The sequence below is a fragment of the Lissotriton helveticus genome, chromosome 12 (genome assembly GCF_964261635.1).
Source record: "Lissotriton helveticus chromosome 12, aLisHel1.1, whole genome shotgun sequence".
In the NCBI taxonomy this organism is placed as follows: Eukaryota; Metazoa; Chordata; class Amphibia; order Caudata; family Salamandridae; genus Lissotriton; species Lissotriton helveticus.
This window is the reverse complement of record NC_136073.1, coordinates 762,407,227-762,479,315: the sequence shown is the minus strand read 5'-3', so window position 1 is coordinate 762,479,315 and position 72,089 is coordinate 762,407,227. Positions and strand designations below refer to the sequence as shown.

Genomic DNA, 72,089 nt, shown 5'->3' with positions numbered 1-72,089 from the left:
TTTCAGTTTGGATTTTGTCAGACCACCAAATAATGTAAGCCATGGCTTATTGATCAGCGCTGTAATCACCATCCAGTTCATCCAAATATGGCATACAACATCATTAGTTATTTTCCTTCCACTTCTTGGATTTACAAACCAAGGGTTTCGATTTGTACATTAGCCATCAGCCTACACTGATCTGCAAAGAGCAGAATGTATCAATGAAAGTAATAGAGATGAAAGGAAACATCAACTAATAACTTTCAGTTTTAATCGCTCCAGCACTCCTGGGTTAGAGCACTTCACACATAACTACATTTTCAATTACTGTTCAGCATTAAAAACATATTAGAGCTCTTTGAATAAAACCAAAAAGAGTCCAGTTTGCAAGGAACTTGAGAGAAAAGGTGCTATTAGCAAGAGCATACGTGTAAGTCGTCTACGGGCCTAGATGGGGTCGTTTAATAGATGAAAATGTAGAAAAGATGGGTTTTAATTGCTTTAAGCATACCAGGATGGACTTTTATCTGAGGTTCAGGAAGTTGTACCAGCCTAGGGGTGCTTTTGGACACCATCTGCCCAGCATTGTGTTATTTCCATTTGCAGGAAGGTACAGCTCAGCTTCTGACGTCAGCCATGGAAACCACGTCTGATAGACAGAGAGGATGTTTCTGATGAATGTCCTTGTTAGAGGGTGTCAGTATCAAAGGGAGAGTGAGGATGTATGAGAACTAGTTCATATCCCCTGAGAAATGTATTATATCAATAGGAACTAGTCATTCAAGACGTAGTGGAAAACTGTGTGGTGTTTGCCAGAAGAAAAAAAATGTGTCTTTCTTAATGAAGCCCTCACCCACCAACCTAGTTGGTGGCATGCTTCATCATCGGGCCCACCTGGTGACACCGAGTGTGTCCCTGTGCTACAACGCCTGTGTTACAGAGGAGCTGGTATATTGCTGTGTGTGCGGTGTGGGTGGCGTGAACGTGAGATTTAAAAACTGTCCATTGGTCCCAGAAGGTTAATTTTAATAATTGGTCCTCTGGCAGTGTTAAAATACAAGGCAGCAGATGTAGGTGGAGTTATATTTTAGGGAACTCCTACATCCTGTGGGCGGTCTACATGTTTCAGCGAGGCCTCTTCTATACAACTGGCTTTCCTCAGGACCTAGTGTGTGATCTATACTGCTCTAGTGTATAGATATGTGTAGCACTCGCTAAGGTGCTTTAAATGGGAGAAGGCAGTTACTCCTCAATCCCTCTTTTACATACAACGTAAAACAAAAGACAAACAGATACACAGAACGGTAATTCAATTTATGGGCACACGTTATGGGTACATTAGTCAAATCACTCTGTCCATCACCACCCCTTGTTGTAAATTATTTTGTCCACCCTAAGCGTGGAAGGGTATACTCAGATGTGAGTCCCTTGCTCATTGCACCATCAGGATTCAAGCAAGCCGGGCCGAAGACGCCTGAAATGGCAGAAACCGGTCCCCGGAAGCTTGTTTCCTTCCCAGTGTAAGAATTGGCTTTTGTAGTCTGGTCTGCCCTGTTCCCATGATGCACTGGGCCAGGGACAGACTAATTTGCATACAGCCAGGTTCTGAAACTGGGATGGTGCAATGAGCTCAAAAACGGTGTTGGATCTAGCCCTGATCTCTTGACTGGGTGAGAGTGGTCTGCTTAATTCAGAGACTCTGTCCCTCACCACCCCTTGTTGTAAATCATTAGTCAAATCACAGCACTCACATGCTGCCGCAGTGTTTGTGGTTGTTGCGATAGAAAGCGGCTCAGTGGGAGACGTTGTGATAAGCTAGGTGAAAATTACCGATTGTATGTGCTTTTGTGAGTGAAAAACCGCGCACAGTTTAAGTGAGAATAGTAGTAAAATTATTCTCATGATAGCAACTTGCTATGAGCGCCCCATAGGATTTCGGCAATAGATTGATTCTAAGTGGCATGATGTCTATAGCCTTGATAAGACAGTACTTACCTTTCTAGACTATCAAGAGCCGTCTACCCATGTCTCAGAGAGCGTACAGCCATTAACAAGCATGTAAGTCTTCCAGGCCTGTGTGTCAACATTTGTTGACCCAAACCAGACCTGTCTGTGTGAAACAATTTATTTATTTATTTATTTTTAAAGTTTTATATAGCGCGAACAAGATCTTTGCAGATATCAGAGCGCTTTACAGAAACAGTAGGTAGGATAAACAAGACTCTTAAATCAATATGAGATTCCGTAGACAGTGAGATGCAAAAAATAGGGTATCAATCATACAAGAGTATACAGAGTAATAACAATCAAGAAACAATAATATGGAAGCAGTACAATGTCTAAACGGATAAGATTATAGCACCCAGAGGGTGAGTAAACACAATGTTGAGAGCGTATTGAGGCACTCAAGTCCTAGTGTACAACCCAATAAACAAGTTGGAAATCACTAGTATAGCATCCGTGCAATGAATTAGATCCAGAAGCAGACAAAAAATGGACTGACATAGATAAATATTCATCCAGCCGATAATGTGGGGGCCAAATACTGTCATTGTTCCAGTATCAATAGTGTTCAGGTGTATTTAGCCATAAGGATGGCCTTCACCTCTTTCTTGAAGAGTATAGTGGACGGGATAAGCCTGGTTTCTGGTGGGAGTGCATTCCAGATCCTAGGTGCCATTCCAGAGAAGGAGCGTTTGTATGTTTTTTCCTTCCGGAATCTCCGTGGTTTCAGGAGGAGAGTGTTTGTGCTTCTGTTGGATCTTGAGCCTCCTGATATGGTCAGCTTATGAGAGAGGTAGTTGGGTGCCTTGTGGTGTACGGCCGAGTGTGTCATACAGGCAATTTTCAACTGAATTCTGGCTTCAATAGGCAGCCAGTTCAGGGTTTTTAAGTCAGGGGATATATGCGAGTGTTTTCTTGAGCCAGTGATGAGTCTCGCGGCCGCGTTCAGGGAGGCTCTTAGGGGAGCCGTTGTTGTCAGGGGGAGCCCGCTGAGAGCCACAATTCCGTAGTCTATGCGAGGAATGACTAAGGCTTGTACCACAGTTTGGAAGTCCTTGGGTGGTAGGAAGGGTTTGAGTTTTCTAAGCGTGTTGATTTGGAAGTTGGCTCCTTTAGTTGCTATGGTAATATGCTGCTGCATGTCGAGATTGCAGTCCAGTGTGATGCCAAGGGATTTCGCAGAGTCCACGATGGTGGGTTGGACATTGAGTGCGGTTAGATGATTGAGCCAGGTTTGGGTGATGGCCTTTTTCGCAGGAGGAGAGATCAGAAGGAACTCAGTTTTCAGAGCATTTAGTTTGAGGTGATTGTCGGCCAGCCAAGCTTGGGTGTTTCTTAGCGTGGCATTCAACAGTTTGATGTCTTCAGGGGATTGAAGCTTGAGGTAGAGCTGAGTGTCATCGGCGTACATATGGAAATGTACCTTAGAAGATTGAAGCAAGGTGGTGAGTGGTTCCATGACGAGGTTGAACAATGTGGGGGATAGGGAGGAACCTTGCGGGACGCCCAGTGTTACTGGCACAGGCGAGGACAGTGCGTTGTTGATCTTGAACCTCTGAGAACGGTTGTGCAGAAAGGACGTGAACCATTTGAGAACCGTCCCGGATATGCCCATTCTGGTATTTAGGAGCTCCAGTAGATTCTCGTGTTTGACCGTATCAAATGCTGAAGAGAGGTCAAGAAGGATGAGGAGGCAAGACTCATTGTGATCAAGGATTTGGAGGGCATCATCTATTATGTGTGTCATGGCCGTTTCCGTGCTATGCTTTGCTCTGAATCCGGATTGGTGAGAGTTGAGGAGGTCAAACTGCTCAATGTGTTTTGTCAGTTGGAGTTGTACGCATTTTTCTAACAGTTTTGCTAGAGTGGTGATATTGGTGATAGGACGATAGTTGTTTAGGTCGGCCGGGTCAGCTGTGGGTTTCTTGAGTATAGGCGTGACTTGCCCAATCTTGAGGGAATCTGGGATGAGCCCTTGTTGCAGGGAACAGTTGATGATTTTAGTCCAGAGTGGGAGGAACAGGGGGGTGAGGACTTTAACAGCATTGGCAGGTAGGGGGTCTGTGTGATGATTGGCGGGTTTCAAGGTGACCAGCAGCTTGTGAATTGATTCTTCGGAATAGGTGTCGAAGGACGTCCATGAAGCGTTGTTTTTAGCATGAGTGTTAGTTATGCATATGGAGCCGGCGAATCGACTTACATCCTTGATGAGATCGCTTCTTATAGTGTTGTTCTTTTGCTTGAAGAAAGCAGAGAAGTCTTCGCAACTTGGGATAGCCTTTGTTAAGTTGTTGGGTTGTGGAGGTTGCGTTTTGGTTTGGGTTTTGACTAACTCGAACAGTTTTTTTGGTCGGTTTTTAGCTTGATCCAGCTGTTGGCTAAAGAATATTGATTTCGAGCGTTTGATTTTTCTGAAGTAAGCGTTTCTCTTATTCTTAAGCGTTCTAAGGTTCAGTGCTGAGGGGTCAGATCTCCACGCGCGTTCAGCTAAGCGCATCACACGTCTGTCTTCATTGAGTCTGCCATCGTACCATGGGTTCGAGTTCTTGGTGGAGACTCTCTTCAATTGCAAGGGTGCGGCTTCGTTGATTATTGTAGACATGGAGTCTAGGTAGAGGTTGGTCAAAGAATGCACATCAGAGACGTCCGTCGGGGGAAGAAGGAGACTGCCTGTGTGGGCAGGCAAGGACATTGGGTTAAGGTTCTTCAGGTCCCTCTTCCAAATCTTGGTTTTGGCAGGTTGCGCCGGGTTAAGTTTGACCTTTTCGTTGATGAAGAAGGTGATGATGTGGTGGTCTGACCAGTCGCATGGTTCGATTGCGACTAGTTGGGTAGAGTCTTCTTTGGCGATGATAAGGTCAATGATAGAGCCTTTTTCATGTGTCGGACCGTTGCAGATTTGGGTGAGGTCAAGCGCGTCGAGGAAAGTCTTAAGGCTCTTCACCACTGTGTCTTTCTGGTCATTCCAGTGGAGGTTGAAGTCTCCCAGGTAAATTTGATTGAGCTGTCGACCGGCGTTGGTGGATATCGTGTCCATTAGTTGTTGGGAGAAGATGAAGTTGTCACCGGGTGGGTGGTAAATAACATGAAGGGAACACACAGGTTTGCCCTCACTAGTAATATCAAGGCAGATGAGTTCGCAGGAGGAGAGGGAGGGGGAGGGGCCTTCAGTGACAGCTAGGTTGCTCCTGTAGATGCAAGCGATTCCCCCGCCCGTCTTGCCGTTCCTGTCGAGTCTAATAATGAGATAGTTGGGGGGGACTAGTATGTCCATTATAGGTGTGGATGTTTCAGTTAACCACGTTTCAGTCAGAATGGCTAGATCAATGCCCCTTGATAAGATGAGCTCCGCGATGCCAGAGGAGTGTCTCCGGGCCGATCTGCAGTTGAGCAGGAAACACTTTAGTCTAGGGGTGAGGAGGGTGGGAGAATGTTCTAAACAATCGCACTAAGATACAGTGTGAGGCTTGAGGCAGCGAAGTCCATTGTTCGTGTCCTTTTAAAACTGCAGATTTTGATTCGATCTGTATATGCAATCCTGTATTTATAAAGCGCACAGTTACCCAAGGGTGTCAAGGCGCTGGGGGCCGTCAGGAAGATGAAGCAAGCTTTCGTCCAGAGTCACATGGTGCTGGGCTAACCTGCCGCCAGCACCGGGGATCGAACCGTGAACCCTCTGGTCCAGAGTCAGGCACCCTGGCCGCTTCGCCACACCTCTTCCACAGCTTACTGATGAATCTACTATTTGTTTTGAGCAGTTCATTAACAGTCATATACTTTATTCGATAACTTAATATCATAAAAAGGCACAGATACAATATTCAACACATATATACAAATGCACAATCAAAACATTAAAAAATTCCATATAATCTATTATATTTAAATTCCATTTCATAGGTCTTCAATCAATCAAGTTCATTATCATATCTGCCCAGAATAGTTATCCAATTTGTTGCACTTTTAGCAAGTGATGCAGTGCCAAAGAGCTTAGGTCTTCACTAACATATTTCACTTCCTGCCTTTCTTTTCTGGAGGAACAGAGAACAGCAAGACTGGGTGAGGTGAACTGTTTATGGATACATCAACCACCACACAGACAAAGCTGCCATGACTCTGTATCCACAGGGTAGTTGAATCATATGCTCTCCTTTGTATATTTGACTTACCGCTAACCATACAGAAGCCAAGGAGGTCTTAAATAAAACAAATCCACCTCCCAAAACAGATCCACGATGGCAACTGGTATAGATGCTATCTTCTGATCCAGTAATCTGGAATAAAGTAAATTTATGCTGTCTTGTGACTTCCATAGAAGCAGATCAATTTGTTTTGCACCATAGGCAGCCCTTCTTTTATGGTGTAAAATCTGGCACAATAAAGGTGCTAAATACTAATTCCCTGAACCCTTTCTGGATTTTCATTACTCAAATAAAAGTGATCTCAATTTATGGACAAATAGAATTGATTTTCTGGATCAGGAGATTCATGAGGTGGCAAATGGTACTTCTGGTTTGAAATGAAGAAGGCTTGCAATAGGTGTGGGTTCTCTGTACATGCCTTGAAGCAATCATCATCAATCCTCGAACAAGACCGATTAAGTACTATTGGATCGGTATGCCTCTTGTTTTCGTAATGGAGCTCTGGAGCAGGAACTTCACTATAAGTCATAAATACTTATTCCCCGGCTTGTTCATTTCCATTTCTCTTTTTCTTGCGAGTTTTCTCAGTGACAGAAATTTTGCCTCTGACAAAGGTGCCATTTATGCAGGGGTGGCTCCTATGTAATGGGGGGAGGAGTGTCACCCAACTGCCAGCAGATGATAAATAACATGATAATAACACATTGTTATTATCGCTTTATATATCTCTGTCGGAGTTACTTATGTCTGACAGGAGGGGCGGGACCTGGAGGAGTACTCTGCACGTATTAGTGCGTATGTGTGTTTGGCAAGGCGTCTCAGCCCAGCCAAACACACATGCGCACTTATGTTTCTCAAACCCGGCTGTATTGTACAGCCGAGTTGGAGAAACCCCAGAGGCTCTCAGGCACCTTCTGAGCGGCAAACGTGGCTGCTCAGACCAATCCTGGTGCTGCGCTTGTGCTAGAGAGCAGCATCTGGATTGCCTGGGGAGCCTGTGCCTCTAGGTCCCTCCACTTCAGGGGCTCAAGGAGCAGGAGCAACAAGGAGGTCGGCAGCGGGAGCAGAGCAGAGTGGCAAGTAAGAGGTTTTTATTTTCTAACCTCTCCTCTACCCCCCGCCCCGCCACCCTACCAGTTTTAATTGGCGGCAGCCGCCACTGCTGTTATGTACTGTTCCCATGGGAAGCAGGGTTAAGACCAAATCGCATATGGCTGGGTCAAAACTGGAATAGCATGGTGAGCAAAAAAAGATGTATTCAACCCAGATATGTGACTTGGGGTGAATATGTGATTTGTGCAGCCTTCCATCCATCATCTGTTCTGTTTACGTTATGAAGAAGTGTCAGCAGTAAGAAAAATCCTTTACTACGACAGCGATAAAATTCTTGATGTCAAGAAAGATCTCTTTCAGTGACAGCGGTTGTGCCTGAATGTGGTGCATGTCAATGATAGGACTTTACTCAATGCTGAAAGATTCAACGACAAGCAGGAAGACCTCAACAAGAAGAGTCCATTTTCACCTAAAAGGTTCCACAATCGAAATGACATTAAATCAGTTAGCAGGACCTCAAAGAACCGACATTTTGCAATTCAAGTATTTGAAAATCTCAGGCAAACGTTTTTCTGCCGTCCCTACTTACTCCTGATTGATCCTTGAGCTAATATGACCCCACTCTCTTCTTTTCAGTCTTCCCAAAGTGATTGACCCCAGGTGTCCTGAGCCTATGATCAATTAAAGCAAACAGTAACTCCTTATGACAGTGCCTGAAGAAATAAGGAAGCTCTACAGCCCACATAACTCAGTTACATCACTGCATACCTATGGCCCATATCCCGCAAAACGTAACCCTCTCCCTCCTATAATAATTCCTATTTATAAAGCGCGAACATATCACCCAATAAGGGTTTCAAGGTCCTGGGGGCCGTTGGAAAGATTAAGTGAGCTATTGCCCAGAGTCACATGATGCTGAGCTGAGCCGGGGATCGAACCTACAATCTCATGCAGATCACCATACACAACCATCCACTCAATAACTCTACACACCAATGTCAGTCATCTTATTTCATGGTCATCAATGCAAACTCCGCATTTTGCCATAAATTGTACATAGCATCCCTCCGAACCAAAAGCAGCCTGGATGGAAACATAGCCAATGTTCATCCAAGGTGGTCCTTCAGATCGGCACCAGAGCCGTTCTCACAAGCAGAGGCCGAATCACGATTATCAATAAACACACCTAGCTATTGACCTCAATGGCCAAAACATAATTTTAACAAAGCACAATCACTTTACACTCCTTCTACATTACCCATTTCCTTTACTTTAAATTCACAGACTTCCCAAACACCCAAAACACTACAACAACGAATTTGCCAAATGTGGGTTTTCTTCCCCAGTTTCCAATAAACATCTACAGTGGGGATGTCAACCTACCAAGTAATGCTCGCACAGAAATCATGAAAGAGACACAGAAAAATCACACTGCACAAAACTACTTAAACGTACTTCAAGGGCAACACTTTAAATACCATCCTTTATTTGCCCGTGTTCGCTTGCTCACCCTGACAGACTATAATGTCACCTTATTGAACATAACACATCACAACTCAACGCAAGTGGATCAGAGCCTACAAAAAAACCTCACAGGTATTTTAAGAAAGTCTTCAAGGCCTCTCTACAACAGACCCTCAAGTGTTGATGTACAAAATGCCAGAAAAGATGACATGAAATCATGGGTAGACATAGTCAGCTCAACTCTTCACAGTACCAAAGAAAACTTCTCTCCACTAGGACCAAAAGTCTCAAACACCACATATCTGAACTCTGTAATACGCAAGAAGTAAACACGAGCAAGAGGAGGTCTGGATATTTGAAAAGAGTGGCCTATATCACAGACTTCCAAAAGCCTCACCAAATTGATACAATGTTGCAGAGCATGAAGTTGCAACACAAAACACAAGCCAACATCAAGAACAAGGTTCACTTCCGGAAAGTGGAACCCAGAATCAATCAGCCTCCTAACCATACTTTTCTCTATGGAAATGTTAACTTATATCAACTGCTATTTAATTGACAAACTCATCGTCATCAGACAAAGTACAGATTAGACCCGGGTATAATTTAATTTATGCCTGCGTAATCTTGCCTGATTCCCAGCATTTCATGTTACACTGTTATGCAAAATTCCTGCGATTATGCCAAGTAGCATATTTGAGACGTTGTTCAGGTAAAAACACAGGAGCAAGGGAAGATTGTAAACAGAACAAAAGCGAGTGGCTGTTGTTGGCATCAGAGAGACTTTGAATTAGATTTTAGCAAAAAATGCGTCCTTGCGCCAAAAACAGATGCAATACCGCATTTTGCACGGCAAAATAGTGCAACATGCCAAAAATGCCATTTTGAGTAATGACCTTGTTATTTTGCCTAATTTCACATACTCCTTTGGCCATATCGAATAATTTCCTTTTGGAAATTACGTGAACTTCACCCAGGCATATTTTAGACATTCCACAAATTCCATCCCTGGTAGAAACCCACAGCTGACACTCTTTCCAGCCACTAACCATAGACACCACTGACATCATCAATGTTGACAGCTCATAATTGCTACAAAATGCAGACGTTGCTAGTGTGAACACCACTTTCACAGCGAGCATGTGTTTTGATGAATGCTTGCAAGGGTGGGTCTGGGACCACAAAGTACCTAGTAAAGCGCATCTGGTACACATCAGGTCTAACATTGTAAAACATCTGTCACACAACACTCCTTCACATCCTACCAAACTCACATTTTACATCACTGCAAGATTTACCAATGTGCCTGGCTACTGAACACACATAGCACCACTTGCCACGTGGAGCTGAAAACAACTTTATTGCATGAGAAAAATGCTGGATTCGATGGGAAACGTCGTTTACAACGCAGTGTTTACACCGCACGACCTTTTCCACGCAGCTATTACAACGCAAGTCGTTACTACGACTTGCGCTGGATGGCGCTGTGGGATAAGGAATGTTGTAATTTTATATTCCAACACCTTCCCTACTGATACGGGGACTGGTGTTGGAATATAAAATTATAAATTACTAAATCCACGCCCTCCAACGCAAGTCGTTGTAACGACTTGCGTTGTAAAATCTGCGATGTCAAGTACCCCGATCTAAAAGATCGCGTTGTACTGACATACATCCGGATTCGATATATGTATAGATGATTTACGAATTGAATCAGTTCAGCAATACTTAACAAGAATGACGCCAAGATGTTTGAGAAAAACTATTAAACACCAGAGACAACCAGGTACAACACTATTATCAATGCACAAGAAAAAGGACAATTTCGTTTTTCATAAGAGCTGGAAAAGCAGGCAGGATCATGCTTGATTAGCTATTTTAGTTTGAAGTGATACAAAGTAATGACAACCCCATGATTTTTGTGTGAAAATCAGAGCAGGAATGTCATCAATGCAATATATAGTCCGGGTTGTATTTAGAAAGTTATTATGGGATATTGCACACCCTACACATTTTATCAACAAACAAATGTAACCTAAACAAAATAATCAACAAATAAACGTTCTGAAGCTGCAGTTGTACAGGTAAAAAAAAACACTATTTTTTTGGGGGGGTGGGAGGGGGGATGAAGGCTCTCCAGGAGTGCCCAGGAGTTTGGCCATACATGCAGACCTTCTCCTACCCCTTGTGGATGAAGTCTGGCTGGAGGGTGATGCTGTAGTGGTTAATGGTGTCGTAGATGGTGTTGTGCTGTTTCTTTGTGCTAAGTGGCTCATCTGAGACATAGGGGTCGATGTATAGCTTGGTGGTACCTGTACCGCCAAGATAATGGTCCGCCTGCCAAATTTATATGCGGGCGGACCTTAAGTTTAATCACGGCGGAAATGACTCCCTTCCGACGACCCTACAGATGAAGGACCATTGGAGGCAGACCTCTAATTCTGCCCACCTATTTCAGATGGGCGGAATTAGAGGTGAGATTTCACTGCCTGTCACAGCCAGGAAAAGCGTGGCATTAAGGGGCAGTGAAAACTGCAATATGCTCCCCTCGCCAGCGAAGGGGACTCCCATGGCGAGGGGAGCATTTTCTTTTGCCTTTTTAAAAAGGAGATCCCGGGTCAGAATATTCTTTTTGGGGAAAAAAACAAAAACAGTGTAATGCAGGGCTCGGTCATGGTGACATGTAAATAGCATAGACAGGAACCGCCATCATGCAGTCTCTGCATATGCTTAGAAATGATTGCAAAGGTTGGTGGCTATCAGATGTTAACATATCCTCTCCCCCCACACACACATACACCTTCTCAAATGGGACTGAAATGATATATATCATTCAGGCATGGATGACAGTATTACAGGTTAATGGGCCCGGCGGGGACCTTAAAGGTGGTGTACCTACAGGCTCGCTTTGCATCCGGTGGCCTATGGAGTACTATTAAGTGTTACTACAATACAATGAATGAGGCACCAAGTAGGTGAGGAAATCTTTAGCATGCATGGTGCGTGACTGGAATGCACCTTGCAAAATTTGTATAACTGTGTAAGGCGTGGTCTCAGGAGGGGAGATTTCCAGTCCTGACGAAAGCCACAGGGAAGGGTGGCAAAAATATGTAGACCAGAACAAAGGAAGAAGTCAAGGGCACAGTACCCATAAGAACTTCACACATTTTCTTTCCCAGTTTTTAACCATAACAACTGGGGCATTTATTAAAACAGTGAAATAGTGAGACTAGACAAAGTCTGGAATCATCCCCTGTGGGCACACATTAGATCGTCTTCTAGGTAAAGAAGACTTCCTTAGCAATTTTTCTCAGGTGTTCATTTTATTTAAAGTTGTCTTTCAAATCATATTAGTAGCTTTTTATCTTTTTCCAAACAATTTGATAACATCAGGCAATGTCCATTTCAAAATCACCAATGCATTTCGGGCATTAGATTCATGCCCTTCATCAGGGAGACGACACTATAAAAAATATATGATGAATGACCGTTAGTGAGCGGTAAAATAACGAATGAACAAACAATTGAGGCAACATGATTAAGCTAATTAACATTCGGTAAAACATGATGTGCTGGTCGGTTAATCATTTGATAATATCGTGAACAAATTGTCACAACCATAATGACACTCATATGCAAAACAATCTACATGATGGACAAAATCCGTGTCACTTACATGCCTTTCCGAGTATAGGGTTCACAATCTGTAACAAAAGGAGAGTGCAGAAATTGGTTTACTGTTTGTTCGGTGTGTGGGGTCTGAAAGCGTGGTGGTGTGCGAGAAAAAGCGGGACTAAAACTAACCTGAAATGGTTGAATCCAAGGTGTAGGTAATCCAATGTTCGTTTCAGTGAATGCGGCACGAAGGAGTCGGTCGCGCTACTAAATTCAAAGGGAGAGATCTCCGATCATGTGAGCAATCACATGACTAACAAGGTAGAAAAAAGACTCAGCGAGAATGTTAGGTTCCACTCGCAAAAGAGAGGATGAAATTCAGGATTGGATGCCTTCGCCCGGGCGGTTAGCAGGTGGTCGCAGGGTCTAAATTACCGGCTAAAATTGTGATGTGCAATATACAAGAAAGAAATAAAAAAATATAAAGTACAAAAAGAAGAAAAAAATGGAAGGTCAGAATAACGTGGCAGAGTGGGGACTCGATCCACAGTCTGTTAATTGGGAGGAATGTAAGACTAAGGGATTAGTGTGTTACGCCACCGTGATGGTGGGAGACATCAACAAGTTGGTGACCCTAAGGCTAGTGATGGTGTGGGATGTGTGTGGTGATAAGTGTCAAATGTATAATATACAAACGCTGTAGGCACAACAAATGATCATAAGAGCAATTGGTTACAGGTAACATGCAAGTTCAATTCATTCATTCAAGCCCGTAGGCTTCTGGGTTGAAAGTTTCTGAATCCACTGGTTTTCTCTGCGGAGAAGGTAGTTGGAGTTGTCACGACCTTCAATTTTAGGAACGATTTCCAAAACAATGAATTTGATCTGTGAAACATTATGTTTCTCTTCCGTGAAGTGAGATGATAAAGCAGATTTGGTGTTTATTAAAACAACAGTTGCTATCAGCCAGGTATCTTTGAACAGAACCCCCTCCCAACTCCTATTCTCTTACAATTAGTTTGCTATTATTCAGTGTTCCCATGTAGCTCATTGATTGCAGCATTCGCTGTTCCTCAGCAGAATGGGAAGGAACCCAATGATGAAGCAAGCCACCATGGAAAAACCCTGGTAGGTAATGGTTCTATATATTTAAAAAAAAGCATGTTTTGCTCTTTTTGAGAAAGAGTCATGGACAGTCCAACATGATAGAGTAGGGCTCCAATTTGTGTATATATTTAAAAGTATGACCTGTAGAAATGTAATGTTAAACATGTCTTTACAGTGACTTGCACCTAAAAGCTATTTTAACTGTAGTTAAGTCTCGCTGCTCAATAGAGAAACTCTTGGATGCAATATTAAATGTAATAATGCTATCTTCAGCTAGGAAACAACTAGAAATATTATTCTTGCACTCTTTTTAACATGTATTAAAAGTCCTATTCACTAGTGAAGTTGGGTGATAATAAATATTATGGAAAAGGTAATTTCAGAAAGTTACCTTTTCCCTACCTAAATCCCCCGAAGGCTAATTTGCATTAGCATCTAGCTGCAGCCTCATGAGAGCTCAAGCTGAGGTGTGAAAACTGTTCCCAGAGCAGAGAGAAAGGCCTGAGTAAGGGGAGATGTTCTGTTCCTCTGGTGGGATGACTATTTGAGTTTGCCAAAGGAAATGTATTTACTTCAAATGGACCTACCCTGTCAAAGGCAGATGTAAGATGACACCTGCACAGGCCACGTCCTTTGTTTCCAGTGGGAAGGGTAATTAAACTGCCCCAATAACTGGTTTGAGATGGCCAGAGAGGAGAGGGTGCTAATTTCCCTGGCACACACCACTAGGGTAGGCATGCAGGCTCTACACAAGGGGAAAAAGGTTTCAACATATTAGATTTAGGCAGAGAGAGACACTGTTGGATTATGTGCAGTAGGGCACACAGGAAATGCTGCAAAAATGGATAGGGTAACCCCTATAAATGTATACCCCATTGGTTTGGAAGGAGTCAGGGATCAGCCCCACCCACAAGCTGGTGGCAGGCATAGATGTAGCAACCCCAGTACTCTCCTCAGATCATGACTGGACATGAGGAAAATCAGAAGTGGACTGAATCTGTGTCTATAACCTGAGAAAGGGCCTGGAGGACTCAACCTGCTATCTTCTGTACCCAGGACAAACATGTGGACTCCAAGGGTCAGAGGGCTGACCTCCTGTTCAAGCTATAGAGATACAAGCTATAAGTGACCTTTCCTGCAATTTCCTGCAATTGCCCACATGACCAGTTCCAACAGGACCTGACCTGATCCCTGAGATTGGCCTCTGCTGGAGTGAGTTTTGACCCCTATGTGCTTCCCCTGAGCCTGAGGTCCTGGAATCCTTGGATTGGTCTGGCTGGACTTCTCTAACCAACCCTGAAATCCTGGACTTTAGCATCTTTTTTGCTTCCAAAGACCTCTGGAGGATGAGACAAACTTGCTAAGTTGATCCAACCAAGGTGCGTTGCAGCTGGGTTGAAAATTCTGGTTTCTCCCATTCTGAGCTTTTCTTCAACAGTTAATCCAATTCTGTGGGCCCTCGTGGAGAAAGTATTGGGTCTTGGAGAGCCCTCTTTGGCTTCAGTCTGCAGTCTTGCCCCACAGCAGGAAGCTAAGCTCCCAAACAGTGACTACATGCAAATGAAGGAATCTTGTCAAGGCAAGGGTGTCAAAAGTATCTGACTGGCGAGGGACTTGTCTGGGTGTGAAATTCTACTTTCTACTGCTTTCTAACCAAAATCCAATGGCTTTACCAAGACTTGATCCAACAGCTATCTGATTTGTGGAGACCTCCTCTGCACCAGCCTGTTGCTTTGTCCTGCTGAAGATTTTAGACTGCTGATTTTTAGACAGAGTTCCAAGGTAAAACTTCCAACTAGGTCGAACTTGGTTTCTGTATCTTACCCATGCTCCATCATAGCAGCCTCAAATCAGATCTAGGTCCCAGTCTACCATAACTAGATGGTGGTGGTTGCAAGTAATGCTTTTTTGCACTATTTTTATTTAAAATTCTAAAAATTCATATCTCCGTTGACCTTATTGGGTTTTTGTCATTTTGGTGTCATTTCATTTATTAAAATGTACTCTGTTTTTCTAAATTGCTTTGGGATTTGTATTGTGTTATGTTTTGATGTTATTACTGTTTTAGTACTGCATAAATACTTTACACATTGCCCCTAACGTAAGCCTGTCTGCTCTGTGTCATAGCTACCAGGGGTTGAGCTTTTGTTAACACACTGACTAGTGGTTTACCCTGGCACAGTTTGGATTTGTTGCTTAATGTGGCTAGTCGCCAACCTTAATTAACAACACAATTTCTTACACTGGTGTTCAGCTGTGGGATCCAGGACTTGTGTTTTACAGAACACTCAGTGATTTAAGTTGCAATTAAAAATCCTTCTTTAAATCAACAACAAATATTTTATTTTGGAATTTTTCATTGTATTTTGGCTTTAATGCTGTCATTTTTGATTTCCCTAAATTAATTCCTGTCCTCAATCTTTGCCCCTGTGATTTTGCAAGCATAGAGGTACACCTGAGCAGCATGGAAACCCTTAGCATGGCAGAGCTGACAAAGATGTGCAAGGAAAGAGGGCTAACACTGAGCAGGGGGCCCAAGAAGGAGAACTACCCCATTGACCTCAGAACTTGAAAGGCATTATGCCTGCTGCAAGCCACCCCACAGATGCATGGGTTCATCTATAAAGGTACTGGATCGTTCAGTGAAGGGCACCAAAGTAAAGGATTATTGTAGGCTGTAAAGTCTAATTATAAGAAACCATATTTTAAGTAATTGTTTTTCAGAGTTATGCCAGCACCTGATAGATACCAGGCTCATGTGCCCAGAGAGCTTGGAAATGAAGCTTACCTCTTGATCAACACAAGAGTGTCAAAGAAGGTATCTGGCACAGTAGCATAGCAAGGGGGGAGGGGTGGGGGAGTGGTCTGCCCCGGTCAGCACACAAGATTTGGGGGCGGCAGCCTCCTCCCACTCCCCCCCCCCCGCTCTTACATGTGGCTGCCATGGAATGGCTTGGCAGTTCGGGCTGGACTGTTCCCATGAGGCACAGAGTCAGACTGATTTGCATATGGCCATGTCTGAATTGGGGTGGTGGAGTGAGCTAAAGAATGGTGATGGATAAAACCCAGATCAGTTGACTGGGGGTGAGTGTTTGATTTGCTCAAACGCTCTGTCCATCATTCCCTTTGGTATCACTTTGTTCGCCCTAAGTTGGCAGGGTATGCCCAGACATGGGTCCCTTGCTCACTCTACCATTGGATTCAAGAAAGCCTGGCTGATGAGGATTATGAATCCGAAACCGGTCCCAGGATGCTTGTTTCCGGTCCAGGGAAGACATGGCTTGGCAGTTCGGGCTGGACTGTCTCAATGAGGCACAGGGTCAGACTGATTTGCATATGGCCATGTCTGACCTGGGGTGGTGGAGTGAGCTAAAGGATGGTGATGGATTAAACCCAGATCAGTTGACTGGGGGTGAGTGTTTGATTTTCTCAAATGCTCCGTCCATCATCCCCTTTGGTATCGCTTTGTTCACCCTAAGTTGGCAGGGTATGCCCAGACGTGGGTCCCTTGCTCACTCTACCACTGGATTCAAGATAGCCTGGCTGATGAGGATTATGAATCCGAAACCGGTCCCAGGATGCTTGTTTCCGGTCCAGGGAAGACATAGCTTGGCAGTTCGGGCTGGACTGTTCCCATGAGGCACAGGGTCAGACTGATTTGCATATGGCCAAGTCTAAACTGGGGTGGTGGAGTGAGCTAAAGAATGGTGATGGATTAAACCCAGATCAGTTGACTGGGGGTGAGTGTTTGATTTGCTCAAACGCTCCGTCCATCATCCCCTTTGGTATCGCCATGGGATGGCAAAGGCAGGGACCGCCACGAGCGGCAAAGTGTCTAGCTATATCAATGATTTGGAGGGGGAAACCACAAGGAAGGTGGACCAGAATTCCACCAGCAGAAAACAAGGGGAAGGCAAAAATAACTAAAGGGAGTTCTCTAGAGGTCCCCAAAATTGTTCCATGGGGAACGTAGTTCCATTCCTCTACAGGCCACTGGAAGAGAGATTTTAGCAGGAAGAAGTCTCAGGGGCCTTCCCAGTCAGTCTCAACCAATACCTTCAGTCAGGACACAAGAAGGCAGATGCCATTTCCCCAAGATGTACCCTTACCTCCCATTGATGGGTCTACACCAGGGATTGCTAGTGTAGTGCTGGCTGGTGGAGGATTTTGCCCTAGTATATTTGGGAACCGTGCAGAGGTTACCCTAGTGACCCTGAGTGACAAGGAGATGGTACCCAAAGCACCCATGCACACTAAAAAATACAGGTAGTGGCATACCATCAATTGGCAGACAGTGGAAACTCTAAGAGACACAGGGAGCCAATATAACAGCTGGCAGGTGTCATCTGGTCTCTGCAAAGCAAGTTATTCCTAATGTAATCCACTAAGTAGTGATAGCTGACAACCAGGTGAGCCATTACCCTCTGGCAATGTTTTCTCTGGAATTGAGTTGGGTCTCTGGCTTTCCAAAGATAGCTGTGAGTCTAGCTATGCCAACAGGCGGTCTGCTTAGCTGCACCCTGCAACCTTGCCCCGCTGAAAGAATTTGAGATCCAAAGAAGTGACTGAGCTAAAGAGCCAAAAGTATCAGAAAGGCGAGGGAACTTTTCTGGGCACAACATTCTTATTTCACCCGCTCTGAGTTTCCCCGCCAAAAGCCAGAAACTCCTTTGAGACTACGTCCTTTGGCTATCTGGCCTATTGCAGCCCTTCTTGGCAACACCCTGCTGCCTTGCCCTGTTGAAGATGTTGACCTTCCATTTTTGAGACTATGTACCATGGTAAAACTTCTAACCCTTTCAAATCTGGTACTCGTATCCGCTCCATCGCAGTTATCCTCAAAGCATACCTGAGCCCCAGTTGACCATGTCCAGTTGACTTCGGTTGGTGCTAAATGCTTTTTGGCAATATTTTTATTTTAAAAACTGAGAAATTCATATCTCGTGTTCCCGTTATTGCATTTTTGTTGATTTGGTGAAGTGTTAGTCATTCAAAGGTACTCTATTTTTCTTAATTGGATTGGGATTTTTCTTGTGTTATATTTTTAATGTATTACTGTTTTCGTACTGCATTAATACTTAACTCATTGTATCCAAGTTACCGCAGTATGCTCTGTGCCATAGCTAACACAGGGTTAAGCTCAGGTCAATATAGTGACTTTAGGGGTTCAAAACACACAGCGTGGTTCAGCACTCAACTTGACAGTTAATTGTACATGTAAGGGATCGTCCTTTATGAATTGAACAATAAACCATCGGTGAAAGCTTTCTTTGATAATAATCCATACGAATGGCCACAGCTGTGATAGCCCGTCAGTAATGCCACAAAAGCGCAATAAGCCGTCTGCACGCTATCTGTGTTCACGAGCTATGGCTTATTATCAAAGAAAGCTTTCACTGATGGCTTATCGTTCAATACACAAAGGACAATCTCTATGTACACATCGTATGAAGTATTGGGAATTTTTAAACAATCTGTTTGTTACTTAGAAAGCCCTGATGAAGTTCAAGGTATTTATTTGAACGAAACGCATTGGCTGGGTGTTTTCATATGGAATTAAAAGATCAGAAAGGAAAATAAAAAGGAACACCTATCACTTCGACTGTTTGCATTATTCTGGATAAGATTACTGGTGCACCATTCCAAAACAAGTACAATTTTCTATTCTGCGTAGCTTTTGTACCGAACAACGGCAGGTGCAGGAATTGTTTTGCACGGACGAGTTGATTACGAGGAAACAGAGAGTGAAGTGCAGCATCTATAGTCCGCCGTTGTGGTTGCTTTCTTTTTTGGTTTTAAATAAATATTTTAACTTTATCAGCAGTTTGGAAATCACAAATGATGCTGTTTTTTGGAATTCTGAAGTGTGAAGGGAACAAAGGTTTCAATATGATCAAAATAAATAGAGACGCCTAACTTGGTGATATACATATGATAATTATTATCTGGCCCACCACACTTTATCAATTGTGTGTGTGCTATATCAGTAAAACTTTAAGTCTGTGTTAATTAAGTAGCCATTTCAATGGAAAATGTTCTGTCTGTAAATGTAACATTGATGGCAGCGCCCCCAATTGTTCCCGGACCACTACCATTGGGAATCATAAATGCCAAAATGAAGATTCTCTTGATAAGGATACAGTTTAACTTAAGTCGGGAGAGGGAAAAGAGAAGAAGGGCAGACGAGCAGAGAGGGAAACAAAGGAAGGGGTGGTGTTAAGCAGTGAGGAAGTAGAGCAGCCCTGCTAAGTACCACGCATAAAGTGTTAGACTAAAGCATTTTAGTGTGGTGATCCGCATCATCACACTGAAATGCAAAGTCTCACATAATAGGCATAGCTTCTGCCTCTGCTGACAAGCCGTAGTGCTGCTATGTCGACTGTGAAACCAGAGCTGGAATGGTGCTGCGACGAGCGTGCGCTCCCAGCAGGCATCGGGCCTGCCTGAAGCGGAGCTTGGCTACAATGTATCAATAGTATTCCTGGGCACAGCATTACCTTCTGACTGAGTGTTCTGTTTCAGGAGAGGCAGTGCCCAATTGCTATCACCACTGCACCTGACATTACGTCCTACTGCTGTCTTCAGCGGCGGCGCACAGCAGGTGGCTAAAGTTTTGGGACTCAGGCTGGCCAGTGGCACTGCTCCGAATTGCCCAGCTGCTGCTCGCCTGGCTATTTAAGTAAGTTTAATGTCAACAGTTTCCATCACAGTGCGCCCCTGGAGTGTGTTAATGCGGTTGCAATTTGGTTTATATTATAGAGTGGCTTTCTGCAACGTACTTGAAATTATTCAGCGCCCTGGCTCACTTACCTGCCATGCTATCTGTGTGCATATCTCTGAGCCTCTTCCCCCAATGAATGCCCATGTGGTCCCATGTGCTCTCTGCCACGTCGGCTCTTAATCTTTATTTATTTATTTATTTATTTAATGCAATTTTATATAGAGCGAACTTTACCCGAAGGTGTCAGAGCGCTTTACATTAGAACCAGTTGCAAAACATAAGGACTAAGGATTACATGTGTTACATAAAAGATACAAACAGAAAAAATTGCAAATGTACAAGATGTAAAGTCACACAAGGAAGAGATACACACCGAAAGAAAAATTGCAAATGTACAAATAGTAAAGTCACTCAAGGAAGAGATACGAATGGATATACTCTAAGAGTCACATAGGAATGGTAGAGAGTACAAAGGTCTACTGCATATACTAGTGATTAGAGTTATTTCTATAAACATAGGGAAGAGATACGAATGGATATACTCTAAGAGTCACATAGGAGTGGTAGAGAGTACAAAGGTCTACTGCATATACTAGTGATTAGAGTTATCTCTATATACAGATAAGCAGAGTTCCACTGGCGACTTTGGAGTGTGTTGACTCATTCAGGCCACTCATCTGGGCGGCTGGCTACACCGGGGCTGGGCACGTAGCGGCGGCCCAAATGGGCCGCGGACCGCTTGCTGTGGCTAATATTTTTTTGTAGGGGCCTCACACATACTGTTAGGGAGGCCAAGTTGGTGAAGTGATTATTGCCCTCCCATTTCTGGTGCTTTGCAGCAGTTAACTTAACAGTTTCTCATTGCCAGGGGCGGCTGGTGACATTTGAAAGTGGTGAGGCGTAAACTAATTTGCATATTGCACCGCAGCGAGCGAGCGCAGCGAGCGCTGCGAGCGAGCCCGAACCACCTTGCATCCATCCATACATCATTCATGCATCCACCCATCCATCCATCTATCCACCCACCCACCCATCCTGCATCCATACATCATTCATTCATGCATCCACCCATCCACCCATCCATCCTGCATCCATCATTCATTCATGCATCCACCCACCCATCCATCCTGCATCCATCATTCATTCATGCATCCACCCATCCATCCATCAATTCTGCATCCATCCTGCATCCATCATTCATTCATGCATCCACCCATCCATCCATCCTGCATCCATCATTCATTCATGCATCCACCCATCCACCCATCCATCCTGCATCCATCATTCATTCATGCATCCACCCATCCATCCACCCATCCATCCTTCATCCATCATTCATTCATGCATCCACCCATCCATCCATCCACCCATCCATCCTGCATCCATCATTCATTCATGCATCCACCCATCCATCCTGCATCCATCATTCATTCATGCATCCACCCATCCATCCATCCTGCATCCATCATTTACTCATGCATCCACCCATCCATCCATCCACCCATCCATCCTGCATCCATCATTCATTCATGCATCCACCCATCCATCCACCCATCCAGCATCCATCATTCATTCATGCACCCATCCATCCATCCTGCATCCATCATTCATTTATGCATCCACCCATCCATCATCCATCCTGCATCCATTCATGCATCCACCCATCCATCCATCCTGCATCCATCATTCATTCATGCACCCATCAATCCATCCACCCATCCTGCATCCATCCTGCATCAATCATTCATTCATGCATCCACCCATCCTGCATCCATCCTGCATCCATCATTCATTCATGCATCCACCCATCCACCCATCCATCCACCCATCATTCATCCTGCATCCATTCATGCATCCACCCATCATCCATCATCCATCCATCATTCATGTATTTTTGTGACCATATAACTTGCACACAGCTTGTCAGTGTTCAATACCAGTCTCGAACCTTGTACTCCAGCACCAATGATACATGATTAATATTAATTGTTTTTAAAACATGTATTTATTCGACACCAATTTCACACCTTAGTCAAAATATCATTTCTATTTGTTTTTTAAAATATCTATTTATTTAACACCAAAGTAAGTCATGTATACATTTTTATGGCTCGATAAGAGGCTCGAACCTGGTTTCCCAGCACCAAAGTCGGCCGCGCTAACCGTCAGACCACATCCTCTCCCCTTTGGTGTGGCCCTGAAGTTTTGATGGTACATATTCACACCAAAGTCATGTATACATTTTTACAACTTCACACCAAAATCGGAACATACATATTGAGCCCAAAGTCATGTATACATTTCTACAACTGAACTACACACCAAAATGGGAATCCCCGCTTTCTCCCATGCGAGCTCATTTTGTAAAGAGGGCAGCGTCTGATGCTGCATGGACTTAGGAGGCTGTACTCTGCAGTGTGAGGTGGTGCCTGAGATGCTGAGGACTTAGCGAATTTATGTTTATGTTATGTTATGTTTATGCACCTCCCGTGACACGCCTCACCGCGCTCTGCATTGGCAGACACGGCGAAGGGGCCACGGGCACGCTTTGTGACTGCTAAGAGGTCGCTTTATTGTCTAGGCAGAACAGTGCTAACTTTTGTGCTCCAAACTTGAGTCCTTACTTTTCCCGACCACTGTTCCATGAAATAGGCCCACACAAGAGGCAGGAGCACCATAGTGCACATTCATTATTTATGTGGCGGTGATGGGGTTCAGCGGGGCCGTATCCTAGCACTCTGAATTCTGATCATACCTGAGTTGAGTGTGAACGCCGGGTCTCCCTGGCCGAGCGGTTCCTTCGGTACTCGTCGTATTCCTGGGTCCGGTCAGGTCAGAGGTCAAGTCTTCAATCAAACCTCATACAGAGGCCGCAGTACGAGGGAGGGAGGGAGAGCTCTGCCCCCCCAGACAGGGGTTTATGTACCCGGGCTATGTATTGACCAGCCAATCCTGGCACTGTATGCAGCGCCAGGATTGGCTGGGGGGGCACCATGACTCCTCGCCCAGTCGCCCTGTGTAACCCCGGGGGCTGCGGCCCGCCCCCTGGTCCTCTCTCTAAGGGGGAATTCACAGGAAAACGATCTGCGCATGTGCGGGCATGTTTGTGCCCAAAAATACACTTGCGCAGCTGCAGCAGGCCCCCCCCCCCCTCCTGCGCACTCCAGGAGTCTCCCGGTTTCCCGGCCGGCAGATAGCGCGATTTTTTTAAATATTTGTATTTGGCTTTTAGTGACGACGCGGTAGGTCCATGGGGCTTAGTGGGGCTACGCCCCAATGGACGCACCGCGCCTGCTCATTGCTCATATGGGTGTAATTTCTGATATTCATGTTTCCCTCGTCTTCATTGCTTGATTTTGCTTGTGAGAAAGTGTCACTCATATTTGTGGAAATGCCACTCATAATTACACCGAAAATATGAATATGTCACACATAGCAATCTGGAACCTTGGCTGCAATGAGAAGAGAGAGGATGGGGAGTGGGGTATAGAAGATTAGAGAGAGTCGGGATACAACGTTTGTATGTGGGGGAGGAGAAGGAAAAAGGAAGAGTGGGAGGGTAGATGGGGAAAAGGAAAATAAGGGCGGTGATGTTGAAACCTAGCCCCGTAGGCCGATAAATACATGCTTTTAGTGAGCTTTTCGCTAGTGAGTCAGAGAGATGCAGGCCTCAGATTTCACGGGGCTGGCACTGGCAGGGAGTGCCCTCCCGCCCACCTCCAGCGGGGTGTTCCCTTCCTCCCACTATAGGCGCTGGCCGCAGCGTCCCTCCTCACTCTGGCCTGGGGCGGTGCCGAGCAGCTTCCTTTCTCTCTCCTCTGCTGAAGGTGAGTGCATTACAGGGTTTGTTTCTTACCCTCTCCTGATCTGATTTAGCCTGTTATGAGGGGGCTGTGTGCGCCTCCTTGCACCCCAGAGGTGCAGCAACGAGGTGAATGCGTGGCACTGTGAGGAAAGGCGAAAAGAAAAAAAAGACCTGGAAAAGGCGCAGGGCAGCAGCGAAAGTTGGAATCCGTGTAAAATCTAGTCAAAGTCGGGTGCAGTGATAGCGCTAGGCCAGTGGGGGGTTGTAGAGCGATCCGACATCTTAAACCGGCCGGGGACAGACACAACTTGCAGGGTCCGGTGTCCGCTCCAGTGCGCATCCCTCCATCCGTCCATGTGGTACAAGGAAGGGAGGGTGACTAGTGCTTGAACTAGGAACGTAAAAAATGTAAAGGGTTCACAGTCCTATTGGAAGGTTCATCTGGAAGGGACGGGAGGGCAGCAAAGCTTAGACGACGGTAAAGCATAGGCAGATGGAGCTCTGAATACTACCAAGGAACTAATCATAGACAGATTGAGCTCTGCACGTTATGCACAAGCTGCATGGGGAGCAGGAGCTCTGAATACTTCCAAGGAACTAAGCATATGCAGATGGAGCTTTTAATACTACCAAGGAATTAAGCATAGGCAGATGGAGCTTTTAATACTACCAAGGAATTAAGCATAGGCAGATGGAGCTTTGAATAACACCAAGGATCCAAGCGCAGGCAGCTGGAGCTCTGTACATCATGCAGAAGCTGCATAGGGAGGGGGAGCTCCGAAGAACACCAAGGAACTAAGCATAGGAGCTCTGAATAATACCAATGAACTAAGCATAGGCAGTGGAGCTCTGAATAATACAATGAACTAAGCATAGGCAGATGGAGCTCTGAATAATACAAAGGAACTAAGCATAGGCAGATTTAGCTCTGAATAATACCAAGTAACTAAGCATAGGCAGTGGAGCTCTGAATAATACCAATGAACTAAGCATAGGCAGATGGAGCTCTTAATAGCACGAAGGATCCAAGCGAAGGCAGTTGGAGCTCTGCACGTTATGCAGAAGCTGCATAGGGAGGTGGGGGGGGGGGCTCCGAAGAACACCAAGGAACTAAGCATAGGCAGATGGAGCTCTGAATAGCACGAAGGATCCAAGCGAAGGCAGCTGGAGCTCTGCACGTTATGCAGAAGCTGCATAGGGAGACGGGCTCCGAAGAACACCAAGGAACTAAGCATAGGCAGATGGAGCTCTGAATAGCACGAAGGATCCAAGCGAAGGCAGCTGGAGCTCTGCACGTTATGCAGAAGCTGCATAGGGAGGGGGAGCTCCGAAGAACACCAAGGAACTAAGCATAGGCAGCTGCAGCGCCGCACATTACGGTTTAGATGCCCCTGATCTCGGTACCGTTCTGTGCCCTGCACAGTGGGAGGGGGTAACAGTTGTCTCAGTCCCTCCTCGGCGCTTTGCTCTGTCCTGGGATTCTGCAGGGCCTCCGAGCGGGAAGATGGAGGCCGCTGGCTGCCAGTGTCTGCTCTGGCTGCGTTTGTTTACTGTTAATCAGGGAGGGCAAACAGATGGGAACAGTTATTCATTGTTTGTTTGGAGAGCGCAGGCCGCACAAAGGTTCCTTCGGCAGACCTTGTGTCGCGATGAAGGCGGAGGCCGCACCCAGGGAGCGGGGGGGGGGGGGGGGGGGGGGGGGGCGAGCTCTGCTCAGGGAGGAACTCTGGGATATGCAACGCCCGCCCCGGTTAGAGGAACTCTGGGATATGTGCCACCCGGTCCCATGGCTGAAGCATCCGTGCTGCTCTCACGCCTGTGCCGGGGAGGAATCCTGAGGCGGCAGTGCCCGCTTGAAGAGCCAGGGGAGGAGATGAGAGTCCTGCAGTGAACTCTTGCATCTGCCGGGGCTTCATTTGTCAATAAGTGAATGTAGAGATCGCTGTCTGAAGAAGACAACCATACCATGGGCCGAAGCAAAGAGTCAGTGCATAGTGTAAAACCTAACTGCTTCTAGGCGCTAGCATGAGTAGAGCAAGCAAAGGGCAGATGACTCACAGAGAGCTGAAGGCCTGTCTTTGAAAGGAGGGGATGGGGATATTTGTGGCTGGTGCCCTGCAATACACACCAGCCATTCCAGGCATTTAAAGAAGAGGCGCTGGGTAAAGAATGTGATTCTGGAGTTGACTGGTGAGCACTGGTCTGCGTTTTTTCAGTTTTACTGGCAGCCTTAATCAGGCCAACTACAGTTTTTTTGGGGCCCTGTGCAAGCTTTTAATTAGGGAGGCCTCGGTAGCGATGCTTAGTTATTTGGGGTGGGAGTTGACTGGTGCACCAGTCACTAATGGGTGATTTCTGGCTTTGGTGAAGGGGACGGTATTGTTGAGACACCTTATTTGATGGAACGCCAATAAGAATTGTGGATCTGTGAATAAAGATTGAAATTGAATTGAATTGAATTGAATTGAAATTGAATTGAAATTGAATTGGATCTTCAAGGTTAAGATTCGTTCCCAGATCACTCCTAAGTTTTCTTTTTTATTAGTATTTTTTTCGTCTGATATTTTTTTGGGGGACGGCTGGATAGAGGATGCTTTCTTTAACCAGTTAGTAGTACCCAGGACACAAGTCGAGGACACATGGGGGTAGACAGCATCTACCCACTCTTTTCACAGGGTGGACACCGTCTCTCCTTCCAAGAAGTTGGCCCAACGGAAATGAGCAGCAACTTGGCCTTGTTATTTTAAATTCCAGCTGAGACTAAAACAAAAGCCAAAGTTAAGGGGCCATCCGGCCTCCTTTTGACTGAGTGTTCTGGCCTAGAGTTATTGGAGCCTCTCACCTAAATGCAATGGAGGGGGAAACAGGCACTTATCACTTCGCAGGTGCTTAAAAGAGGCATGCTTTTGATTTGTTCATTCCCCTGCAGAAGGCATATGCATGCACTGTCAGAATGTCAGACTGGCCCAGTATTTACACAAATAACATTTTAAATACCACTATTTCGTTTTACTTCTTTCATAGGGCATTGTGCTACTTATCCAAATGCAGGGCGTCAGTGCACTTTACATCACAAGTACACATTATACAATGATAATAAATCATATGTGTGTAAATCAGTGTACAGGATGTATTATATAAGACAGTGAGGATTACAAGGTGTAGGAGTCACATACCCTTCATAGCTCACTGTGCTTTATTAAAAGGATTACAATTTATGAACTGCAACCAACACAAGCATTGGCAATGCCAATAGGGTTCTTCTATGCAAAAGCTATTGGCCATGACAATGTGTTTTAGCCATTTTGTACAGCAGCCTGGCGGCTATTCAGCATGGCTAAAAATTAGTGGCATGGAGTGGAGTACACTGGAACAGGGTAGATTGGGGTAAAGTTGAATGGCGTAGAGTGGAGTGGGGTAGATTGACATAGAGTGGAGTGGGATGGATTGGGGTAGGGTGGAGTTCGGTAGAATAGCATTGTAGATTGGAGTTGGGTACATTGAGGTTTAGTACACTGGGGTAGATTAGAGTAGGGTAGAACGGGGTAGATTAGAGTAGAGTGGAGTGGGATAATTATTGGGGTAAATTGGAGTGGAGTGGGGTACATTGGGGATGAGTGGAAAAGGGTGGATTTGGGTTGACTGAAGGGGAGGCGAGTAGATTGGAGTGGGGTAGATTGGCATGGGGTTAGGTAGATTGGAGTGAGGTAGAGGGGTAGATTGGAGTGCAGTAGATTGGAGTGGGGGAATGTGGGTATATTGAACCAGGGTATATTGGGGTGGGGTGGAGTGGCGTAGATTGGAGTGAAGTGGGGTAGATTGGAGAAGAGTGAGTTAGACTGGAATTGGGTAGATTGGAGTGGGGTAGATTGAGGTAGAGTGGGATATATTGGGGTAGAGTGGAGTGGGGTAGATTGGGCAAGACCGGAGTGCAGTTTATTTGGTTAGAGTGGAATGGGTTAGAGTGGAGTGGGGTAGACAGGTGTGAAGAGGAGTAGATTGGAGTGGGCTAGAGTGGAGTAGGGTAGATTGCAGGGGGATAGATTGGGTCGATTATGGTAGAGTAGATTGGAGTGGGGTAGATTGGAGTGGCGTGGGGTAGATTGAGGTAGGCTAGATAATGGTGGAGTGGGGTCAATTGGAATGGAGTGGGCTAAATTGGACAGGGGTAGATTGGAGTAGAGTGGATTGGGTTCAATTGGAGTTGAGTGGGTTCGATTGGGATAGATTAGAGTGGGGTAGACAGGTAGATTTGAGTGGAGTGCAGAAGATAAGGGTGGAGTAGGATAGACTGGAGTGGGTAGGGTTGATTGGGTTAGATTGAGTGGAGTGGGTTAGATTAAAGTGGAGTAGCTTAGGGTAGAGTGGAGTAGGGTAGATTGGATCGTAGTGAGTGGATTGGGGTAGATTGGAGTGGAGTGGGATAGATTGAGTTAAAGTGAGGTGGATTGGTGTAGATTGGAGTGGGGTGGGTATATTGGACTGGGGTATATTGGGTGGAGTGGGGCAGATCAGGTGGAGTGGGGCAGATTGAGTGGAGTGGGGTAGATTGGAGTGGAGTAGATTGGAGCAAAATGGGGTGGGGTAGACAGGGGTATCGTGGAGTAGGGTAGATTGGAGTGTGGTAAGTGGTGTGGAGTGAGGAGGCATAGAGTGGAGTGGCGTGTTGTGTCGTGGAGTGAGTGGTGTAGATTGGAGTGGCATGGTGTGCCGTGTTGAAGAGTGTGTTATTGGAGAGGCATAGAGAGGAGTGACATGTTGTAGAGTGAAGTGCAGTAGAATGGAGTGGCATGGCATAGAGTGAAAGGGCATGCAGTGGAGTGATGTAGTGTGGAATATGCATGATGTGGTAGCACACTGCCATTATAGACAACACATTTTCAATTGAAATGACCATTGCATCTGCACCGAAATAAGGTTTTACTGCACACAAACAATAATGTGTGCAAATGTAATCACCTAGTGTATTGATGTATTTTGATAATATTCAAATATTTGTCTTCAAATTTCAGAATTACAAAAAATTTGCTTCATTTGTACTAATTCTGATATATTCTGAAACATCAGCACAGTTCATTTTTTTGTATGCTAGAAAAAAAAATCCATACCTTCTCCTCTTACATTGATACTCAGCAGGATTGTTCCATAAATTCTCTCACTTTGAAGTCAGAGGAAGAAAAGTAAACACAAGGCTCCCTCTGAAGAAAGAGTTTGGCATTTGACCTCTTTCTTTGAATGCAGAGCACATGGAACAAGATAAGAACAAGATTTAAAGCCCTATTTACAGAAAGCGAGGTCAAGGAAGAATATAGTAATCAAGGTTGACAGTCTAAAGCAAATAAAGTCAGCAAATAGAAAGCCAGAGAATGTAAGTTACAAAACACAGATCAAATGGAAAGCAATGGGCGAAATGCATTCCTAGGCCAGCTTTCTGAATGTCCTGAAGATGAGCTTTCTGAATGTCCTGAAGATGTCTTTAGCAAACAGCCTAAAAAGGATCTCTGTGTTAAAAGCAGTAACCAACTCAATCATCTACATAAAATAAAAATCTGTCTTCTGCGTGTCACATGATGTGCTTTGCAGGAGACACATTAACCCTTTATTCTTCCTTGAATGAAACTGGGTCTAGAGAAAACACAGATCTCTCCAGGAAGTGCATTAACCTCCAGGGTTATCTTACCATTATTTTTATTCCTTGAGATTTACTGGGCACATAAAGATCTATGCAGCAGGTGCCTTAAACCCATAAAATATTTTAAAACGCAGACTTTGCAACCAATTAAGCAAAAACGATGTACAGCAACGTTTCTCATTGTTGCAAATTTCTATGTGGCAGAGTTTAAAAGAATAAATGTATATGTTGAGGCCCAGATTTTGCATAATTTTTTGGCACAACTCTGACACAAATTCTAATTTGTTAAATGCGTTTAAATGTACTCATTATAAACCTGCTAAACATATGTGTATGGTATTAAGATCTAATGTTGCTTCGTTTGATGTCACTCCCTATATTGTCATGGGTTGTGATGCAACGTGCGATGTTACGCTTGTTTGATGTCTCGCGCCATTATGTCACTTACATACTGCCTAACTTTGTCAGTTCCCCGCTTCTTTTTTTAAGACTTGTGCATATGCACCGGATAGTACCCTTAAAAGGGAGTTTGTTCCATATTTTTCTGGTGTAGCCTGCCCGTGCATTAGCCCTTAATGAATATTGCTCCAAATCTCTGTCTAGACCGTTTTTTTTTTCAAAAAGTTCTTTTAATAGGAATATTTCAATACGAAAAAAGCAGTGTTGGCCATTCAAACTAGTATAGTTTCTGCTTTATTTAAGGGCAGAGAGGCCTTTCATTTTCTCAAAGTTTCTTTATTGTTATTTAACACTGGCACAGATAAAATACTGATAAAGCTTTGCATGTTACCATATTACTAGAGCTGCTGCATCACATTACAGCGCCATGTAAAATAAAAGACCAGGACTGGAACATGTATCTGGTAAAAAAGGAGTCATCTTGTAACCTACTGTTGTATAAAAGAAACTATGGGCCCAATTCATAAAGGCATTTTCGGCTGTCAATATACATTTAAGGCTGACAGTACATCCAACTTACACCTTCCATGATTCCTGCTAGGCGTACATGGATTTACTACAGCAGATTTATCTGCAATGCATGTGGAAATAAATACTACCCAAAGCATGGGAAGCGGATGTTTTCAAGGAATGGTTAGGCTTGTAAGTTTTATAATACCCCAGACCTGGACATTGGTAGGCATCAGACCCAGTGGCGGGTGGCAGGCGGTGGGCTTGCACAAGGGCGTTGAGTGTGCAAAAAACCCATACATTGCCGTCAGTCTTGCGTCTCTTCTCCTGTTCTACTCGTCTTGTAACAGGAAGCACAGCCAGGCCCCCTGACCAATCACAACACTGCAAAGCAGCCTTGTTATTTGTCACGGCGCTCAGCCAGGGGATGGAGGGGTGGGCATGTTCTCCATGCAGGCTGTAATGCAGTCTGCATGGAGAACAGGGAAAGTGCGCATCACTGGTTTGGGGGCCCGAGAGGGCCGACCAAACAGTCACTGCGCACTTAGGAGTGGGCAAATCACTACTCCCCTGCAGAGAGCCCTGCACACCCGCCACCCCGCAAAGCAGCACGAAGCACAAAATGACAATAACACAGTTATCATTTTATGTTTCGTGCTATGCACTGCTCCCTCCCAGAGGTTGCACTGAGCCCTCTCAGGTTCCAGTCAGTCAGGCGGCGGCCACGCCCTCCTGCTCTCGCGGCCGGGTGTGTCCTCCATGGAGCTCCTGCTGGCAGTGGACTCCGGCCTCTGGGCGAAGTCCAACGGGCGCGGTTACGCAAGTGCCAGCGCGAGGGAGAGCTACGGGCGCGGTTACGCAAGCGCCAGCGCGAGCTGCGGGCGCGCCCTGCACGGGATGAGCGCGCGCAAGTCTCAGCAGGACACGAGCGCTATCTGTTCTGTACTCTCACGCCCACAGCAGGATGTACAGAGATAAAAACAAAGATAGGACCCGGCCAGCTCCCGGAAATGGCGTCACCGGTGTGTATCTGTAAGGTAGTACGTCAGTGCAAGAGTGCATGTTGTGGTATATTCAGTATGAATGAAATGATGAAGCCAAAGTAAGTGAGGAGTTCAGTTTATTCGCCTCATCCACAAACAGCATCAGGTCCCAACTGACCTGGAATATCCAGTACATTCCTATTCATTAGAACATTGGTAATATTCTAATTCTAAACAAGTGAAGCAAGCTCCACACTAAAGAGATGTAAGACAACATAACACATCTCCCTTCTTTACAATAAGCAATAACATGAATAATGAACCTAAAAGAGACATAAAAAAGTTAGTCAAATAAAAGAAGAGTTGAACATCATTTACACATAATCCTTCATGTACATTGGAGCACTGCGTAACCTTTGACTCCTCACACGAGTGTTGAAAGAAGAGTCAATGTTTGGGCGAGAGGGATTCTTTATACTAAAGAAATTAGATTCGATATCAGAGTCAGACGGAGTAATGTTTTTTGATTTCACTACCACCACACGACTCTTATTCCAAATCCTCCCATCTTGTGTTTTGATGGCATTCCCAAACACTTTAATGACAGGCCTAACATTGGTATATTTTGACCAAGGCCTTCTCCCTACAGGTGCCTTTATTCTTACAAGATCACCTACCTTTATCTCCTGAAATTTAACACACTTGACTTTGTCAAAATATGCTTTCCTGCAAGCCTGTTTTTCCAATTCTCTCTCTCTCCAAGCACCAACATGATTGTCTACAAATCCTTTCTTCAAGTTCATCCAACCCGGACACCACATTGTGTTTGGAACTCTACCTCTGAATAACTCAAAGGGAGATTTTCCAGTGGTAGAGTGAGGAGAGCAGCGATATGCATCTACTCTTTCCCTTAGTGTATCTTTCCAATTCAAGCCACTAGCTCTTGCAAGTTGTATACATTCTTTCAGTGTACGATTGACCCTCTCAACCGCACCATTCGTTTCAGGGTGATATAAAGATGCTCTTTTGTGTAATATTCCACATTTCTTAAGGTAATCCTCAAAGAAACTGGAACAAAATTGTGGACCGTTATCTGATAATAAGCTATTTGGGAAACTCTCTCTCACAAATATTTCAGATAAAAACTTGATGATAGAGGTTGACGTAATCTCATTAACAGCACAAACCTCAATCCAACGTGAATACAAATCAATTAAAACTATTAGATAGGGAGTGTCAGCAACTCCAGGAAGAGGCCCTAAGATATCAATGGCTATTTCATCCCAAGGGTGATTAGGTAACTCTCTACACACCATCGGCATCTGCCTGACTTTTAGGATCTTGTCACTTGCACAGCATTCAACACATTCTCTAACCATGCGTTCTATTTCTAAGTCCATTCCTGGCCACCAAAACTGAGTACGAACCATCTCTTTGGTTTTTACTATTCCCAAATGTCCAGAATGTGCATGTGACAATAACTTTTTCCTTAAAGAGGAAGGAGGTATAAGTTTCAACCCACGAGTTAGCATGTCATCAGAAATTGATAGCTCCTGAGAAACTAAGGACCATGGTTTATGCAGACCTTTGTTGTCTTTTAGTAACGACATTACCTTAACTAACTCTTCATCTTTTAACAATTCCTCTTTCCACTCTTCTTTACCTACTACACCCTCTGTAATCTCACACACATTGAGATAATCATCTTCATCAACATCATCATCTTCACACCCTATATCATCACTTTTTACTAATCTGGAAAAACAATCAGCTGCCTTGTTAGATACACCAGGTAAATATTGTACTTCAAAGTCAAATTCCTGTAGAGATATGATCCACCTTCTAATCCGAGAAGAGATAGAATCTAACCCCTTCTTACAAAAAACCTCCTTCAACGGTTTATGATCGGATTTGACAACAAATTTAGTCCCCCAAACTAAATTTTTGAATTTTTTTAGAGCCCAATATATCGCTAATGACTCTTTTTCAATTACAGAATAGTTTAATTCAGGACCACGAAGACACCTGGACGCACATGCAATTAAAGAGTCATGGTCATGTTTATTTTGTACTAATACTGCTCCTAAGCCTTTATCACTTGCATCAGTGAATATAAACGTTGGTAAGCCAGGAACAAATGCCTGTAGACAGGGAGCTTTCTTCAATTCCTCTTTTATGCCCTCAAATTCCTTTTTACAGTCCTCCGACCAGACAAAAGTGACACTTTTCCCAGTGAGTCTCCTCATGTTCTTTGTCTTGTCCGCAAAATGTATGATAAATTTCCCATAAAATTCTACCATCCCAAGAAAGGATAACAACTCCTCTCTATTAACAGGTTCTGCCACTTTACCAATGGAAGCAACTAAATCAGATTTTGGAAATACCTCTTGACTCTTGATACTGTGCCCCAGGTAGTTTACTTCTTTTAAGCCAAATTTACATTTCTCCCTTTTGAGAGTCAAACCAGAATCAGTCAATCTTCTCAACACTTGACACACACGTTCATTGTGTTCTTGTAAGTCTGACCCATATATTAGAAGATCGTCCTGGTAACATTTTACCCCTTGAAGACCTTTTAGTATATGTGTCATGATTCGTTGAAACACCGAAGCAGCTGATATCAATCCAAAGGGCATTCTTCGGAATTTAAACGTACCCATTGGTGTGACAAAAGCAGTCAGGTCTTGACAAGAAATATTTAGCTCGACCTGGTGGTAGGCGGATGCTAGATCTAATGTGGTAAAATACTTCGCCCCCTCTAATGTTCCTACTATTTCATCTATGTTGGGTAACGGAAATCTGTCTACTACAACCTCTTTGTTTAACGCTCTTAGATCAATGCACAAACGAATCTCTCCAGTTGGCTTCTTTGCTACTACAATTGGAGCTAACCATTCTGTGGCCTCTACGGGTTCTATTATCTCATTTATAATTAATTTCTCTATTTCTTCTTGTACTTTTACTTGTTCCGCAAGTGGTATCCTCCTAACTTTTGCCACTGTGGGAATTGCATTTTTCTTAAGTTTAATACAGTGTTTGTATCCAACCAAACACCCTAACTTATCTTTAAATACAGAGGGAAACTTTTCTGCGAACATTTCAGACAGGTTTTCTACCTCATGAATTCTCACCTGAGGTGAGGTATTCGGATCAAGCGTAACCCCTAGATCACGTTGATCTCTCCAACTTATTAGAGCATCCCCAAAATTGGTAACATAAATCTTGCCAGGAATAATTCTGCATCCCAATTCCATGCTGGCCATGAAATAACCTAAAATCTTAATGGGTTTATTGCCATAACCTAAGGGTAAAATATCACTCTTAAACAATTTTACATTTTTCCCAAAAGTTTTGTGTAACAGACCTTCATCTATCATGGTGATTTGAGAACATGAATCAAATTTAAATTCAATCATGGCGTCATCTACCTTGACTAGATGTGTGGGATGTTCTAATATCCCACTACTAATCTGAAACGTAACTGTCTTTACTTGTGGTTGTGTCCACTTTTTGTACATACCGTCTCTTCTATTACCTTTTGTCTTGCAACATTTCGAAAAGTGACCTCTCCTCCCACACTCATTGCAAATAGATTTTAGTGCAGGACAATTTGAAGAATTTGCTAAATGACCGGGGTTGCCACATCTGAAACAAGAAAATCTGTTTGACATATTAAAGCTCGGATTAAATCTATTTATCCCCGTATCATTTCTTTCATTGTCTTCTTTTCTTTCTTTTTGAACTTGACAAACAACTTCCTCTACTTTGGGCTCAGTTTTCTTCTCAGGTTCCACTGTCTTCTCTTTCTCACTTTTCAGTTCATCTACACATTTAGTCATGTGTTCCACTTGTTTCGCTATTACTAGTACTTCCTCTAAGGGTGGTTCATCTTTTAGCCATAACTCCTTTCGAATGCTATCATGAGCACATTTTAAAACAAACTGATCTCTTATTCTTTCCTCTAACGTTTGTCCAAATTTACACGACGAAGCTAATTTTCTTAGAGCAGATACATAGTCTTCGACAGACTCATCCCTCTTCTGTCCTCTTAGTCCAAAATGATATCTCTCCATTATTGTGCTCAATCTTGGGAGATAATGTCGATCTAATTGTTCTATGGCTATATCATACTCATTCAGGTTCCTTTGTTCTGCCGCTGTGAGCTCTGGTAGATGTTCCAATACATCTTGCCCTTCTCCTCCCAAACAGTGTAATAGCAAAGAATGTTTTCTCTCTGCACTTAAGTTCGTGCCACAAACTCTCGCATAATTTGCGAAAATTTTCTTCCATTTTTGCCATTTCACACTTGGTTCACCAGGGCTTATCAAAAAGAATGCTGGCTGGGTAACATTCTGCATGTTTTTTTTTTTTTTTTTTTTTTTTTTTTTTTTTTTTTTTTTTTTTTTTTTTACTTTTATATATATATTATACACACTGTGTTCTGTAAACCTTTTCTTTTTTTTTTTTTTTTTAACCAAAAAAAACTTTATCTTCAGTAAGAATTATTTGTATTATGTGCTCAATTCTCCTTTGGTCTTCCTAACTATGTCACCTTCTAATCTTTCCAAAAGAATTTTCAGTCTATCTTCATTCCTTGTAATTGTGGCCTCAAATAATGGACTCTCTGAGTCACCTTCGAATGTGTTTATTTCTGCTGCGCAGTGAGGCTTGGAACGCAGTAGACAATGCCTTCTTGTTCCGCTCGCTATTGGGCGCGAGCGCCTTCCAATCACACGCGCTGTTGAGCGTGAGGGCCTTCCAATCACACGCGCTGATGAGTGTGAGCGCCCTCCAATTACATGCGCTGTTGAGTGCGAGTGCCTTCCAATCACGCGCGCTGATGAGAGTGAGCGCCTTCCAATCGCACGCGCTGTTTAGCTCGAGCTTCTATGACGCGCGTTGTTTAGCAGCGTGAGCGCATTAACCGGCCCTCTGTCTCTGTGATGTCTATTTATTTTCATTTAAGTCCCTTTCCTTGTTTTAAATAGCCTCCCGCTTTACTCCTCACCGCTCTACAGAGTTTCCTTTCTTCATGTAGAATCGAGTACATCAGCCGCTGGGAAGTCTTCGCTTCCTTCCTTTGAAGTGCAGCCGCTGGGGAGGCAGAAAGAGTTGAGGATAGCTGTGTGTTGAGGCTTCTTGAGGTAGGATCGTCGCCAAATAAATGTGGTATATTCAGTATGAATGAAATGATGAAGCCAAAGTAAGTGAGGAGTTCAGTTTATTCGCCTCATCCACAAACAGCATCAGGTCCCAACTGACCTGGAATATCCAGTACATTCCTATTCATTAGAACATTGGTAATATTCTAATTCTAAATAAGTGAAGCAAGCTCCACACTAAAGAGATGTAAGACAACATAACACATGTGTGTAACATAAGGTGACGTGGAAGCAGCAGGAGTTGACTCAGCCTCTCGCCACTTCGACGTGGATGAAAGGAGTATGTTTGAGCTTAACTGCTTAGGGTAAACTTTTTCAGCCTTGCAGTTTTTCGTTTTCGTTATCAGTATGTGCCTCGTTGGAAGAGATATAGAGGAATGGTCATTGCATTTACTCCCTGTGCACAACCTCTTCCATCAGTTTTTTCCTACAACCGCATGCAGCACACCTCAAGCCAAGACACCAGTCACCTCGGTGTCCTCTGAGCCGAAGAGTGGTCACAAGCTTCTTATGCAGGTGGCTTAAGCCACAGCGCCTGTGTAGGCTACTGCCAACGAGACCATCAAAAATCGACACAGGTGGTCCCACATTACAAGAGATGGCACGAGAAATGGCCGTATTTGTGGGGGAAAGGGAGCGTCAAAATGGCAAAATAATATTTTGACGTAGGCAATAAGAATCCTTATTCCAGAGCAACTTTGAAAACTGATTAGTGAGTTTCTTAATCAATCACAATCCCTCAAAAGGCTCACACCACGCACGTCCTTTCAAGATTGTGTTTAAAATATGACTTGTCTACTTGTAAGGTTCAACAAGGGATGCATGTAGCAACTTTTTTTTTATAGCCCTACCTATAGTAAACATTATGGATAGGACATAAAGAGTTCACAATGATAGCGCACTCACGCACTTGTCACATCTCACCCCTGTGCAGACACGATCTAGTTCAGACAATCCACCTTGGGAAAAATTGGTTAGTAGGTACGATTATCACTATTAATAAAAGTTATGCAGTGTCCACTGAACTTTGATTAAGGGGGAAGGGTTCATGCAGGGGATGGCAGGTTAATTCTAACTGGGCTACACATAGGAGGACTTTCACATTGCAAAACTATGTCGAAGCAGAGGAAAGTTTGGAGAAAAGAGAACAATGCTAAACTAAATGTAGTATGCTCGCTTCCAATCTGTTCAATTAGAGACATGGGCACCAATTTTGGGTCAAGAGGTTCCCTGATCATAATGGGTGCTGCATGACTATGAATCACCCTGCCTACACCTGGGGGACAGAGCCGACAACACAAATACAAAAATGTAAGCCAACATGTCACCCTTTCTAAAGTTCTAAATACCAGAAGTTAGTTCCTTTCTGAGAGCCCTCAATATGGGAAATGAGGCACAGGCAGACGGAGTAATTTCACCAGTGTCATGCTGGACACTGAATCTGGACCTGGGCTAGGCTGCTCGTAAGTTAGGCATGAATGGGGCTGGTTATGCTTTGTCCCGCAGCGCCAGCAGAGAACAGCGCCTGGAGGCAGTCGTGCTCCCGGAGGAGCATCATACCACTCGCACCACCCGCCAGAGCACCGCACGGGGACTCCATAGCCCAGGAGCCCGTGCGTGTCCAGCTCGGAGCGGAGCCACGCCCACCCGCCCTCCGTTCTTTACAACAACGTCAGGCTGAAGCAGCGCGGGACGAACGCCGGACGAAGCCCGGACTAAGGGCGGACAGTCAGTGACAGTCCGGGACAGGCAGAGACTGGGCTGGGCCAACCCCCTTGGTTCTTCAATTAAGGTACTCTGTGAGTCGTTTATCATTCCAGTTTTGGTCATTGTTCCGGAGCGATGGGAAAACGGAAGCTGGTTGATGATTCAGGCGACATAGTAGGGGGTGTATCTAAGGGTGGGAAAAAAGCCAAAAAATGCAAAACTAAACAATTGGCTAAACGGATGCCCAATGCTGGAGCAAACTGTGTAATGGACCGAATAGACGATTTGATACAAGACTGTGGAGACATTCTGTCCCAAGCACCTAAAATTGTTGAGATACCAGACGAGGGGTCTATGCAAACAGGGTCAGGGTTGCACAAAAGGCTAGACAATGTGGTGGTGAAAATTCCTGACATGTTCTTGTGTAAATCTGTGTTGGGGCCAGAGGTTAACACTGTACCAAACGTTGAGAAAGAATCACGTGTAGATCAATTGACCCAACCCATGGATCCAGATGGTAGCATGGTGGACCTAGAACCGTTATTTAGTAGTAACAGGTTCTCAGTTTTGTCTCAGATAGGATGTGAGGATTCAGGGGGAGACTTGATGATGCCCACTGTTAGTGAAAAACCTATGTCTGCGCCTGGTCCTATTAACGTTCCGAAGCCCCCCGATCATTCAACTGATCCCTTGTGGGTAATTATTAAACATTTGTGCGGGTTGGTGGAGACATTGCAAGTAAAAGTGGATCACCTGACGGCCCTAGCTAATCCTAAAAATATTATTCCTGGACTTAACATCCTTAACCCAGTAAAAGCGAGATTGATAGATCAGACGACCAACATCACGGCTAGAGAGAAGAGCTATGTTCCACCTACCCCGCTAACTGCTATTCCACCGACACCTTCCCTGCCTATCAGGAAAGCAAGGAGAAATACGCAACCGGTAGGCAATTTACAGGCAATGGGAAAAACTATGACAATCTTGCCCAAAAGCGTGCCCATAAAATCTAATACCATACCTAAAACCTTACAAGTAGATGGAAGCAGTAGGGGTGAGAATAGAAAGGAGGGTGCTTGCAAGATTCAGGATTGAGTTCCCTCAAACCCTTCAGTCTTCACCATAGTGACTACCCTAACTACACTAGGGCTGTTTATATGGTGAATGTTCCTAAAATACCCAAGGGGCGAGACCATGAATCTCCGGACACCCTAACGAATAAGACAATCCATTGGATTAGGTATACCAGGGGGTGTAGGTCTGTTATCAGGGAGGATATCTTAAAAACCACAAGATTTACAACCCCTGGTGACACCTATGATTGTATCGAGGTAGTCTTAAAAAACCCAAAGATAGCAGAGGGCTTGATAGCCCTGGAATATAGGACCTGCTCCCCAGATAATTCCCGGATCCAATTGAGATCTCAACCCTATCAAAGAATGACTCAAACTAGTGTAATTCCAAAGAGGATTTTAGGTGATGCTTCTTCAGGTTTGAATTCTAACGATTGACTGTGGATTGAAGAAGTATCACTTAGGGAGATAAGTAGCAACAAGGCTCCAAATCATGCACTTGTTGTAACGGACCCTACTTTCTTTATCTCCGAATCACCGCCCTTAGGGATGATAAGTGAACAGAACAGAGTAGCAGGTACCATTCCAGGATATTAACAATTTTGTACATTTCCCTGCTACTACAGGGGCTCTTCTTTCCTGGAACATTGCAGGACTTGGAGCGAAAATGGATTCCCCTGAGTGGGCCTCCTTTATCAATAGACATGATATATGTCTATTCCAGGAAACCTGGGCTCTAGATCAGTTACATTTCCCAGGGTACCTGAACTATGGAATCCTGGCGGAAAAGAAAGGGAAAGGTAGACCATCAGGCGGCCTGGCCTGGCGGTTTGGATTAGGCAAGATCTCGATGTAACAGTTAAGGTAATTCCCAGCAGGCACAGGGATTTGCAGGCACTTTTGCTTGAGTTTCCAAAGCGAGACCCTATTTATTTATATAATGTATATGTTAGAAGCACCGGGGGCAAAAACTCGGAAATTTTAACATTCTTGGAGGATCTCCTTGAAAGTAATTCGCTCCATACCAATAATATTATTATAGGAGGAGATTTTAATGTAACCTTTGAACCTCTCCTGAATGATAACTGGGACCTCTCAGATGAAGAAGACAGGATATGGGGGGTTCCTAAACTGGACTTAATTCCCATAAAAAGATGGACGCAAATTGCTATCCAATGGAACTCTTTTTGTCTAAACAAAGGAGTTAGATCTGCCAATGGTAGTACAGCGGGTGACAAAAGTGGGGCAAGTACCTATAAGAATGGCCCCCGGCAGAGCAGAATAGATTACATTCTTGTTAGCTTGAGCCTGTGGAGCTATCTGCAGGATATGCAAGTTATGGATAGACTAGAGAGTGATCATAATCCTCTATCGGCCAAAATATCCTATTGGGATTCACCAGTAGCATTAATTAGGGCGACTGATGCTGTTATTCCAGTGGACGTCGTTATCACTAATGATGTGCGTCACGTCCGCTGGGCTAAGGTTGCGGTCGACCAGGAGAACGTTGATTTTATAGCTGGTAAGCTCACGCAGGCAATAAATGTTATGAAGGAAGCACTGGTAGTGGAGTGCCCAGCCACTAATAATGAATGTGTAACCAGGATTCACGAGGCTTTCTTTAAGGACCTACGAACAGTCTTTATAAAGCCCTCCCAAAAGAGTGGTCCTTGTATACAAGTTTCTCCACGCTGGTATTCAGCAGACTGCAGGCAGGCTCGCTTGGAGTTAGGTAGAGCCCTTAAAAATGGTTCAAGTTTAGATGTTTGTGTAGCTAGGGCAGCGTATAAATCAGCCATTTTTAAATCCAAGCGCCTGTGGGACGAGCAGAGGTGGGCGGACCTGCTGGAAGCAGGACATCATAAAGATCCTCGAAAGTTCTGGAACACCTACAGGAGAGGTGTGGATAGCAACTCTGATAAACCTCTGAATTGGGTCCCACAGGATAAATGGGTACCCCACTTTAAACCACAGTTTGCGAAGGCAACGGGGCAAGACTCTTGTTGAGGTGTCCTGTACGCCCTTTTTGGAAGACCCCTTTACCTTGGAGGATGTTCAGCTGGCACTGGATAACGTTGTTCCTGGTAGAGCGCCAGGAATTGACAGTATCCCTGCTGATCTATTCCTACAAGATAGAGATTCGTGGGGAGCATATATATTATTATTGGCAAATGCAGTGGCAAGGGGACTACAGGTCCCTAAATCATGGAAAGGGGCTGAAATAATCCCTGTTTACAAGAAGGGGGACAGATCCCTGCCTGGAAACTATCGACCAATTAGTTTGATCGACACTACCCAGAAGATCATAGGTAGGCTTATTTTAAATAAGGTCCAGGTTTGGGAAAGGGAGAACAGCATTTTGTCCCACTTGCAGGCTGGCTTCAGAAGTTGCGTTAGCACGGTCGACCAAATTATGCATTTTACTATGCTTTATTGGAAGACCGTTCTAATTGGCAAAGGCAGCCTTTATGCCGCCTTTATAGATTTAAGGGCGGCATTTGATTTGGTCCCTCGCCACACATTATGGAATGTACTCACCGAGATGGGAATGCCAGGGTACCTTTTGTCTTTGATAGTTAGGCTCCACCAGGAGAGCTTTGCCCAGATTAGGTGGGGTAGTCCTGGCAATGTTACACCACAGTTCCCTGTAGAAACAGGAGTCCGTCAGGGATGTGTCCTGGCGCCAACATTATTTTCTTTATATATAAACGACGTTGCAAAAATTTTAATTGATTCTAATGTTGACGCTCCTATTCTTGCTGGAGGAAAAATCCCAATATTAATGTTTGCGGACGATTGTCTTATAGTTTCGAAGACCCCGAGCGGGTTACAGAAGGCTCTGATAATTTTTGAGGACTTCTGTGCCGCCCGTGGCCTGGAAGTTAATGTTCTTAAATCTAAGTACTTGTCTTTTAATGCACCCAAAGTAATTAGGGGTACTGTACATATGAGTTCCGGCCCTCTCGAGAAGGTTGATGCATTCAGCTACCTGGGTATCTGTATTCAACAGGATCTCTCCTGGAGACAACAGATTGATTTGGCCACCCTGAAGCATCGACAATTATCAGGGGCTTTGACAGTAGAGCATTCTAGGTCTCTGACTAGACCAGTAAGTCCGGTGCTAGAGGTTTACAATGGTAAGGTAGTTAGCTCTACTTTGTATGGTGTGGAAATGTGGGGAAGTGAAAAGCTAAGGGGGATGACTGTCTCTGAAAACCCATTTCTTAGAAAACTTTTAAGGCTACCTCAAAGCACCCCATTGTATCCTCTGTTCTATGATTTGGGTATAACACCTATAGCCCTAATTGCATCTTTGCGCCCAATACTATACTGGCGGCGAATTTGGACCACTCCAGAACTGGAAACATACACTAGAGGGCTGATGGATGTGATTAAAAGTGATGGCTCCCGGAAAGTCAAATGGTTGGGTCATATTCAAAATCTGCTGAAGGTACTAGGATTAGGTGAACTGTGGAAGGATCCATTGCATGCCTGGTTTCCACCGAAGAAGACACTTAAGGCATTGTACTGGAACATGGTGGCTACAAAGATTTTTAGTACCACGCCTTCACAATCCCTTGCTGGTTCATTTTTGGAAATCAAAGATTGTCCCAAACTTGAAGAATTCCGGGATGTCATTACAAAGCCCCTTGACCGCAAGCTCTATTTTCAGTTAAGAGTAGGAAGCCTACCTGTAAGGTCGTTCTCAAACAGATGGTCTAGTGGAGGCATGGTGCACTGTCCAACTTGCCCAAGTGTTCCTGAAACCGTAGGCCATTTTCTCTTTGAGTGCCCAATGTATGTAGCACCAAGGCGGAAGTGGCTAAAGCCGATGTGTAGGTTATTGGGAACAAGGGAAGGAATGACTGCAGTTAGACTCATCCGTACCAGTCCTAATATGTCTGTGTATATTGCGGTGGCAAAATACCTAGGATGGGCATGGACGATTAGAGCCCGACTCCTGAAGGAATAATACAGTATTTAATGCTGTCGGCCGGATACCTCTTGTAAGATCAATATTTTGCTCATTTGTACAGTTTTTTAAATGATCTTTTTTAATTATTTATTCATGAAATTATATTTTATTCTTAATATGGTTTTATTACTAGAAGTTTATACATGTACTTTTATATGTGGAACATGCTTTTATGACGATTGTCGAAATAAAGCTTACTTGACTTGACTTGCTTTGTTATCTGACAAAGCACTCTTATGTTATGGAGAATTTCTTGAGCGCACATTCACCAAAAAGGTCTCTTGGCATTAAGGTAGAAAACTAGCTGCTGTGGTAAGGATTAACCATAGGTTTGTCTGAACAAATAGATCTTTAAGTATTTCCTAAATAGCTAATGGTTTTCAATAGCTCTGATTTCTAGGAGGGAGTTCCAGGTTTGGGAAGCAATCACTAAGAACCTGGCTCCTCCTAGGCTGTTTTACTTCTCTTGCTGAGCTGGGCTTGCCTGGGACGGCTTGTTCTTCGTTGTGGGCTGAGAGCCTGAACTCTTCAGCTCAGCAGCACTTGGCTGGGCTGGTTTATGCTCATTTATTGGTCGAGCGCATGGCTAGGCTTAGGCTTGGCAGGGATGGGCTGGTTTATGCTTAGCGTAGCGCACCTGTTAGACTTCCCTTGGCCATGTTGAGTTGAGAATAGAAGGGCCAGGGGTTTACTATGATGAATTAAGACTCTTAATCTTTACGAATTAAATTGTACAGCCAATTTTGGTTTTAATAACAAATTAAAAAAGTTTATTAAGGTTTTAAAAATGATTCATGTTTTTTTACTAAATGAGTTTAAAAGTGATTTAATCGATGAATTTGTGCTTTTATGATCTGTCTGTACATAGATCGAATAAAGATTTAAAAGAAAGAGTTGTGCCGGGTTGGATAATGCTTAGTAGTGTGCCTTGCTGGGCTAGCTTTATGCTGAGCTGGGTGGGCTAGTTCATGCTTGGTTGTATACTGTGCATCTGGTTGGAGAACTCTTGTACTTATTTGGGTGTGGCAGGGCTGGTTTATGCTTGGTGTGGGCTAAGGTCAGGGCTGGGCCACACGTATGAGATGGGCTTGGCTGGGCAACTTTCTGCTTGGTGTGGGATGAGTGCCCACTAGTTCTACTCCTGTTTGTATCCCAATTTTTAATTGGTTTTTCATATACATTCAACCTGTAACAGGTGGAAAAGATATTCAGTCTGTAGAATCCAAGATACCATAGAAACAAGAACTTCTGAGAAGTCACTGATAACAAGAAAGACGCTACAGAGCATAACCCCTACAGATAGATATGATGCAGCAAAGAAGGAAGTAGAGCCAAGGAGAATGATAGGAGAAGGGACAAGGGAACAGGGCCGAAAAGGCATGGTGCCAGGCCCCCCGAAGCCAACTCCCACCTCTGACATAGCCAATGGCCGGAGATACAGGATGGTACTGAGCCGATTAGCGTCAGTGTCCATATGTGCTCGTGCAGGGCGTGACCCCATACCTCCTCAAGCTTCTGCAGGTGGTCATTTAGCCCATAAATCAGCTTTTTTCTAAGTGTCTATGTTGTGTGTATCAGACAGCCATGTGCAGTGAGACAGTGGCATGGCTGATTTCCAATTGGGCAACATTTCCACCTTTGCTACTGCGAAGGCCGTAGCCAGGCAACGCTAACCATGGTGCGTTAAGTCCAAGAATATCTACATGCCATGGAGCAAGGCCAGACGGGCCATTAATTACAGTGCCACCCCTAGGTAGGGCTACTCCTGTGTTTGGCTGGGGAGGTTCACTCTTTGTTGTTTGCGGAGTACCTGGCTGCGCTACTCTTGTGTGGGCCCGGAGAGGGTTTTGTATGGTTGTGGACTGAGACCCCAGCAGGGATGCTCTTGGGCTGGGCTTTGCTGAGCAGGGTTATGTTTACTGTGGGCTGAGTGCCCAAATGGTCTACTCTTGTGTTTAACTGGGCAGGGCTATGCTTGTTAGTGGGTTAGACTAGGTGCAAGGCTGGTCTGTGATCTCACCTGGGCTTGGACATATAATGGCAGCTAGGGGACCAGTTTGTCGCATAAACCACGTGTGTTCTCTTTGTTAACAATACAATAATCAAGTGTTGCCCACCTCAAATTGGTTCGCCACCAATTTGAACCATAAATTATACAAGATTTTATAACACACGAAATGAGAGACAACTTTAAAGCAAACAATATGTATCAGCCAAATGCTATTTATATAAAAAATAGACGAATCAAGAGGTGTTGTCCTTGATTCTTCATTCAAATTTCATTTTATAGTTAAAGGAAAGGACTTCGCGCAGTTAACGTGTTTCGCCCAGTTATGAACTTCTTCAGGGCATCTAAACAAAGTATGACTATCTTCTATCTTTGACGTCGTCCATTATATCGGCTTAATCCTCATTAGTCGATTCTCTATGATACATAATGAAGCAATAAGATTTTTGTCTCGCTCTGATACTTTCCAGTTCGTTTCTGTTTATGTTAGGTCATATGTCATTAACCATGGTCGGTTAAGGGAGATGGAGATATGCGGTTTCGGCATCTGGTGTGTATTTATTGATATAAATAGCGCTTGGTTGATACATATTGTTTGCTTTAAAGTTGCCTCTTATTTCGTGTGTTTTAAAATCACCTGGACTTGTATATAAACTGGCAGAGTTAAACAGTCCGCATATCTCTCTGGCAGTGTACTAGATATAACTCAGAAATGGACTGAGCTCCGAGTTTTGCAGGCTGTAAGCTGGACTGGAATGGACAATACACTGGGTGTTCTGCTCTGGGCTGTGGACAAAACAAGACAGTAAGATAATTCAGTGTCACATGCACATCTTGCAGTTTTATTATATATCATTTTCCAAACCAAAAAGTTTGTAAAATGGTTTCTGCCCTTATCAAACCCCCATTACTCCACTTCCCCTTCACATACGCTCCTCGGGAAATTTCCATTCCACAGTTCTTTTTATTCTAGGGGAGCCAACTCAGTCTCCAAAATAAGTAAATGAAGCCTATTAATAGCCCGTATTATTCGCGCCTTAGAGAAAATTCGGCTTTTAGTGTGCTAATTGTTTTTGAAAATACTGCGAACAAATCAAATTGCTCAATAGAATCAAACAAAATCTGATTGGTCATTTCGCTGTGTTCCACTTCGCGGAACTCCGCGAACTTCACCTAGGCTTAAACAACATCCCCCATATGCATCAGCACCACCTCAATACTGATCCAATGTGCGGAAATGTTGAAGAAGCACCTCTTTAAAGAGCACTGCATCATAATGCATTAATAGTCCACAAACCAGCTATCTCTTCTACCACTTGCTGACTTGTCTTTGAGCCGATACAGCTCTCTGCTGCATCTTGCCTTTGTCCGTTTAAGAAATACTTCTTCCAAACATATATCTCATAACGTACTGGTCATTTAACCAGTCCAGTACAAAAGGATTAGTGGGATATTTTTGGAAACAAACGTCTCTTTATTTTGAAACCTCTGTTCCATCCGCCTCTGACGTAAAATTACTTGAGTGGAGATGCAAGATAAAAACACTTCCTTTCAAATCTGGCTACGGGCCAGTGCTTAATTTGAGACGGTGTTTCCGGTGCTTGGCACCGGCACTCAATTGTCATCACCACACTTATGACACTCTGCCACATGGTGGAGCTGCTCATCTAATTTAGAGAGGCGCCGAACAACGGTTGTTTATGAACACAATATAGATTAAAAAATACTAATACCTGCTTCCCCAGCCATTCCATTAGCTTTGGGGACCTGGAATAACCTGAACTGTCACACTTGCAGGCAAGAGAGATGGTTAACAGTTGTTTAGTACCGTAATTGACAGCAATGACGGGGCACCGGATGGTGCAAGCTGCAGTGGCCTCTGGGTCAGGGCCCTGGCACTTATTATTTTACAAACTAAGCAGTGGCTACAGCCGTACAACAATTAAGGGAATCTGCTATCGGTGTGCTCATGATCAGCGTCTGCTGTTTCTAGCATTCTGCCTCTTCTTCCTACCCGGAACTACACGGAGGCCGACAAGCACTGTACTAAAATCTTAATGAATGCTAAATCAAATAATAAGCCAAGGCTAATCTCTTGTTAATGTCAGCAGAAAGTAGCTGCCTTGCTAGGCTAGAAACCTGTGACACAGGCCACCCAGTTAGGGAATTGGTTTGAGTTTTTGGGACATGGATAGCTCGTTGCAAAGAGGAGGATAGTGTTGCTTGTCTTTGAGCCTCCAGTAGCTCAACAGTGCCAGACGATCCTCTAGCTCTGATTTTGTTTCCAGCATGTTATGATTTCCCAGGGGTATCTGATTTAGGACATAAACCCACTTTGCTGTCTGAGAAACTCGGCCATACCTTCTGGTGCCTGTTCGAGGGCAGTTTGATTCGAGGAGGTGCTTTAGTCTTTCCATCTTCCTTGGTGGTAATTATAATCAAATTTGTAAAGTGCATGATTACGCCTTACATCGTATCCCAGCGCTCGGAAGAAAGACCCGGGGAACAACAACCTGAAAGTCAAACCCTACCAATGATCACATAATCAGCCGACTCCACCGCAACCCATTATAACTCTATATAAACATGCCCCTGAGCAGATTGAAATAACCAAGTTGGTGATGCCAACAATGATTGACTTGTTACTGGGAGACCACCCATAGGTTTGTTTGTTGTGTGATCTTTGGATCTGGCACCAAAATCACAACTGTTTCATGAGGTGGACTAAACATCAAAATTGGGTTATGTTCCTAGTCTCAAACGAACATCTGTGTGATGGAGCCAGCCGAATGGAGGTGTCCTGTCACTCTGGAGAAACGTGGGGGGACAGAGGAATAGACATGCAGGAGCTCTTCCACTCTTGGGGAAAAGCAATCGAGCTGGGAAGGATGGCTATGGCGTCTCCGGAGTGATGGATCTTAAAGGAAAGAACTGGGCGAGCAACTATCCCAAATATTTAAAGTAAAACGAAAACATGCCATATGGATGTAGAAACAAATATATGCATGTGGTTTTGCATATCTTCATGAACTATTGGAAACGCCAGATTTACCAGCGTTGGGAGACAGCGCTTGAACCAGTCTTTGCAGTCCTTGACTTTGTATCTGGATGTTGGTTTCCAGATGCATTGGCCGCAGTTGGTCCTGATCGGATGGCTGTGGTTTATATGTTGTAAGTGTAGCGAAAAGAGCTTAAGTCATCCTTATGGGTGTGCAACAAGTACACCTCTACTTTGCTGGCATGAACGCCACGTGCACAGCTGAGCATAGTATTGAGTGATGAATGGTGAAGGACAGGCTAATGTGCTCATTACAAGTGTGGAGTAAATTCAGATTCTACTCCTAAAGGGAGTTATTGGCTGAACCAAGATTACAGGTGGGGTGGTAAAACAGTCACCCTCAGGTTTTTCCATGGACCCATTCCACCTGAAGCAGGTAGAAGCTATCCAGGGAAATGTGCCGGAAAGAATGGAAAAACCTGTGGAAACCAGAGCATGAACATAAGGCCATTCTTCATTCTCTGGGACAACCCCGAAGTGTGGGACAAATCGAAAGACAAGGTAGACCACATATAAGGCCTTTCCTTCAGTGTGTACACGCTGTTTTGCTGCATGACACTACATTGATGTCAATAATATCGACCTTCAATAATACTGCATTCAGTAGATAGCCTACCACTAGATCGCCACGGTAAGCATATAATTATTATTCCTACCTCTAATTACCAAGACATACTATATGAAGTCGTTGGGGGTATGTCGATATAGTGCCGGGGCGTGTCCTATGCTAAGGTGGAGGAGTGTCGCCCCACTGCTCTCAGAGCAAGAAAGAGGAAAAATAAAATGATAACATTATTATTATGATTTTATTTTTCGGAGCTAAGGGGCTGGATTAGGGTGGGCAGGATTGCTGCCACATGGGGGGAGGATTGGTTCATGCACACTTTGCATGTTCCCCACCATGCTGTATTGCGCAGCCTGGTGGGGAACATTCACAGGCTCCTGTCCCTATCTGAGCGTTGAACCATGGCCCTCAGACCAATCTCAACCCTGCATTGCAGCGTTGTGATTGGCTATGGGGAGGCTGCGTGCTTCCTGCTCCCTGTACTCGCCAGGAAGCGAAGCTGAAGAGAGACAACGGCCGTGAGAAGATAAGTGGGTTTTTTAATTTATATTTTGTCATCCTCCTCGCCCTGCCCCCTTCATTCCCTGCCTGCCACTACTGTAGAGTTGATGCAGTGTTTTTGTCATGCTATATAACACATTCTATAAATTGATAGCAACCATATGGCAGTTGAGATTATCACCTACCTATTTGATAGCCTTTTCAGCATGAGTAAGTTCATTTCTGCACAGACATTCTTTCTAATTTTGTGAATCAGGATTCTATATTTGGTTGTGGAGTCCTGTTTTTATGAGCTTGCCATTTGCCACATGAACAGTAAGACATCATAAAGCATCCAAATTGAACAATAAAGCTGATACGATGTGCCAACAATGCAGCAGCTCAGCTGCTTAGTCGGGTGGGGGATCTCAGAAGCAGGACAACAGAAAAGTCTATTTGCCTAACAAAACGATCCCAACATAATTAGTTCAAAGGTGCAATAAGAAGAGAAACAAGACTAAAGCAACAGTTAAAAACACGCCCGGCAAGGCCAAAGCAGACCTATTGGCTTTGCTCATGCCTTTTGGTGATGATGTTCAGCATTGACAAAAAAGAAAATGGGACCTGCTGATGCTGCTGAACAGCATTGGCAAAAAAGATTATGCTTATGCTTGCATGTGTCATTGCACACTGAAGCGTCTTACTGCTATGGCAGCCCCAGCGTGATAATGTCTACGCATGCGTGCATCACCACTCATGGTCGCATACGCATTATGACACGGCTGCCATCTTTTTTTATTACAGCCTTTTAAGATGGTGGCACCCCATCTTTCAGTGTTAAATGAAAAAATTAATATGCATAGTCCTAAAAGGGTAATAAAAAAAAAATGTATTAAAAAAAACGGGACTGAAAGGGGCAGGAGAGCAACAGAGGATGAGGGTGATGAAGGACATAAAGGAAACCCCACCAACAAGCGTCAGTAGTGAGCAGGCAAGGGCAGGGGACTAACTGAGAGAGGAAGTACTCACAGGTGACGGGAGTGCATATGAAGACACATGCACTCCCGAGGAGTGCGAAAAGCAAAAATAATCATAGTTAGCTGAATGCATGCAGTGGAAGGGTACAAGTCACCCAATCAAAAGGATGGTAAAACATGGTTATGCGAGTAACCTTAAATGTTAGGTAAGACCGTGTAAAAGGTTGGATTGCTTTATATCTGCATCTGCAATGCATTTACAAAGAAATCTATTGATAGATGTTCATGGTTGAATAACACCTTGAATATAAACCCTTGTATGACAGTAGTATACAATGAAGGAGTGACTATAAGACATTTTTTTTTTTTTTTTTTTTTTTTAAAACCTTTATTGTAGCATTCAATATAAATACAAGCATGGGCCTACAACCGCAGGGGCCGGCCGCTAAACAAAATTAAGACCCCCTATATCACAGTACGACACAGCTCATCAGCCGACAACCCGGAGGTCCGGCAGCGATTCATAATAGAGCTTGTATTAGAATGCACAACTGAGTCCTAGGATGAGACAGAGGTTCCATTTTATATTATTTAAGAAAGGATCAGGTGCCATACAATCAAACAGAAGAATACGGGGGACAGGGCAAGAAACAGGATATGCACGTAAGAACCGCTATAATGGAACATTGGCGCCAAAGCATATGGATCGATGCAAACGACAATACAATATACATTCAATGTTGAGCGCCACCTCTCAGGTCCTGCCCACCCGGGAATCAGGATATCATAAAAAGCATAAGCACTAAATACAAGTACACAATAAGAATCCGAATGATTCACAAGCTATCCTGATCCTTTAAGGAAGAGAAAGGGAAGGAAAGAAAAAGGCCATAGAAATAAAATAATGCAAAATAAAAAACCCTGTCCAACCCCCCACCCTGCACCCCTGCAAATGGCTACAGCCTAACCCCACTAGCAGCGTGCCTGTCGCCCCTAATAACGAAAACCCTAAAAGTAGGAAAAAGAGTGGAGGAGGGCTTATCCGTTGTGGCTCCCAGCCCCTTTAGTCCCCCGCCAGAAACAGACACCCCCTATCACTAAAAGGCCAACGTATGACAACACTTATAGAAAAAATTAGGGGGTACCGTAATACACCGCCCAGCCTTTTAGATCAAACAGTTGCAGGTCGAATACCCGTAAAAGCCACTCCAACCCGTCCCGACCTAGTTGATCTTAACCTTGGCCCTTCCGAATCAGCACACGAACCCCCCCCAGCGAGACCCAAAGGCACACAAAGGAGTAATAGAGGAGAAGGGAGTCATCAAGAATCAATCTATGGCGACTCGTAGGCTGCGAGTCCACAAGAACTTCAGACGCAGAAGGACTCTCCCTCCTAGATGGACAGTCCCAACGTATCTTGCCCAGGAGTAGTAAAGTCACCAAGAAAGGAGAAGACGACCACAAAATGAATGGAAAGTCAAGAACAAAAGTCTCTGGGAGGGGAATGCCTTTCGATACCTCCAAAGTCGATAGTGGTGGAAGGTTCGGCAATACACTGACGACCTCGGGAACACCTTCCTCCAGGGCACCATCCGATGGTATCAATACTTGCTTCCTCACGGGGTTCTCGCACGGAGTCAAAATGGCCGTGGTTTGAATGGCTACAGATTGCTGTTCCAACAGTAAGGCTGGGTCCGGTTCCACCAGGAGCATCTCAGATAGGCGCATGTCCAATTTGCACAATAAGACATCCACATGTGAATGAAACGCCCTAATTTCTGCCAATATTGACCTCAGCGATGGCTCAAGCACCGTGCGAACCATAATCTCACACCAACACCAATCACAATCACCTCCCCGGGTGAATCTGGCATCCTTAGGGGGGACAAACAGGATCACGAACGTGCAGATGCGGAGGGTGACCAGTCTTTATTCGCAGCCACGGTAAACCCGGTTAAGGCCGCAGGCCAGAGACCCCGACCCACCGAACCCCGGCGGGCCCAAGACCGGGTCCGCGGGACGGGGACCCCCACCCGCAGCCAACAGCAAGCAGAGTCACTCCTCCATCGATGCTGAGCAATAGAAACGATCGCCGCCAAATTCGGGCTTAAACAAAGCCTCCACTCCGATTGACCGGACCCAGCCTGGGTCTCCCGGCCGATGTTGTTGCACTGCAGCCCAGCTGTGAAAGTACTCGAGGCCCCGGCTTCACTGCTGGAGTAGGCCACAATCTTCAACTCGATGTAACTTCGTCAAACCAGCCGATAAAAGTTCCCGGATTGCACCATCGGATTGCGGAACAGTTCATGTACACAGAGGCTAGGCGTAAAATCAGGATAATGTACAGGATATTGCGGCGGGATACGGAGGTCGGCAGAGCCGGGAGCCTAAGCAGCCATCTCGTTTGCTGACGTAGCTCCTCCTCCGACTGCAAGACATTTAATAATGAAAGAGTTGAGATAAACTCACATCAAACGAACACAACAACAAATTCTGAATGTACTGGGAAGAGATGGGATGCGTCCTGGCTGACAAACGTATTAACCCACCTTCTGAATACTGGAGTGGTACTGCAGGACCACACCAAGGCAGTTGTAGGCCCCACTGAACAAACGGAACACAGAGGACCCTGTTGACTGTAGGTGTTTCAAGATGAATTCCATACAAATTAAGGAGCCTGTGCACAGTCTGGGTCGTGCTTTGCATAAGCAAAGGCTATGACATGTTGTGAGATGTAGGTACGCTTGAAAGGTGAGAGACAGTGCTTTCTGCAATGATTAGTACTGTCAAAACCAAGAATCTTTCATAATCGTTAACTAACTACATTGCATATGACTAGAAGAGAATGTCTGCGTATTTGTAGACGAAACCAAGATTTGGAGCAGAGGTGATGCTACAGAAAGAATGAAAAAGGTTGCAGTAAACCAATGCCATGCTTTAGGATTTAATGCAATGAAGTGCAGAGTCGTGAGTTTGCAAGGAGAGCTGTTTGGGACAGGACGAGTGATAGAAATGTCATCATTGCACAGTAAAGAGATTTTGCGGCTATGCTGGCTAAGAGTCATGGTTTCAAAACACGGCGTTGAGCATGGCCAGGTGAATGTCAGAGTAGGCAGACAAGAGTTGTGCTTTCACCACATTAACGAGTCCTCAGCTTGATGTTTTGAGTTTCTGCAGCCATATTTCCAGAAGATAAACTGAAAGTCAGTCCAGAGTAGGAGTATCGCAGATGGTGCAAAGTCTCACAAAAATATGGCTTGAAAGAGAGAAGACTGATGGTGGGCTGTACTCCTCACACCTCTCCTTGGAGACTCATGAGGACGTTCTTCAAGAAAGTGGGTTAATGTATGGAATCTTGTTCTAGGAGAAGTTGTGGCAGCAAAATCAGTAAACATTACAAAAAGGGTCAGACAGACACACAAGAGTAATAGTAGTGTGGAAGTAAAGACCACGTTTGAGGCCGAGTAGGGTGTGTGGTATTACCACAGGCAAGGGAATGGAACAATTGGGGGGACTTGCAAATATCCAGACATCTACTGTGAGTTGAGTGTGATAAGTCAAGCTTGCTACCTTCTCCAACTTCACATGTTTAACAATTCCGTTTCGCGCTTCTACAACTTTCACAATTCTTTTGTGATTTCACTCACTATGGTGCGCCCCACTTCCTCCCCTCTGTCGCTCTCTCTTTCTTTCCCTCTCACCTCTATGGATTTAAACCTTTTACTCTATACTGCGTCCTAACCCTGGCCCTCAATAATCCACAGCATTGAGAAATCATTCAGTGGCCCTCCTTGTACTGCACTTGATGAGTGACATTGATGTGCCCGGGGAGTCTGGAACACTTTATGGCATTCAGATCACGCTGCAATCATCTAAGCAAAACAATGGTGTGAATTTATTCAAAATGAGGGAGCCGCCTAGCAATGGGAAGCATGACTGTCCCTCCAGGCAAGAAAGGCGTGTCTCTATAGACAAGGAAGCAGAACAGGACATGAAAAACTGGTTCTTTCACAGAGAATGACCCTGGTAAAGACAAACCGTATTCCATACATTATATAGATGTTGATCTATAAAGCTGCAACATTTCACAATTTTATATTTGTTGTTGATTAGCCTTTATTTAAGCCTAAAGGGTGTTTGATATACATAGCCTGAAAAGTTTCCTGAGATACAAATACAATGGTTAGAGGGGAACGCGACTGTTCACTAGGGCTTTGGGCTGGAGATGCTATTTAGGATTCTGGGGACAAGCCAGGCCGAATCGTGGTAGAACATTAATTGCAGATTCTTGAGCATAAAACACTTTCATTTTGAGAAAAACCAGATGGCAATATTGGTTTGCATTAGTTTTTGATTCAGCAATAGCACGCTTTGCAAGCATTGGATACTAAACAATTGTCCTTGTTCTCAGGTCTCCAGGGTGTGTATGATTTGAGGATTCAGTAGTTTTCATTCTTCCAGTGCGACTGAATATTCATGCTCACTACAGTGGGCTCCATGCTTCAGTATGATGGACATTTTGCACTGTGTTCCAAAAAAGGGTCTTACATGCATCCAGGAATTGCATTGAATAATGGATCCTTGTGCTCTAGACAAATACCAGATTTGAAGAAACCAGTTCTGCTGAAACATTATCAAACCTGGTTCCTCGTATTTTTCTAAATAAAGTACATTTAACAAGACGTCAAATCAAATCCATTGCGGTGAATGATTTTCGTGCTAAAAATGTACTGGCGCCGGGACACTTCCATTGGGGGTAGCCATGCGCTCTATAAGCTACATATTATTAATATTATTTACTATGATCATTTTGTTTTTGGCATGGATCATATTGATCCCATTAAATGACCCAAATACTTCACCCCCTATAGTTGTTTTATATTGTTTTTTCTTTGCCCTTGCAAAAACTCTACATCCTCTTTCTTTTGTTTTCCTGTCAGAGTGTAAGCCTACATATCCCCTTCACCTGCCCCTTCATATCCCCCTCCATCCTCCTTCTGCCTTCTTCATGACCGTTCTCTCTCCCACACCACTTCTTGTCCTCTTTTTTTGGTACGTCTGATTGGTGGTGGTGATGTAGAAACCCCAATTTCCATCGACGTCCCTTACTTCATGCCCTTTCTCTCCATCTCTCCACCCACGTTTTACTCACAACTGTCAGTCTTTTTTATTTACATATTTTTAAAAGGTATTGTGCTGTTTCTACACTCCACCACTGAACTTTTTCTTTATTCCTCCATGAATTTTCAAGATTTATTTTAATCGTCTGTTATCTGTTCAGCCTCTGATGCTCCTTCTAAACAGGGTCATGGTTTATATAGTTTTTTGCTGGCCCTAAACTCCAAACTCAGTTCATAGGCATTAAAAATACTCTTATAATGAAAGAAATATTAGGAATTGTAAGACAGTTGTAATTTTCTTCTGCATATCAGACCGGGTATTCAATCTAATAGCAGTGTTTTTCTTCTTCATAAAACCGTGTTTTCACCTAATTTGAGGTTTACATTTTTGGTGTCATCTGGAATGTTAATTTTAGTTAACTATTTATCCAGAAAACACACTAACTTCGGTTAATATATAGAACGGTGGATGTACATTGGTTATAAAATGGGAAGCTTTCGACAAAGAATGTCTTGCTAGTTTCTTTTTCTCCATCCAACCTTGTTCTAGATTACATTTTCTACATTAGTTTTGTGTATAGAATTAATTCATAAATCTTCATTTGTCTTTTTCTTAAAAGATTAGCAACACAGTCTGCAAAGATGGTGGTACCAACTCAACTGGAACAAGCCATGGAAACCATTATGTTTACTTTTCACAAATATAGTGGAGACAAAGGCTACTTGAACAAAGATGATCTTAAACACTTCATGGAGAAAGAGTTCACTGAATTTCTCAGGGTAAGTTGCACCTGGTGAGATATTTACACCAGCCAGTAGTAACCTTCCTCATACACATAAGTCTATCATACTTAAGAGTTCTGATCTTCTTCAATATTGATTTTGGTTCCCAATTCCTTGACAATCAAGTAACGGAGGCAGAAAAGCCAGGAATAGTGAAAAAGTAATTGCGTTTGGGGTAGAACACACTCACCTAATGGTGCCCAATGTCCTGTGGATTCAGTTGTGGCAATAAAGTACTTAAGGATGGGCTTGAGCTAACAACTCTCCTGTTGTTTAGAGAGAGAGATGTATGATCCTATTAAGCCACCCCACTTTCACATGGAATTCTCCAAGTTTGGACAACTACAGGGGAAGATAAAATACAATCCAGTTTTCTACAAAGACATAAAAGCACTAGGACATAGGTCAAAGCCACAATGCTTCCTGTCACGGGTTGTCATCTAATCTTTACACTTTAAAAATTGGGACTGCTTTCATTCCCAGAAATCCTAGAAACATTATATGTTGGGCGAAGTTTTGATTGCACATAGATATGCAAATTTATAAATGATGACTAGATGTAAATGGATTTACAAAAGTGAGTTTACCTGGCCCACAGTAAAGTCATATATAAATCACTGTACTGTGATTGGTGTTCAACTGTTTATGCAGATTGAAAAGAGTTCTCTCTCTTACATGTCCCTTTCCTAAGACTCCTCGAAGCTACCTAGATTTAAAGGCCCTGCACAACATCTTCAAGCTAGGGGAGCCATTCTCGCCACCCGTAACTTGGAAGTAACACGTAGCAGTGACTCTTACTAACACTTTTAGACACTGTTAAAGTAGACCGTGTATATTTTTTGTGCGTGAGGCTCATCTGTTTCTGAGCACAGCCAAGCCTAGCAGATACAAGAAGGTGAAGAGATTTACCCCATAGCACTATTTGTGGATGAGTGTAGAAGCCTGCATTGACCTCAGGAGTCCTAGTTTCACCTTTCACAATTTATCCTTTAGAAGATATTTCTTCTGAAAGAGAACGATAAGGAAAGTACCTGGAAGTGCCTGCCTATTTTCTGGTGCACTAAAAAACATATTGCTCAACACCTTATTTGTGAAGGAAGGGAGGCAAGTCGTGTGTTGCAATAACCCTGACATGCAGCAGCAGAGTGCCTTGTGACATGGTGCAGCCTGAAGGTCGGTGGCTGATTATCTTGATTGTGCTATGGGCTATACACCACACGTGGGGCAGCCGCGCCCCAACGCATCAATGGGAGATCGAGAAACCACACCCCATAGAAAACATCCTTAAAGACACTGACCACGTCTTTATCTCTCAAAGACCATGAAGTATCTCATGTTTGTCATGTACTCTTGGGTTTGATGGTGTACTACTGGCAAGCACTGAGAATGACATGGTTGCGGTGTGAAACACTAGTGCAAGCAACAGTTCATGGGTGATCCTGTTGAGATGGTCAAAGGAACAGAAATTTCTCTAAAAGAACAACTGCCATGTCAGAATTGCACGAAAAATAATGCATCTGCTGAAAAATAGGTTACCACCATGAAGCCTGAATCGGTTTCTTTAATCTCCAATGTGAAGGTGCAAAATTTACGTTTGTGCAATACATATTTAGATCATGTTTTCTATGCATGCTTTGAGTACACTGTCACTGTCCATCTGTGCTTGCAACGCGTCATCAGAGTTCATGGAATAGAAGACATAGTACTTTGTACCACATAGAGAAGGCGGTATCAGACGCCAGGCTCATTAAACACCTATGTTCATCTAAAGTTTTCTTGAGTAGCCTTACATCCAGTATATCCAACCTCCTTCCCAATTTAGCTCTGGTCTTGATAGTCCAATCTAAATTCTTATTCTTGCCCTCACAAGGGGTTGTGCCTTTTCACATTTGGTGCTAACTAAATAATTTGAAGTTATCCACATGAGAGTTTTTAAATGTATCTGTGCAGTTACATCAATGTATCCCACTTCCCGTACAATTGTATTCTGGTATTTGTAGTTCAATGTAAAACTGGAACTGAGAAGAACTTATTCATCTTTTGCAGTTAGCAGAATTTGAAACCAGACCCCTTAATGTGGTGACTTTTTTGTCTTTCCACTTTCTTTCTGTCGTAACTGTAACATCCTGAAACCTCCTTTGATTTTATGTTTGTTTCCAACAGAACCAGAGGGATCCTTTGGCAGTGGACAAGATCATGAAGGACCTAGACCAGTGCCGGGAAGGGCAGATCAACTTTCAGAGTTTCTACTCCCTCATTGCTGGGCTCAACATCGCCTGCAACGACTACTACGTCGCGCACATGAAGCCCAAGTCGAGAAGCTAGAAATGCTATCCAACACTGGAACCCCGCGCTGCCGTGCAGGGAGCAATGAACTTATATGTTCTCCCTGCGAGAGGGAGAGCAAAGTGATATTCCTTATACCCCTGGCTGAAAAAATAAAGACCCATGACTTGTTTTGGTAAAAACTGTGAGTGTATTTCTTGTTCCTTGTTCCATATAGGCTGACCTATTTTCACACTTTGATTAGATTTTTTTCTAATTCTTCACTGTACCCCAGTCTGCACGCATATGTTTAAGATAAAGTGTAACCCACACAGCCTTTTTCAGCCATGAAAACAAAAAACACGACATGCTTTTTCTCTTAAAGCATATATTTTTCTAGATGCAGCTAGCAGTAGAATCACCAGAAGAGGCGTGGGCGTGGGAGTCTTGTGCCCAAGCTGGATTTTTTTCTGCCCCCTCTTATGCTCCCATCAAGAGAGATGGCTTTCAGTAAATCCAAACTATGCATATTATGTCACAGAATTTTAAATCACCGCCTGCCACTTAACAACCTTTCTGCTTTCGTATTATCTCTTAGATAAAACAGTGAGTAGAGCACCCAGTATTATTAGGCACCCTATGCACACAGTGTTGGTGGCCCCACTTGTTTTGTCTTTAGACTGTTCTGTGGCACCTCAATAAAACGTTTTAGGGAGGCTGTAGGTGGCTATCTATGCATGCGGAACACAGCCACCATTGGCCCAAAGCATTATTATTAACAAGTTATTTACCTTTGGTACCGATCTTTCTGGTGGATGCTCTATCTAAATGAAGATTCCTGTGGTACGAATATTCCCCAAACATTGACCTGGATCCGGTAACTTTAATGCAGTACTTATGCCTGCCCGTAGGAGGCATTGTGCAGCTCCGAAAGAGACGAGCAGAGCTGCATACAAGCGCCACACATGAGTGCAGACACCAGTTGCTTTCTTAGGCTATGCGCGCTCTCAGACATAGAGGCAATCGAGAAATTGGCATAACAAGTGTGCAGATCTCTAGGGTAGGATCTTTTTACATAGAAAATTAGCCCAATTTACCTGAAATTGAGTCGGAAGGGCCAGTGAGGAATCTGTGTTGACCAGAAAAGATTGGTACTGAAGGTAAGTAACTTGTTCTTATGATGGCTGCTACTACTAACCACAGATTTCTCATCTTTTGAATAGATACCACAGCAGTACATCCCCAGCTGCTGAGTCTGAGGACTGACTCAAATCTAAAAGCCCTGCGGGACTGAGCAGGTTAAAAGCTATTTTCAATGGCACCGACTGTCAAGACAGTAGTCCTTTGTAAACGTATGCAATGAAACCCACATAGCCACCTGGTACATTTTTTGCGTTCCAGAACAGATGTAGCACCCTTAGCTCTTGTGGAAGGAGGCTGCAAGGTCCCTGGAGGCTGCTTCTTTCCCGGTGCTTAGCAGTTAGTTATACAAGAAATATCCATCAGGAGAGCGTCCCCTTTTTTGGCTTCCTCCGGAGAAACCCACCAAGAGTTGATTGGTCACTGATGTTCTTTGGTGTGATCAATATGAATGCTTAGTGTCCTGTTTGGATGCTAACAATGAAGTCACTCTTCCTCCTTAGAGGGATGTTGTGAGGTAAAGAATAACAGACGGGCGATAGCCTGTCCAACATGCAATGGAGTGATCAATTTCAACAGATAGGAAGCTCGGGTCCTCACCACCACGAATCTGGGAAGAATGTACTATAAGTTGGATCAATAGAAACAACTTGCAGCTTGTTCATACGGTATAGTCAATGTTATCACTATGAGAAGGGGCTTTGTTACATCAGGAGTCTTTATGAACAAACTGTGCAGTGGTCCAAAAGGGTTGCATATCAAAAAGTGAGAACTAAGTTGAAGTCCCACTATGGCATCACTTAGGGTGTTGGTGGAAACAAATATTGCAAACCTTGCTAAAATCTCATCAGAACAGGTGACTTAAATAAAGGAGGCTAATAGGCAACCGAACAAAAGTCAAAATAACTGATAAATAGTCTTTAACCCCTTCTCCGCGGTGCGTATTCCGCCACGGTGTGGGGGGTCTAGGGGGTGGGGGTGGCGCTGCAGTGCTCATGACGGCTCCCGGCCATAATAAATCACGGTGGGCATGTGCTCATGATGGCCGGGAGCCATCTGAACTCCGACCACCGATTAATTCTCCCACACAGGCGGGGAATTAACTGCGCGGGGGAGGAGCAACAACGTTCGGACGGCTCCCGGCCGTCATGAGCACACGCCAACCGTGACTCATGACGGCCTGGAGCCGTCATGAGCACCGAAGAGGTTAATAGAACCCAAGGCAAGTCCTTGCCGGACCATGGACAAAATAACAATACATCAGACAACTTGGCCTGCAGCAGGTCAATGTGGTGGGTGCTGCACCAAACCACAAATTTATCCTAGCGACTACCATACATAGATTTTGTAGAGGGACCCCTCGATGCTAAGTTGACATCAATAACCTTCAGAGAAAGGTCAAAAGAGGCCAACGGCTGCCCCTCAAATCTCTAAGCAAAAAGATGCAAATTGTGCAGGCACAGGTGCTGTACCCTGCCTTGCTGCAGCAACAGAAGTTCCACCCAAAGTGGCAACTGGATTGGAGGACAGATGCTCATGCCCAGGAGTTCTGGGTACCACATTCTCCTGGCCCAATCCAGTTACACTAGGATGACTTGAGCTCTGTCTTTACTGATCTTTAGAACTCGGGGCAGAAGAGGCAGCGATGGCAAGGCATACAGGAGACCCAAGCTCTTTTCTAGATGGAAGCAGTTTTCGAGAGAGAGCTGCCTTGGAAACTCAAACACACAAAAGTGCTGACGTTGTACCTTCTCGGCGGTAGCGAAAATATTGAGCCAAGGTTCTCCCCATTGGCGGAGATGCCCTGTGCCACCTATGAGTACAACTGCCATTTGTTATAAGCTCAGCATCAGCAGCTGAGTTTGTCCGCTCTGGCATTTAGAGATCACCCCAGGTGGCTAATCACCAAAGAAATTCATTAGCGCGGTCCAGGCACTTCCAGTGGCGCAAAGGCTACTGACACATGGTCCAGACCCCAACCCACCCTGCTTGTTGCAGTACTACATGGCGGCAGTGTTGTCTGTGAGCACCTGCACCAACATTCCTTTGAAGGCATGCAGGAAGGTCTTCAACTTCAAGCGAACTGAACTCCACTCCAACAAACTGATGTGTAGTCAAGTCTCCTCCATCTCTAATCTCCACCCGTCCAAGATGGCCTCCCCAACCCACAAACAATGCATCCATAACCAGTGTCAAATCTGGGTGGGATAGGGAGAGGAGTCTGCTGCAGACTCAGTCATGGTCCATGAGCCACCACTGCAGATCTTTTGCAGTTTCTGTCAAAGTCTGGAAATAATCCATGAACTGATTCCCTGGATGCTGTGCACACTGGGACTTGAGGTCCCACTACAGAGAACACCTGTGCTATCTGGTTTGTTTGACCATCGGGATGCAGGAGGCCATCAATCTCAACAGATGCAAAGTCATCAGTACTGAGATTCAGGACACAGGTTGAAACATCAGGATCATAGCCTGAATGTCCTAGACATACTGCTACTGGGGAAAAGCGCAAAACCGTACTCAATTGTAGAAATGGCCATCTTTTGTGTGGTGTTAAAATTTGCTAAGAGAGCTCTACATATGTTAAGAATTACCTTAATTGTGCCAATGCCAACATTTTTTCTGGGTAACTTTTATGCCAAAAATTGTATTCGAACCCACCTCCTCAGCCCCAATATGCCATGGCTGCCCTCCCTAAGGTAAAGAACTAACTCCAGTATTCAAGCACCAGCATTTTACCATAGTTGTCCACTCATGTGAATTATTACTTCCTGTGTTCAAGAGTCTGCATTTTGACTTGGGTGCCCACCCTTATGCCAAGAATTACCTCCAGTATACCAGTGACAGCACGTTACCTTGGATGCCACCCTAAGCGCAGACTTGTACTGAGAAAGTCATAGTCAGCGGCAGACTCACAATCATAAAACCTGCAAACTAACAAACCCTTACTCATTCACACTCATAATCCCTCTTAAGTTCACTCTTTCCCCTCATTCAGTGTAACTCACACCCTCATTTACTCATACTCACATCCACTCACTTTTATTCACACTCAAACATACTAATACTCACTGGTTCTCACTCTCACTTACAACCACACTTATACACACCCTTTCACATTGACTACCTGGTCCCTGGTGCAACTGCACCTGCTACACCATTGATATCTAAACCCCTTACTCACTTCCGCCGCCTCTAACAATTTCTGATCACTCACTCCTTGTAACGCACTAACACACCTCACTCATTCCCTTGCACTCGCTTTCACGTATTTATACACTCTCTGGCTCAGATTCTCACGGTCACTTTTATTGATAATCAAATACTCCCCCCACATACAGTCATTACATTTCAATCACTTTAAAACACACTCACAAACACATCCACAGAGAAACGTTGCTTTTCTTTTATTTCCTTGTCTCCTTTGCTGGAGGATCCATGACAGCAGCAGAACCACTGGCATTTTGCTTTTCTTCATGCCAGGTTTTCCCCATTATATTGGGCAATAAAAGCATCCCCTTCATCAAAGCTATCTCTATCTGAGTCAGAGCTGAAAAGATTATGAGAAGTTTGTGACCTATATGTGGTAAGTGCAGGGTATCAGAATCCAAAGGCCTACCGGTTAGCTGCACACCAGCGGGTGCAGAGCTGGACAGCGCAGTAGGTTGCATGTCCTTCTCTGGCATCGGTAGCCCTGGTGTCAATATACGGGGGACCGACAGTATGAGGCAGGAATATAAATCAGAGTAGGTGCTGAGTCTGATGCAGGTTTGAGGAGCACACAAGGTGCTGAAGATAGACCTGGCGTCCGAAGAACGATTGGAGGTCCCTTGAGGCCTGAAGGTCTCCCAGAGGAAACCCTAAAGTGACAGTCACAGCATTGCCTCTCTGAAGGTGCTTACTTGCTTCAACGTCGCTAACAGACCTTAAATCTCAGGTTGTAGCAGGACTAGACTGGGAATTGGCTCCGATGGAGATCCAGAGTTAGACAGAGTGGCACAATGATGTCCTTGCGCCCTCGCTGGAATCAAAGAGTGGTAGGAAGGGCCGATTCTAGCTTTGACTTTTTTTTTTTTTTTTTTATTAGAAATTTTTATTGGTATACAAAAGAAGGTCGTACAAAAAATATATATATACAGATATAGTTGGCGGTCATGTATATCTATTGTTCTCCCTCCACTGGAGAAGAAAAGAGAAAAGGGGGGGGGGGGGGTGCGCACGTAGTTGTCCTTGATTGTCCTTTATTGGGTCGTTCTCAGGAGCTCATCAAGCGGGTCCCACATGTGCAGCTTGGCTGTGTGTTCTTTCGAGAAGGTGCCTGTAATGTTGTCTGCTCCCCTCAGGAAAGTAATCCAGTTGATCCATGTTTTAAAGCTTGCTTTGGCTGTGTTTTTCCAGTTCGTTAGGATCATTTTGAGGGCCGCTGTGAGAAGTAGGTCTAGGAGTTCTCTTTCTTCTTTACTTTTTAGGTTCGCTGTTAGGTGCTCAGTCGCCAGGCTGACGAAGCTGATCTCCAGATTCGTTTTGAGCATATCGTTCAGGAAAGTGTTGATTTGAGCCCAGAACTTCCTGACTTTCACGCAGGTGAAGATAAGGTGTTCGAGGGTCCCTTCTTCTTTCTGACAGTTCCAGCATTTGTCTGAGTCTGCTATGCCGACCTTGTGGAGTTTGGATGGCGTCCAGTATGCGTTGTGGAGCAGCCAGTATTTTGTTTGCGCTAGTTGTGGGGTGATTTTGTTTGTTGTCGCTGAACTCCACATTATCGCTCGCTCCTTTTCATTTAGTTGCCTGCCCAGGCGCGTCTCCCATGTGTTGGTCGCTTTTTTGTTCTGCGCCATCTTGGATGGGCTGAGTAGTTTATAGATTTTTGCCGTTTGATGTCCTGCTAAGTCGATGAGCCGCAGATACTTGATGATCCCCGGCTCTCCTCCGCATAGGTTGGCCTTTGTTATTGCTGTCTTAATTTTAAGGAAGTTATAGAACTCTGGGTTCGGGAGATCATGTAGCTGCTGTATGTTCTGGAAAGTCAGCGGTTTTCCCTTTGTTTCCAATTGACTGGGCGTGCTGATACCTTCTCTGATCCACGTGTCATTGTGCAGTGTTGCCCCTTGGTAGGTCACTTTAGTGTTGAACCAGATGGATTCCCAAGCAGTGCCCTTCAGTTTCTGCGCCATGTGCCTGTCCACTTTCAGCAGGGCCTCTCTCGTGTGTTTTAGTATGGCGCTCGTTTTCAGTGGGTGCCGGTTCGCTGTTAGGAGTGCTATTGGCCTGAGTCCTCCTAGGATGTCTTGTTCGACCTCCAGCCATACTGGCCTGTACGTTTGTGTGGCATCTACCCAGGCGATACCCTGTCTCGCCAGACAAGCCGTCTGGTATGTCTTGAAGTTCGCCAGGTTAAGGCCTCCGAGGTCTCTTGACAGTCTTAGTTTTTGTAGGCTTATCCTTGGCTTCTTGTTTTTCCACAGGAAGATGTTTATGAGCTGGTCCAATTTTTTGTGAAATGTCTCTGTCATTGGAAGTGGAAGCATTGATAGCGTGTAGTTTATTACCGGTGTTATCATCATTTTGATCGTTTCAATGCGTCCCCACCAGCTGATGAACTTTGGTGACCATAACTCCAGTCTCTCCTTTATCTTCTTCAGCGTGAGGTCCTCGTTGTGTTGCAGGGTTGACGTGAGGTCTTTCCCAAAGTGGAGCCCTAGGTATTTCAGAGGTTTCGTTTGCCATGCTAGGCCGGAATCGCCTAGGACTTCTCTTGTGGTATGGACATTCATTGGCTTACATTCCGATTTCTCCTTATTGAGTTTGTAGCCTGAGGCTTCTGCGTATTCACCTATTGTGGCCATCAGAGCTTTTATCGACGTGGAGGGGTTCGCTGTTGTAATTAGGATGTCGTCGGCGTATGCTGCTAGTTTGACGGTTTTTCTCTTGAGCTTAACGCCTGTTATCTCGGTGTTGTCCCTGATTCTGGCTAGCAGGGGCTCTAGTGCGAGCAGGAATAGTCCGGGGGAGAGGGGGCATCCTTGTCTGGTTCCTCTGCCCAGCGTGAGCGTTTCGGATGCGCTCCCGTTCACCACTATTTTCGCCTTTGGTTTGTTGTAGAGGGCCATGACCATCGCCGTGTACTTCCTGCCTAGGCCAAAAGCTCCCAAACAGTTATCCAGGAAAGGCCACGAGACTCTGTCAAACGCCTTCTCCGCATCCAGCGCTATCATGACTGCCTGCTCGTTGCTGTTTGCTGTGTGGTTGATCAGGTGGCACAGTAGCCTTGTGTTGTCCTGCGACAGTCTGTTCTTTATGTATCCCACTTGTGAGGGATGGATGATGTTCGGCAGGATCCTGTTTAGTCTGTTTGCTAAGACTTTTGCATAGACCTTGCAGTCGACGTTTATTAGCGATATTGGTCTGTAGTTCTGGGGATACTGTGGATCTTTCCCCTCCTTCGGAATTATGGTGATGTTGGCCTCGCACATGGACTCCGTCATCCTCCCTTTTTTGATGCATGTGGAGTATGTTTGTGCCATTAGTGTCTTGATGTGTTCGCTGAAGGTTTTATAGAATGTTGCTGAGTAACCATCTGGCCCTGGCGCCTTGTTTCGTTTCAGTTGGCTTATGGCAATTCCAATCTCTTCCTCCGAGATGTCAGCTTCGAGCGATTCCCTTTCCGCCTCGTCCAGCTTCGGCAGATTGGTTTTACTGAGTAGGTCACGTCCTGCATCTTTGTTCAAGTTATGATCCTCAGTGTACAGTTCTTGGTAGAATTGTCTGAAAACCTCTAGTATTCCTTTGTTCGTTGTTTGGGATTTGTTCGTGCGGTCCGTAATCGCTGCTATCGTGTGTTGCCTTTGTTTTGCCTTTAAGTAGGACGCCAGCTGTTTCCCGGCTTTGTTTGCTGCACATAGGTTGATTGACTTGAACTTCGTCAACCAGGAGCCCGCTCTCTCGCTTAGGATCTTGTTCAGCTCGTATTTCTTTTTTGTGAGCAGAGTGAGCGTGTTTTTGTCCGTTATGTTAGCACAGTGGCCTCTCTCCAGTGCTGTTATTTCCTCCTCGAGCTCACAGAGTTTTTTGTTCCGCCCTCTGTTCATCCTGGCCTTGATGTTTATCAGATTCCCCCTTATTGTCGCTTTGAGGGCATCCCATACAGTGTCTTTCCCTACCTCGCCATTGTCGTTGTGTTCGAGGTACTCTTTTATTGTGGCCTCAATTTCTTTGACGTTCTCTCTGTTCTGGAGGATGTCATCGTTCAGTCTCCACCTCCTCGTTGGGTTCTCATTGTGTTTCCCACTTAGGGTGAGTGTTATATGAGCATGGTCTGAGACGGTGATTGTGGCTATCTCCGTGTCTTCTATGAGGTGCGTGTGTGTGTTGGACATCAGTATGTAGTCGATCCTGCTGTAGGAGTTATGTGGGTGTGAGTAGAAGGTGTATTCTCGCGCTGTCGGGTGTTGGAGCCTCCACGGGTCTGCCAGTTGGTGTTTGGTGCATAAGTCTTTCAGGGTGTTGTTGTTGTTGTTGGAGTTGTGACTTGGTCTGTTTGGGTGTCTGTCTGTTGCCTGGTCCATCGTCTTGTTCATATCCCCGGCTGTGATCAGGAGGTCCTCTTGGGGGAGATCTGATAGCTTGCTGTCTACTCCCAGCCAGAATTGCTTGTCTTCCGAGTTCGGACCATAGATATTGACCATGTGGATTGTGTCGCCTCCTCTCTGGACGCTTGCTATGAGCATGCGGCCATCTTCATCAGTGTCCACTGCTAGTGTTGTCATGCTGGCCCTCTTGCTCAGGATTGTTATTACTCCTCTTTTTTTCCCTTTTGCCGGTGAGCAGAGTACCTCCCCTATCCATCTGGCTTTGAGTAGTTTCGCCTCCTCTTCGGAGAGCTTGGTCTCTTGGAGCATGTACACATCTCCCTTCAGTTTGGACAAGTAGTCCAGGATTTTCCTACGTTTGACTGGGTGGTTCAGTCCTTTAACATTCATGGACACTACCTTCAAATCAGTGGACAGGCCTGCTCTAGTTGGGTTTGTCATGGTGGTTTCGCTTCGTCGCTTGTGCTTTGCGTTCTGCGGCCCCCCCCGGGGTGCTGGATGGGAAAAAAGGAATAGGAAAAGTATAGGGTGCCTGTGGAGAAAGGCAAGATTCTAGGTCCTTTGTTCATGATGCAACCGGCGGCTCTGCCATGTACTATCATATCCGCCGACTTCACTCCCCCCCCTGGCCCGACCCCCTCCCTCCCTCCCCCCTCCCCCCCGTCAGTAGTAAACCGGGTGTGCGACAGCAAGGGTCCTCACACTCCCCCCCCCCAAGTTCTTCCTGAGTCTTTTAGTCCTTAGCGTGTTGGCCAAAAAGAAAACCCCCCGCCCCTCATGGTCAATTTCAAAAGAAAAGGATATGATCAGCGGTTGCCCGCCCGTTCTTCCCGTGGCCACCGTGGCCTTGCTGAGGTAGGTATGGTTGTTCTTGCTGTTTGGTGGCTCACAGCATGTTCTGTATCCCGGTGGCTGTGGCCAAACTCGTTCTGTGGCCCTCTGAGGTAGTATGTTGTTGTCGTATGAGGTAGATTCCCTTTTTTGAGGTAGGTTGTTGTTACTGTCATAGTCTCCTTGCATGGTTGCGCATGCTTGATTCTCCAGGCTATTGTTCGTATCAGTCAAGAGTCTCGGTGGGTGCTGTTGCTCCTGTACATGGTTGTCTGTGATATGCGTGTTCCTTCAAAAGCACTCCTTCTTATTCACCTCCTTCGTGTGTTTCGTCAGAGGATGCCCTTCTCTTTGCCCCTGGGCTCGGCAGCTCCATCTCCTCTGGTTCCGGGTCTCGTAGGTATCGGTGCAGGTCGTTGGGGTCATCGAAGACTCTGCTTCCGTGTCTGTCTGTCACTCTCATCCTGGATGGGCCTGCAAATGTAAAAGCAATGTTCTTTTTCCGCAAATGTTCCCTTTGGGCTAGGAAGCCTTTCCTCACCTCGACTGTTAGTTTGGAGAAGTCCTGGGTGATGGTTACTTTGCTCCCGTTTATCATCATCGGGCGGCCCTTCCTGGCTACTGCAAATATCGCCTCTGTTTGATTTTCTCTTAGTGGTCTGCATATTATGGGTCTTGGGGCGTTGCTGTTCGTTTGCTTCCTGGCTGGTATGCGGTACGCTTTGGTGATCTCCAACGGTTTGTCGAAAGTAAGTCCCGTTATTTTAGGTATGAGGGCCTCCAGCATGAGGGCACATGCTCCTGGTGTGTCTTCTTCCTCCTCAGGTACTCCCAAGAGTCTTATGTTCCCCTTGCGACTCCTGTCCTCCTGCTCCGCTACGGCCTTCTGTAGTGCCGTTGTTCTCTTTATTACAAGCCCCATGTCCTTATGTGTTATATTTGCGTTGTCTTCTAGCGCACCTATTCGCTTCTCTGCCTCGTCAATTCTTCCATTGGCTCTGCTTTGCTCGGCTCTGATAGCTATTAGCTCCATCTGGATGCTGTCTACTGTTTTTTTCGTGGCTTTTGCCAGCTCGTTCCCTTCCGTTATTTTCTTCAGGAGCATGTCAAGCGTTATTGTGCCATCCCCATGGTTGTTGCGCTCTTTGACCGGAGAGGGCGGTGTCTCATTCTTGCTTTTCTTCTGGTCGTTGGCCCCCTGTTTTCCGTCCCTGCCTGCCATGGCTTCGGTGCCTCTTTTGGCCTGGTTGACTTTGGGCCTCTTTTCTGTTGGCAGCTGACTTTTTGCGGCTTTGTCTCCTCTTTTTCCCGCTTTGTCCCTCAGGGCGCTTATCGACGTTATGGGGTTGTCTCTGAACCTAGGTGGCCCCTTGACCACTCTGGTTTTAGTCCTAAGCTCCGCCAGCCTCCTGCGCTGTGCTTTGCTCTGGTGGAACCCCCACTGTTTACGCTCCGCCACTCGCCGTCGTCTGGCCGGGTTTGTTTCTCACTGCGCCGCTTGCTGTTTCTTAGAGTTACTGTTGTTGTGGGACCCACAGTCTTTTGTCTGCCACTTTCTAGTTCCCCGTGGTTTGCGCCTTGTTGCGCCCCTTTTTTCCCCTCCAGCTAGAGGCGTCAGCTGCGCTGGTCTCGCCCGCCTCTTACTGCTTGGCTGGCTGCTGGACGGCCGCCCTCCTGACCGCCGCACCTCGGCTATATTGTCTGAAACTCACGGTTTGCTACAGCCGCTCCGCGGCAATGTTGTCTGAGACTCACGGTTTGCTCGTGTTCCCTCCGCGAGCTTGTGCTCTGCTTCTTGCTGCTGCCTCCGTCTGCCCTGGTCTGGCCGCTGTCCCGTTACGGGACGTTACAGCAAGATGGCCGCCCCTTGCTTCTCCTCCTTTACCAAGATGGCCGCCCTGTCGGTGACTTCTCTGCTGCCGCCGCTTATGGTGTGCGTGACTGGTTGCCCTTTATCTCTCCGCTGCATCGGAGTTTTGCGAGTTAGTTGCTCTGACTCGCCCTCCTGTCTGTCGAGCTGTCTGTCTGGGGTGCTCCTGCCGTGAGGTGCCTTAGTTTTAGCAAGATGGCCGCCCCGTGCTTACACCCCCTCTTCTAAGATGGCTGCCTTGTTGTTGTTGTTTTTCCCGCAATCGTTGTGGCTGCTGCTCCGCGGGCTACGTTTAAATTAATTATTGCCCTGTTTGGCCTTCGTCAGAAATTGTTGGTCTGTGAGAGAGGCGTCCAGCTCGCTCGTTGCGCCGGTACTCACTTGCTCGGTCGCTGCGCCCAGCAGTTGTGCCGTCCGTTCCGGTAGCTCACCGTGACTGCCTCTCTCTCCCTCCTTCCTGAGACAAGGGAGTGCCGGGACGGTCGGGTGTTGCGTTCTGGGTGGGTCTGCTGTCGCTTGCGCCGCTCGCTGTCTTCCCGGTCCCCAGACTCACGCCGCCATCTTGGGGTCGCTCCTCTCCACCCTGGCCGTTCGCCTTCTCTCCGCTGCTGCCTCGTTCTTGGTTCTTTTCGGTCGCGGAGCCTCTCGTGGGATGCCGGTTCGGTTCCCTCACACCTCCTTAACTTTTGGCTCCGTTTCTCTCACTTTGGACTATGATGCGCGCCGTTCGTTAAGCTTGGGGGTCGGGAGCTCCGGACTTAGGTCTCCTGCCTCCTTGCCATCCAAGCCACGCCCCCTAGCTTTGACTTTTAATACTATTTTTGGGCCAACCTGAAGACTTTGACTGCGATGATGATCTGCAGTGGGAAAGACTTCGGAAACTGGACCGATCTTCTGGCTTCGACAGTTCAAGGCATGGAGCCTTCTTATGCTTGTAGACATAAAGCTTCGCCAGGCGGTCCCGTATGTCTTTCTGATTCATCTGGGTGCAGTCATCACAGTTTCAGGAATCATGCTCCAACCCCAGGCACCAAAGGCACACTTGGTGAGGTTCCATGACAGACATCGGTTTGCAACAGTCCCTACACAGTCTGAACCCTGTGGTTTTAGGGGGTGACATTTTTCTTTGCACACTTGAAAATTTTCATGAAAAAGGGTTATTGAAGACCAAAGAAAAGCTGAAAGAGTGGAAAGAAAGGATCTGACGTAAGCCCACACAGGTGGGGCTTACGTGCAGCTCTGCTCTTTATCTCCGGGTCGAAACAATGTTGTGCTGAGCTGTACAATGCCATACACTGGAATGCAGGAGTACTGCTTTAAAGTTTCCGGATCCAGTCTGACACCTGGGGAATATTCACAAGGTAAGGAATCTGCGGCCAGAAGTATGCATCAGAAAAGCTGACTAAAGAGTGATCGTTTTAGTAAACTGTCATGGCTCGCCCCCCAACAATTTCATTGTCCGTAAGTGGCAAGTCTGTAGTCATGTAAACCCTAAATGTGGCCTAGATTCTTATTATGGATAGAGCAATATTACAATCTGTTAAATCAAATGTAGGAGGTTCTTATGCCAGCGCACATCCTGAACTCCAGTAATTAAAAGTGCCCTCATATGAGATAATAAAAAATCAGTAGGCACTGTGAAATAAAATATTTGCTTAGGACCACACAATTTGGACTAGCAGGAAGCCAGTTTTGACTGTAGGTTATCTGGTTTCATATTTCCAAATTCAGCCACCAGATGAGTACCTCTCTCCCTCGCGCTCTCGTGTTTACATCAAAGTTCACTGTTTCGTCTTTCATTCTTGGCTCAGAATTAAAAAAAACAACACATAGATCGCAGACCCAACTCGGGCCTCACCCCCCCCCCACCCAAATATCTAGATAAGAAGGCATTTATTTGGGGGTGTCACACACCAAACACCCCCATCCTGAAGCTACGCCCCTGTATGCCAGCCTCAATAGAGGACCCAGAGAATACCTCCCTTTGCTGGGGCAGCAGTGTGCTATATAAGCTCTGATAACATTAACATACCTGAAAGTGAATGGTTACTGTCAGTTTCATGTGGAC

General features: G+C 45.0%; 1 protein-coding gene across 2 annotated transcripts; it reads left to right on the top strand.

The window, feature by feature from the left end:
- The first annotated feature begins 23,746 nt into the window (after positions 1–23,746).
- Positions 23,747–58,795, top strand: LOC144799939 (protein S100-A10-like). 2 transcript variants are annotated; one of them, XM_078671569.1, is made up of 3 exons: positions 23,747–23,915; positions 56,164–56,323; positions 58,490–58,795. In XM_078671569.1, the coding sequence occupies exons 2-3, from the start codon at positions 56,186–56,188 to the stop codon at positions 58,649–58,651; spliced, it is 300 nt and encodes a 99-aa protein (XP_078527695.1). In that variant the 5' UTR covers positions 23,747–23,915; positions 56,164–56,185; the 3' UTR covers positions 58,652–58,795. The 2 variants fall into 2 exon arrangements, with proteins under 2 accessions (XP_078527695.1, XP_078527696.1); XM_078671570.1 differs by lacking the exon at positions 23,747–23,915 and adding an exon at positions 31,329–31,456.
- Positions 58,796–72,089: the final 13,294 nt, after the last annotated feature.

What these genes read in the sequence shown, in the direction of transcription:
- LOC144799939 (XM_078671569.1), top strand. Translation starts at nt 56,186, where the DNA reads ATGGTGGTACCAACTCAACTGGAACAAGCCATGGAAACCATTATGTTT. An exon ending in AGTTCACTGAATTTCTCAGG is followed by an intron (nt 56,324 to 58,489) that starts GTAAGTTGCACC and finishes TGTTTCCAACAG; the next exon opens with AACCAGAGGGATCCTTTGGC.